The sequence below is a fragment of the Malus domestica genome, chromosome 05 (assembly GCF_042453785.1).
Source record: "Malus domestica chromosome 05, GDT2T_hap1".
In the NCBI taxonomy this organism is placed as follows: domain Eukaryota; kingdom Viridiplantae; phylum Streptophyta; class Magnoliopsida; order Rosales; family Rosaceae; genus Malus; species Malus domestica.
Genome location: NC_091665.1, coordinates 10033786 through 10105874, shown reverse-complemented (window position 1 = coordinate 10105874; position 72089 = coordinate 10033786). Strand labels below are relative to the sequence as shown.

General features: G+C 39.5%; 4 protein-coding genes across 5 annotated transcripts; 1 reads left to right on the top strand and 3 right to left on the bottom strand.

Annotated features, from left to right (window-relative positions):
- Positions 1 to 3174: 3174 nt before the first annotated feature.
- Positions 3175 to 4770, top strand: LOC114824775 (GATA transcription factor 5). Its single transcript, XM_029102006.2, has 2 exons — positions 3175 to 3731; positions 3827 to 4770. Exons 1-2 carry the CDS (start codon positions 3429 to 3431, stop codon positions 4493 to 4495), a joined length of 972 nt encoding a protein of 323 aa, XP_028957839.1. The 5' UTR covers positions 3175 to 3428; the 3' UTR covers positions 4496 to 4770.
- Positions 4771 to 37816: 33046 nt separating this feature from the next.
- On the bottom strand, positions 37817 to 41043 carry LOC103421850 (protein FMP32, mitochondrial-like). Of its 2 annotated transcripts, XR_011581216.1 has the most exons (7): positions 40483 to 41036; positions 40284 to 40343; positions 39224 to 39300; positions 39039 to 39095; positions 38486 to 38701; positions 38261 to 38327; positions 37817 to 38162 (listed from the first exon to the last, which is right to left on the bottom strand). XR_011581216.1 is itself a non-coding variant. In XM_070822244.1 (6 exons), exons 1-6 carry the CDS (start codon positions 40798 to 40800, stop codon positions 38043 to 38045), a joined length of 699 nt encoding a protein of 232 aa, XP_070678345.1. In that variant the 5' UTR covers positions 40801 to 41043; the 3' UTR covers positions 37817 to 38042. The 2 variants fall into 2 exon arrangements, 1 of the variants encoding a protein (XP_070678345.1); XM_070822244.1 differs by lacking the exon at positions 38486 to 38701 and having other exon boundaries at positions 40483 to 41043.
- A 7688-nt stretch (positions 41044 to 48731) lies between these two features.
- LOC103429345 (zinc finger CCCH domain-containing protein 19-like) lies at positions 48732 to 61024 on the bottom strand. Its single transcript, XM_008367503.4, has 10 exons — positions 59531 to 61024; positions 59365 to 59444; positions 57351 to 57538; positions 55286 to 56207; positions 55053 to 55180; positions 54616 to 54675; positions 54489 to 54539; positions 52504 to 52574; positions 51290 to 51444; positions 48732 to 51118 (listed from the first exon to the last, which is right to left on the bottom strand). Exons 1-10 carry the CDS (start codon positions 60778 to 60780, stop codon positions 49041 to 49043), a joined length of 4983 nt encoding a protein of 1660 aa, XP_008365725.2. The 5' UTR covers positions 60781 to 61024; the 3' UTR covers positions 48732 to 49040.
- Positions 61025 to 68980: 7956 nt separating this feature from the next.
- On the bottom strand, positions 68981 to 71630 carry LOC139196047 (uncharacterized). The gene is made up of 2 exons (XM_070821710.1): positions 71573 to 71630; positions 68981 to 69276 (listed from the first exon to the last, which is right to left on the bottom strand). Exons 1-2 carry the CDS (start codon positions 71628 to 71630, stop codon positions 68981 to 68983), a joined length of 354 nt encoding a protein of 117 aa, XP_070677811.1.
- Positions 71631 to 72089: the final 459 nt, after the last annotated feature.

Here is a 72089-nt window from a genome sequence, read left to right as displayed (position 1 = left end):
AGTTTATTTCATCTTTCCAATAAAAATGTTATTTTTACCATTTATATGTATAATCATTTGTATTATCTCTTTAATAAAGATAGGACCCACAAGTATTGTTGGCCCCATCTCTATTAGAGAAATTATACAAATAGACTCTTAAAGGCCTTGTTTGGCACACCATATTAAGTATCGGATAAGATTAATAATACGGAGGTTGGTGTTTGGAGACTTATGTATGCCTCATCCCCGCTAGTTAGTACGCTAAAAAAACTCAGTATAATTAGTCGACCTCAAAAATAAAAAACACGCTTTGCACCCTTTTAGCATCTACTCCGTCATCTCGCGTCTGCTGCTGGAGATTCAAACCTAAATTATTAAAACCACTCCTGCTCACACCATTATTGCATCATCTTCCTCATGAGTGTTTTCTCGTTTCATCTTCATCGTCGTCCTCTTCCTGCAATTTTCCTCTCTTTTTCTCTCCCTTTCTTGTATCCTTTATTTGTGATTTTTTCTGTTTGATGGATCGATTTGTGATTCTCGTTTTGGTCAAAAGGATCTCAAATCTCTGAGCACTTCGTCTTCCCTGTTCATTTTTCTCTGGGTTACTTTTGTTTTGATTTTTTTTTTTTTGTGAATTTTTATTCTTTTGGTCGACTTTTTTTAATTTGAATTATCATTAAAAAAATACTAATAACAAGTTATTAAAAAATAAAATATAATCGAACCTCTTAATAAGTCATTATTCCGATATTGACCATTATTTATTCTATCTGACTAAAATAGTTAGTACAATTTGAAGTGTCAAACAAGGTCATTAGCTTTTTATGAAGCAAGTCAAATTTGAAAGTTTTAGCAGCGGGAAAGACGTTGGAAATTATGGAGAAAAAGAGGCGCGATTAACGCGGACAAGCAAATCAATCCTTTTCCTTCCCAATCTCGTAAATAACTTGAATGCCGGTGGCGAATGTCCAGGACTAAATGATTGCAGTTTCCTGGATGGTTTCGTTTAGTTTGAATGATCCTAGCGCCCAAATCCCAGCATAACCCACTGTCACCACCAATCAAGGCAATACCCACTGCTCATTCAAACATTCGAATTTCTTGATTCTTGATAGTTTGGAGACAATATCCAACATTATAGCTCTAATCGTGATAAGTCACTTTTAAGATTTACATCGGATGTGAAAATGAAGTTACTACTTTTAACATGGACCAACTTTTGTGTGTTTATATTCTACTTGTTTTGAAAAATATAGTTTGATTGTTAAATGGTAACAAATTTCGAACATAAACGGTAATTAGTGAAATTAATGAGTGATAACACATATGCATATATTAGTTTTTATATTTTTTTTATTAAAAGTACATTATGTAAGAGTTTGTAAAAGCTCATAAACCATTGTAATCAGTCATTTGATTGCAGTACAATGACGTGGTATAATAGTTTCAAATTAAGATATGAATTTTCAATTTAGAGGGCTTAAAAAAGTTGGAACCGAAGGATCCTAGAATTTGAATTGTCATGGAACCAGCGCGATATGGTCATTGGTGGTCATGGTCAAGCTCAAATGGGAACGTGGAATGTGGACATGGACTTGGTCCGAATAGGCCAAGCATGCCAACCCTATGAGACCTAGAATAGTCAGCCGGACAGAGCCGGACAGAGCCGGACAGCCATATGTCACACGCCCAGACGCCAAAAACACACCAAGTCACAACCCCTCCCCAATATTTAATTTAAATATTTAATTTTAGAATTGCCCCTAAAATTTTGGATTTGTTTTTCTCTTTGGTGTCTTTTTTTCGTTCCAAATTAGTCCATAAACTTTTAAATGTGTAAACACCATGACCTAATGGCACGTGATCACTTTATGAAATAAGTTCAATAACCCATGTATTTCGTAAACAAACCGTCTTAAGTCCACATGAAAGTATTTACAGTGAAGTACAACCAAAACGAACCAAATCAAAATGATCACGTCTAGTTTGAAGTTGTTTATAATTCATATTAAAAGTGTCTGAACCGTCAAAAACTAGTTTTTACGTTTAGTAGTAATCCACCTTTTTTTTATTGTAATGAAATAGTAATTGACTTGATCAAATAATATATGAGTATTTTTTTTTCACGTTTCTTAAGTCATTTTGGTGTTACATGATTAAGTGCGAGTGCAATATGTTCCAACTTTAAAAAGGGCATAATCTTTTTGATAAAAAAACAACAAAAGGCATCATCTAATTGCCCCACCACAAATCTTATCAAAATTTTCAAACTGTTGTCAGTGTTCTCATTTAACACATTTCAAATCTTATTAATTGTTGAACTATAGTATTCATTTTTAATTATAAATAAAAAAAAATCTTAAATTCGACTTTTATGAATGACAAGCTTAATACTAAATTATAATTATTCGTTTGTGCGGCTACCCCAATCACCAACACTAACATCTTTTAAAATAAACATAAGAGAGCATTTTAACTCACCACACTAATTTTGGTGTATACTTACTATATACGTAATCACCTATCGCGTGCCCTTTCACTTAATGTGAAAGTTAACTAGAGTTAGGTTAAAATTAACATTTAATGTGAAAGTTAACTAGAGTTAGGTTAACCAAAATTGAAAAAGTAACATTTAATGTGAAAGTTAACCAAAATCGAAAAAGTAACATTTAATGTGAAAATTAATTAGAGTTAGGTTAAAGGACGCATGACAAATGATTAGGTGTACGGTGAGCATACACCATAATTATGGTGGTAAACAAAAATGCACTTTAAAAATAATGACTTATTTTTAACTACACACCCTGGAACTATATTTTGATCTTATTTTACCTTTATAACTTAATAGTCACCACTCCCTTAAACTCAGAATTTGTTCCCCTTTAACTCGTGACTTTCTCTTCTCCTTGAAACTTATAGATCACCTTCTAAAATATGTGTGGGACACAACACTCAATAAGACTATGTCACATGTGCAATAAATTTGAAACATTGTTATAAGAAATAAATGACAACTTTTGAATTATAAGAAATAAAGTGAGACTAAAATCGAGTTTCAAGAAGCGTAATTAAAAATAATAAATTTGAGATCAACTTGAGACGAACAAAAATTAGAGGTCCAAAGTGGAAGCAGCACTACAATGGAAGGATCAAATTTATAACTGATTTAGTTGAATTGACTCAAAATTCAAAATAAATAGGAAACGGACACCGAGAGAGAGATAAAAACACGAAACCAATAACTCAGGCACTTGCTTCGCTCACAAACCAGCCTTTATTTCAGTGCTTTTAACCCAACTGACTCTGAGTCGCTGACCCCATCAATCATCTACACCACCCCGCCTCGCAGTTTTCATCCTTCTCTCCTTCTTCTTCTTCGTCTCTCACCAGCACCAGGTACTACTACACACATACTTGTTGTAATAATAATAATAATAATAATAATGGAGTACTGCATGGAAGCAAGGGCCTTGAAATCGAGTCTGCGCAGAGAACTGGCCGTGAAGTCGACCCAGCATGTTCTGTTGGAGGAACTTTGGTGTGCTACTGGAATTTCTGGTGTGCCCAGTGAGGATTTTTCAGTGGATGACCTTCTTGACCTCTCCAATGACGAATTCGGAAACGGGTCCGTTGAAGAGGAAGGAGAAGAAAGAGACTCAGTTTCTGTGGATGATGAAACCTCCAATTCAAGCAATTCGGTCTTGGCTGACTCCGACTCCGGTCTGGCAACCCAGCTCGTAGTTCCGGTAACAATCTTTTGAATTGACAATTTTTTGTTTAATTCTCTTTTAAATTATGTAACTTATTGAAATTAAATTTTGGGTTTTGGGCTAATTTACAGGACGATGATTTAGCAGAGCTTGAATGGGTTTCTCATTTTGTGGACGATTCCCTCCCTGACCTCTCTCTATTACACACAATTGGTGTCCAAAAACCGGAAGCTCTTCTGGCGAACCGGTCTGAATCGGAACCCAAACCGGCTCAATTAAGAGCTTCTTTGTTTCCTTTTGAAGTTCCGGTCAAACCTAGAACCAAACGTTGCAGACTGGCCAGCCGGGATTGGTCCTTGTCCTCTTCATCTTCACCGTCGTCGCCTTCTTCTTCTTCGGGTTCGGGGTTATCATTTTCCACCCCTTGTCTTATCTTCAACCCGGTTCAAAGCATGCACGTATTTGTTGGTGAACCGGCGGCCAAGAAACAAAAGAAAAAACCGGCGGTCCAAACAGGGGAGGGTTCAATTGGGGGCCAGTTTCAGCGGAGGTGCAGTCATTGCCAAGTACAGAAGACTCCACAATGGAGAACTGGTCCACTCGGTCCTAAAACGTTGTGTAATGCGTGCGGCGTTCGGTTCAAGTCCGGCCGGCTTTTCCCGGAGTATAGGCCGGCTTGTAGCCCGACTTTCTCTGGTGATGTCCACTCGAATAGTCACCGTAAAGTGTTGGAGATGAGGAAGAGGAAAGAGGTTGGCGAGCCCGAACCGCGGTTGAACCGAATGATTCGGAGTTTTTAAAGTTAGAGAATAGTGCAGTTGAACCGGCTTGATTGGGATGGACCCAATTGTGTTGTACATTTTTGTTGGTGGGTGGTAGTACTAGGCTTTTAGGAAGCTTTTAGAATTTAGCCATGATTTTAGGTTTTAGCTCTATACTTTTTCTTGTATTATCAATTAATGGTCTCCGTGTTGTTACGGTAGTGGAAAGATGGCCCCATACTAAAAAAAATTAGTATTTAAACCTTGTGATAAAATTTGTTAGGAATTAAATCCAACATTAAAAGTCTCGTAAACTCTACGGTATTCCATTTTAACTCAGTCTGCGTTCAAAATCCTCAGACCCAAAGGGAAGAAAAGAAAAATGTCATTCAGCGTCCCTCCCTCCCAATTTGAACTGGGATCGAACTGAAACTGTCTATTGAAATCGTAGAGTGGAGCGATGAAACAATTAAATCACGGTCAGCTGGTTGTTAGGGTTAGAAATCAACTTGAGTTTGAGTGAGAGATTGTTGAAATTTTTTAGGGTCACTATGGTATGAAGCTTTCTTGTTTTGATTTTTGATTGATGTTGATTCTAGAACAAGACCACACCTGGAAAACCCATAGAAGCATCACCTAAAGATCTCAAGATTGTAGCTACATTTTAGAATTCAAGTTCGAAATTTCAAACACTCAACACCTGCATCGTGATTTCATTGTTTTTCGTTAAAGTGAACAGTAACAGGTGCTTTTCGTTAAACTTCCCTTATTATTTTTATTGCTGCTTTTTTCCTTTTCTTTTGGGTCATAACACATAATGGGTTGAAACTTAAAAGAAATGAAAAACACAAAATTTCCATCACACGTGAGGCTCATATGTAAAACATTGATAGTTGACGAAACTTTCAATGTTGGGCTTAATTCCTAATGGACCGTACCACAGGGTTTAAATCCTAATTTTTTAGGACATGAGTTATCTTCCGACTATCCTATTATCACGCAAACTATGAATCCAACTAGGCATTATCAATTTGTTATGCAGGTTTAAAATTAATGGAGAAAGAGGGATATAGATTTAGGGTTTGAGTGGAGCTTTGGACCTTCCGATTTGTTTTATTTAACTTCACTTTCACCAAGGCATTGATATCTTCGAAACTCCGATTAGTTCAGCGGTTTTTGATGGATGGGGAATCTTTCAATCGTTTATTTATTTATTTTTAAACAAATGATGTTATCTACACTAAAGCGAAGAGGGTGAGTTTTGCCTTACAATGGAAAGGGGTTAGGTTTAGCCTCATAATAGACTAGCAATAATGTGGTTCGAATTTGTCTTTCCCAAGAATCGAACCTATGACCTCTCACTTACAAGTGAAGGAAATACTACTAGACCGTAAACTGAGTGGCTGATAGATGTGGAATCTTGAAACATAAGAAATTTGGTAATGCTAGGGAGGCCAAATTTTTAAACAAAATTTTGTAAACCAAATGATGTGACTGTGGATGATTAGATTATTAATTAAGTGTCAATTAACGAGTTTATTTTCAATTGGTGACACATCATTTAATTTACAAAATTGCTTTAAAATTTGATCTTTCTCGCGTTTTTGTTCAAAAATTTAGTTGACCAAAAGAAACGAACAAAAGAAACTTGATTCTTGAAACGCCAGTTTGAAAGAATGGTGAGCCATAATTGAGGTTAAAAAAAAAGACTCTGTAGGTCAAATCACACACGGCATGACTAATCATCATTAAAATACTTGCAAATGAATCTCCAATAAAACATTTTTGACACCATCATCACCTCCGATCACCATAGCCATCACCAGCTCCACCATCCCACCGTTACAAGCACCACCACCACCCCTTCCACCATCGTCACCACCATCACCATTAAAACATTCTCCACCCATTACCCTCACCATTACCACCACTACCTTCACCATCTCCTTCACCCGACTTGATATGGATTCTCACTTCAAATTATTCAAATGTAAACAAACTTTCTATTTATTAGAACCTAACTCCACATCTTCAATGGTGGCATAGAGAGAAGTTATAACTAAACAACAATACAATTCATTAACTTCCTTTCTTTCCTTACAAGCTTCTATTAGTACTGACCTCCAACTTTTAACAACCTCTAACTAACTCTTAACTAACTAATATCCAATGTACATTTGTCAATCTCAGATTATGCAGTTGTGATCAACATTGACAGAGTTGATCATAACTGCATAATTTCTGGAAACTTAAGCTTAAGCTCCTGATATTTTTCCCAAGTAGCATCATCCTTAGAGTGGTTTTGCCACTGTACCAGAACTTCAGTCATTGAAAAATTGTTTCTTTTCACCATTCTTCTGTCCAAGGTTGCCACGAGAACATCCTGAAGAATACTTGAATATGTGATGTCAGGCAATGGAACAGTAGGCTGTGTATCCAAACCCAAGTGTTTCTTTAAACAAGACACATGGAATACATTATGAAGTTTAGAATGATTTGGTAATGAGCTTATAAGTTGCAGGACCGACTTTGGACAATATTTGAAATGGACCATAAAATTTGGTTGTAGTTTATGAAATGGATGAGAAGCTAAGGACAAATGTTATGGCACCAATCTCAGAAAAACCAAATCTCCCACCTCAAATACTATTTTCAGACCTGTGTTTATCAGCTTAAACCTTCATCCTACACTGAGCAGCTTCCAACTTGCTTTTGAGTAAAGATAAAATTCGATCCTTGTCCTTCAAAGCTCGATCCACATAATCAACCTTATTAGTGCCATTCTCATAAACTTGCACTGTTGGTGGAGCTTGACCACATACAATTTCAAATGGAGTCATCTTGGTTGTAGAATGAAAACTTGTGTTAAAAGACCATTTTGCCCAAGGAAGCCATGAAACCCATTTCTTCGATTGTAAGCTACAAAAGCATCTAAAAAATGTTTCAAGACATATGTTCAATACCTTAGTTTGAGGATGGTAACCAGAACTGAAGCATAAGGATGAACCTTGAAGATGAAAAAACTTTTTCCAAAATTTTCTTAAGAACACCAGATCTCTGTCACTTACTATGAAATTGGGCATTCCATGTAATTTGAAAATATTATCGACAAATGATAGTGAAATGAGCATATTTGGACAATCTATCAATAACAACCCAAATTACAGATTTACCTTTACATGGGGGAAGGCCCACAATGAAATCCATAGATATGTCAGTCCAAATCTTGGTTGATATAGGCAAAGGATGCAACAATCCAGGGGGAGACAAAGTCTCATATTTGTTTTGTTGACATATTGAACAACAAGCTACCATATCATTCACAAACTTCTTCACACCTTCCCAATAAAAGCACCTGGAAATCCTCTTATAAGTCTTCAAAAAACCATCATGACCAGCAGTGGGTGTTGCATGGTTTTCAGTGAACACTTTGCTTCTCCATTGACTAGTAGGAGTAAGAACAATCCTATTCTTGTATTGAAGAAGACCATTATCCACTTGAAACTTCAAAGTAGACACTGTAATAACACTATCATCCTTAAACATAAGGCTTTGAACTTTCAACAGTATCCAAGGGTCCCTTTCCATATCTCTTCTCAAATCATCCAACCATTGAGAATAAGGGTAAGAAATAGCCAGTACTTCCATATCTGCTAATAATTGATCAGTAGGATTGGTAACATTCAAGGGACATCTTGATAAAAGCATCAACAACTTGGTTATTACAACCCTGTTTAAATTGAATTTTATAGTCGAACCCAAGTAATTTGGTAACCCATTTTTATTGAAATGGAGTATGGGCCCTGCCCTGAAGGAAATATTTCAAATTGTGGTGATCAGTTTGAATAATGAAATGATTCCCTACTAAATAGGACTACCACTTGTGAATGGCATGACACACCCCGATCAGAGTTGAGGCATGCCCTTCACGTAAGGGTGACGTAGCCAAGTGCGCAACAGAAATGATAATAATAATAATAATAAGAAAATGTGAATAAATAAAAACCAAAACTAAACTTATTTAACTAGTGATAATATATAAGTGTGTGAAAGTGATCAAGTATGTAATACACACATATCAGAGCATAGGTAACACGAAAGTGCAATCGAACTAACTAAACACTAATTATACAAACCGGGAGAGGATCCCTACATTATTTAATGGAATGTCAGAACCGCTGAGTAGTCCTCGTGAGCCACCAAAGATAAACAGCTACTTAGAACCTGGAAGGGCACAAAACAGATTCTCCGTTCTTTTGCAAGATAGATCCTAGGTAGCGAAAGTGGTCACTCTTTGGTACTTCCTGATCTCCGATCCTTATCCCTAACTCATTTTGGCCTCCATTTGCACTGAACTTGCACTTCATATATTCTATCTTTGATCGGCTTAGGCGAAGACCTTTAGATTCCATCACTTATCTCTAAAGGTTAAGCTTCGCATTTACCCCTTCTTGAGTTTCATCTATCAACACTATATTGTCTACGAAAGGCATACACCAAGGAATATCATCTTGAATATGTCCTGTTAACTCATCCATTACCAATGCAAAAAGGTAAGGACTTAAGAATGAGCCTTGATGTAACCCTACAATTATAGGGAAGCTTTCGGTTTGTCCTTCATGAGTTCTTACGACAGTCTTTGCTCCATCATACATATCCTAAATAGCTTGGATATATGCTACTTATACTATTTTCTTCTCTAAAATCCCCCAAAGAATGTCTCTTAGGACCCTATCATACACTTTTTCCAAATATATAAAGATCATGTGTAAATCATTTTTCCTATCTCTATATCTTTCCATCAATCTTCGTAAGAGATAGATTGCCTTCATGGTTGAGCGCCCTGGCATGAACCTGAATTGGTTGTCCGAAACCTATGTCTCTTGCCTCAATCTATGCTCAATGACTCTCTCTCAGAGCTTCATTGTATGACTCATTAGCTTAATACTCCTGTAGTTCATGCAATTTTGTACGTCGCCCTTATTCTTGTAGATAGGCACCAAAGTGCTCTTTCGCCACTCATTTGGCATCTTCTTCGTTTTCAAAATCCTATTGAAAAGGTTTGTGAGCCATGCTATACCTGTCTCTCCAAAGACTTTCCACACTTCAATCGGTATATCATCTGGGCCCATTGCTTTTCTCTGCTTCATCTTTTTCAAAGCTATAAGCACTTCTTCCTTCCTGATTCGGTGGTAAAATGAGTAGTTTCTACACTCTTCTGAGTTACTCAACTCCCCTAAAGAAGTACTTTTTTCATATCCTTCATTGAAAAAATTATGAAAATAACCTCTCCATCTGTCTTTGACAGTGTTCTCTATAGCAAGAACTTTTCCATCCTCATCCTTGATGCACCTCACTTGGTTTAGGTCCTTTGTCTTCTTTTCCTTTGCTTTAGCTAGTTCATAGATATCCAACTCTCCTTCTTTGGTATCTAGTCGCTTATACATATTGTCATAAGCCGCTAGCTTAGCTTCTCCCATAGCTTTCTTCTCCCCTGCTTTGCTATTCCATACCTTTCACCATTTTCATCGGTCCTATCCTTGTATAAGGTTTTGCAACATTCCTTCTTAGCCTTCACCTTTGTTTGTACTTCCTCATTCCACCACCAAGATTCCTTTTGGTATGGAGCAAAGCTCTTGGACTCTCCTAATACCTTTTTTGCTAATTTTCGGATACAACTAGCCATGGAATCCCACCTTTGGCTAGCTTCCCCCTCTCTATCCCACACGCATTGGGTGATTGCTTTCTCTTTGAAAATGGCTTGTTTTTCTCCTTTTAGATTCCACCATCTAGTCCTTGGGCACTTCCAAGTCTTGTTCTTTTTTCTCTCTCTTTTGATATGTACATCCATCACCAACAAGCAATGTTGATTAGCCAAGCTTTCTCCCAGTATAACTTTGTAATCCTTACAAGTTATAGGATCCCCTTTCCTCATTAGAAGAAAATCTATTTGTGTTTTTAATGACCCATTATTGTAAGTGATCACATGTTCTTCTCTCTTCTTAAAGAAGGTGTTGGCTAAGAAGAGATCATAGGCCATTGCAAAATCCAAGATGGCTTCCCCATCCTCATTTCTCTCCCCAAAACCATGGCCACCATGAAAACCTCCATAGTTTCCTGAATCCTTGCCCACGTGTCCATTTAAATCTCCCTCTATAAATACCTTCTCCGTCTAAGCAATTCCTTGCACCAAGTCTCCAAGATCTTCCCAAAATTTCTCCTTCAAACTCGTATTCAACCCTACTTGAGGTGCGTACGCACTAATCACATTGATGAGTTCTTGTCCTATTACAATCTTGATTGCCATGATTCTATCTCCAACCCACTTAGTTTCTTGTAGGCACATAATACTTATCCTTCTCCTCACCATAACCCCTTTCCGTAAAACCCTTATAGTTTCCAGAAAATACTACTACGTAGGTATAAAATCCAATGCACAAGACCAGCGAAAACTAAGATATGCCATGTCATAATATTTCAGCACTAAAAAAATGTAAACCAGATGTGCAACTAATATAAAATAGTATGCCAGTCAGAGTCACCTTGCGTGACCTGTACGACTGGATCTATAGCTCATTAATCTAGGCTAGCACATGAGTCAGAGTCATCTAATATGACCTGTACGACAGGCTGGGTATAAATATGTACGCTCAAGTGCTACGATTACGTGAAGGCTGTGCGATAAATCGTGGGTCACCTACGAGTTAGAACCACCTATTGTGGTCTGCACGACAGGCTGGCACCAGATTTGGATCCAAGGTGAATGTGTGGTGCGAGAGGTGAACAATCACGTGAAGGCTGGCCTTGGCCCCGGGCGGGAACACTAATACCGGGGTGCAGCCATGATGAGCTCTAAATAAATGTACGCATACCAATGCAATACAATCCATTCAATCACATAATACTTACCGGAAGCTTACGTGAGTCTCCTCAGCATCACACAATACAATTCACAAGTGTAACAATGCAATATTCCATATATAAACGTTTCTGGAAATCGTATATGTATATATATAGAAAAAAATGCCCACTCATTGATAAGTAGCAGGATCGTAGCCCTTTAGCTTCACTTATCCACTCTCATCCTCGGGGTACGTCTCACCTATATGCGATACAACTATTTTTACGTTAATTAATTAGCACATATACGAAATCTAGAAATAACTCCTCATAGTTTGCTCAAATGTAAGGTTTGAATATATGAACGTGATCTACTCGATGATACGAACCCACATAAATTTTTAGAAAATTTTTTGGACACCGGACGCGCCCTCATGCTCCGGCCAAGGCACGGCCACGATCAGGCATGTGCATGGCACACTAATGGAAACCCTAACGACATTAGGAGTATTCCGTCAAAATAGGCGGAACATTCTGTTAAATGGTACTGGCATTACTTAACAACATTAGAATATTCCGTTAAAGTTAACGGAATATACGTTCTTCTTCTCCGGTCACCCGTTGGCCTCTGCCGTTCGCCGCCGTCTGCACACGTCGGTTTTTGGAAAATTTTCAAAGCTTTATATCTACTTTATTTCTTAACCAAAATCTATGAAATTCATATGGATTTGAAGGTCTCGAAGGGTAGAACACGGTCGTACCTATTAGAAGTCCAAAATCCCACGAAAACGATCGAAAAATTCCTTGGAAAATTCGGCCAACTCTGCAACTCTTTGAATTCACCTATTCCGACGTCCACTCCACTCCAAATCTACTCTAAAGTGCTAGGGAAGTTGCATAGAGACCATCCCGAGCCTCAAAACCTTGTAAATCGTTTGTGATCGTGTTGGAGCAAACTAACTCCTCGTCAGAGCTTCTGGTTTCCAAGCTAAAACTTACCAAAATGGAAAACTAAAGGTATGGTGGTGATCGTGTGGTCGAGAGGAGGATGGTGGTGGTTTCCAAAAGTTTGATCCATGTGAGTTTGATGATGGTTATGTATATGGGGTGTCTTGGGTGTACGGATGGAGAAGAGTCGAGAAGGAGAAAGAGAGAGAAAGAGAGAGAAAGAGAGAGAAAGAGAGAGAGAGAGAGAGAGAGAGAAAGAGAGAGAGAGAGAGCTAATTTTAATTGGCCCAAAAGAAGAAAAAAAAATTATCTGATTGGGCTAAAAGAAATAGGAGCCCACATAATTGGTCCACAATTTGCCCATTTACGCACCTAAATAATCATAACTTTTTCGTTACGGCTCCAATTCGGTTCTAACTCGCTTCAACACACTCGAGACGTCGAGTACGATTTAATTACGACAGCAGAAATAATAATTTAAAACTGCATATACACATCCACGTCACTTAGCCAATGAGGGCATATTCGTAACTTTACATGCTCGAGGAGAAAATTATATAATAAATTGGGACGGGTCGTCACATGGCATGTAAAATTACTAACATCTCTTTCTCATATATAGATAACACTTGATTCCTAGGACAAAGTGCTTTACTAGTGAAAGCAATTGGTTTTCCTTCTTGTTGAAGCACAACACCAATGTCATGACTTGAGGCATCAGTTTCAACCACAAAAGGCTTAGTAAAATCTGGCAATGACAAAACTTGAGGAGATAACATTGCTTCTTTGAGAGTTTTAAAAGCTATAGTAGCTTCATCAGACCACTGGAAGGTGTCTTTTGTCGTAAGTGCAGTCAATGGACTTATGATCTTGCCAAAATGAGGAATAAATTTCCTATAATACCCAGTTAACCCCAAGAAGCCTCCCAAAGCTTTCACAAAATTGGGAATAGGCCATTTGGCTATGGAATCCAACTTAGTGGGATCAGCAGATACCCATTTCCTAATTATGAATTAAACCCAATAAAGCCACAAAACCCACTTAATTGCCTAATTAGTTACAGAGTAAATTGTAACTATGGTCCCTTAACTTTAACTCAATTGGAGCAATGGTCCCTCAACTAAAAATCCATTACCATTGGTCCCTCAACTCATCAAAACGTGTAGCTATGGTCCCTCAACTAAAACTTCATTACCATTGGTCCCTCAACTTTAATTCAACTAGAGAAATGATCCCTTAACTTCAACCCAATTGTAGCAATGGTTCTTCCAACATAACTCGTTTTGAATTTTTTTTTTTAAGTAGTTGACGAAAAGGACCATAATTACGCACTTTGATGAGTTAAGGGACCCTAATTATATAAATGGTTATTCCAACATAACTTATTTTGACAAAATTTTGACGAAATTGATGAAAATGACTATAGCTACACATTTTGATAAGTTGAGGGACCAATGGTAATGAGTTTTTGGTTGAGGGACCATTGCTCTAATTTGATTAAAGTTGAAGGACCATTGTTACAATTTACTCTTAGTTACAACATTTTTCGACAAATTATAACAATGTCACTTATTCAGTGGCATCACATATCACTGTTACCACCGGATCCTTTTCAATCCCTAAAATAGTACATGCCTAAAGGAAGATAAAAGCCCAAAGGAAGAAAGGAAGACAAATGTCCAAAGGAATGAAGACCAAGGTCCAACATAACTGGGAAAGACAATCCCAAATGCTATGGATAACCAACAATCTAGTTTTCTTGCCAAAAATAAAGCTAAACACCTCCCTATAAAGTGCTTTCAGATCACTAGTAGCAAGTTGGCATACTACCAACTTTATAGCATGATGTCTTAGGGGCAGGCCTACTTAGACATTAACCATAGGCCACGTGTTGCCTGTCAGCGAAAGCAAAAGCCTATGACAGGACATAAAGGCTAACAGATCAAGCGCTCGAGCATGAGTTTCCACCAACCTTAGGGCTGAAAGGCACTCGGTATGTATTGGCTCAAGAAAACATGCAAGTGGATCTAAACGAGTGTCACTTAGCCACATGTGTCTACTAAAGAACGGAATGGTAACTCGTAGGTCACGTCAATGTACTTGGTTCATTAAATACAAATGTGGTGGAGAACTTAAGCCCAGAGAATTGGGGCTCATTAAAGGACTATATAAGGAGGACGAGTACCACTTATAACGGGTAACACAAAAAGAGAGAAAAAAAAAGCCTAGATTATTCTAAGCATTTATAACCTTTATTCAATATTTATGAGCACCTCAATGGATGTAGCCCAGTTTTTAGGGGCGAATCACTTAAATCTTGTTATTTAGTTCTTATTATTTCTACCCCGAACCACCAACGGCCAACCACACTAGTCTTTGTTAACCTCCCAAATTTGAGCGTTAACAATCACGATTACCCTCATTACTACCACCACTCCAACCAACATTGCTACTAACACCACTTTTGTCTCAGACACCATCTTTACCATTTCTATTAATACCGAACACAAACTCATGTTATTTTGACATTTTAGATATAGGTATCAAGCGTGTTTTCAATGTTTTCATTCTCAAAATTATCTTAGATTAAACTACTAGAAACATTCTTAATTCATGAAAACACAAAATTCTATTTGTCCTTCTCGTCTTACAAAAACGTTATGCAAAATGTTAACTGATGGACCCTAATATAACCATGTTGATGCACAAAATCAGTGAGGACTTTGGTACAACAGAAAGTGTTAAGTTTGTGACTTTCGCTAGATTGCTCCGGTCACTAGTGTGGATAAGTATGCAAAGGGATAGAGACAGGGAAGCAAACACAAGATGTACATGGTTCACCCGGATTGGCTACATCCACGGAGTAGAGTAATTCTCATTAATTGTGAAGGCTTTAATCAAGTACATAGGTTCAATCTCTCCTTTAGTGAGTACTAGTGAATGATTTAGTACAAATGACATTAGGAAATATTGTGAGAGAATGATCTCTATTTATAGAAGAAAGTTTCTAGTTTCATTTTGACATTGACACGTGTCGTGTTGTGATTGGCTTCTGATGTTGACACATGTTGCGCTATGATTGGGGACTTGCAAGATCCAAGCCATTGAGTAATCACGAAACTTCTAAGTACCGAAGTATGGTATCATTTTCACTTGCCTTATCTGTCTCATACGTAGATGTGGCATCTTTTCTAGAAGTACTTTTCCTCCATCCATGGGTGGCATCTTTAACTGATAAAGATGCATAAGGTAATGTATCAATTACACTTGAAGCTTACTTGTAGTTTCGAGCTTGGTCAAGTGCGATACAAACCCTATAGTAGGAGTCCCCCAAGTCGTCGTGCTAGGAGATTTGCCGAAAGAGGTAACAGACAAGGTAAGCAATCAGACTTCCAAGCAAGCAACCTAGATTTGCGGTTTGACTTCGGCTTCCGATTGATTGTTCTCATTTTCCTTGTGTCGTAAACAGCAACAAGGATAAGGAGAAGCAAATGGAGAAGAGATGATATGAGATACTTTTTCTTTCGAAAAAGTAACTTTCCACATGCTTATTCTTGAACTGGGCTGGAGGGTTTTCTAGTTCCTCCAGAGTATAAGGCTGACTCAAGAATTTGAGGGTCAAAACAAGTCCATCAAATCTAGAGTACGTTCGACCCTAATGATATGGAATACTTTTTCTGTTGACAAAGAAGTGGATGTATCGGTACGTGTTCTGTTACGCTTATCTCCATATGCTTCCTTGTATTCTTTTCACTTGCCCTATCTGTTCCTCAGGCAGATGTGGTATCTTCTTTGGAAGCATAAGATGTTGAAGATGAGTACTTGAGAGCAATGCCAGGTAAGTAATCAGGTAAGGGGTTCCAGGCAGTCAGTTCCTGACTGGAAGCTTGATTCTAAGTGCTGACTGATTGCTCTCTTTCTCCTTGTCTTGCAGGTAAGAACAAGGCCAAAGGAAAAGACAGGAAAAAAGCATGATATGGGATACTCTTGCTTTTAACCCTGATGATATGAGATACTCTTGCTCTAGTATGGCTTGTTTGCAAAGGTATTATCAGGAGGAAAAGAAGCTGAGTATTTCGAGAGACTCTGCTGAAAGTGCCCTCTCGGATGTGAGTTGAGCATTTTTTTTTATTTGCAGGTTTGCCTGGCTGTGGAGGATGGAGGTCGACATATATAGGAGTCTCTCTAACAATAAGTAGTAGTGCTATTCCTTTACCCTTCTTGGTCATAGCAATGTAGTGGGAGCTGCAAGCTTCACATGTTTTAACTTTGTCAGAGCACTTTGAAAAAGTGGTATGTGGTATCTGGAAAGCTGATGTTACGTGTGAAGATTGTAGACAAGCTTTATCCAAGGAAATTTGGCTCTCGAAGTTTGGAGAGCGGTACCTCTTTGGTTTTTGAACAAGCAATATTGTCGGGGATCTGGCTCTTGAGATTTAGAGAACGGTGCCTCTTCGATTTTTGAGAAAGCAATCCTGTTGGGAGTCTGACTCTTGAGATTCGGAGAGTAGTGTCTCTTCGATTTTTGAGAAAGTAATCCTGTTAGGAGTCTGGCTCTCGAGATTCGGAGGGTGGTGCTTCTTCGATTTTTGAGCACGTAATCCTGTTGGGAGTCTGGCTCTCGAGATTCGGAGAGCGGTGCCTCTTCGATTTTTGAGAAAGCAATCCTGTTGGAAGTTTGACTCTTGAGATTCGGAGAGCAGTGTCTCTTCAATTTTTGAGAAAATAATCTTGTTGGGAGTCTGGCTCTCGAGATTCGGAGAGCTGTGCCTCTTCGATTTTTGAGCAAGCAATCTTGTTGGGAGTGTTTTCTCTAATGTAAGTAAAGGTTAGGCATTTTTGCCAGTCTGCCTTACCACGGAGCACGGAGGTTGACACACATTGGGACTTTCTAGTTATCAAGTAGTGGTGCTGATCTTTTACCCTTGTGGGTAATAGTAGAGAAGCTGGACCTTTAAAATTTATGTGTCTAAAATTTGTTAGAGATCTTTGGCAAAGTTATCTGTGGTACCTGATGAGCTGATGTTGCGTGTGGAAAATGGTGCCTCTTCGAAATCCGGAGAGTTGTGCCTCTTCGATTTTTGAACCAACGGCCCTGTTGCCCTTTCTTTTATAAGGGCACCAATTGTGTGCAAGAAGTACATTCAGAGAGTTATTGCTTGTAGGAATTTTCCCCTTACTTCAGAGATTTATTGCACCACATTTCTCCTTCATCATTTCTGAGAATGTCTGGCCTATCCGACCGTCGTTTTGACTTGAACTTTGGTGAAGAGGCAGCCATGCCTTCTCAAGATAACATATGGCGCCCATCCTTCTTATCCCTTACTGGTCCTCTTACCGTTGGGGACTCTGTGATGAAGAATGATATGACCGCTGCAGTGGTGGCCAGGAACATTCTCACTCCCAAAGATAACAGACTACTTTCCAAATGGTTTAATGAGTTGGCTGTTAAGGATTCTCTAGCTCTCAGTGTTCAGTGTGCAGGTTGTGTCTAATATGGCCCAACACCTATTTACTCGAAGCCGCCAAGTTGAATCATTAGCGGTTGAAGTGATAAGTCTCAAACAGGAGATCAGAGGGCTCAAGCATGAGAATAAACAGTTGCACAGGCTCGCACATGACTATGCTACAAACATGAAGAGGAAGCTCAACCAGCTGCAGGAATCTGATGGTCAGATTTTACTTGATCATCAGAGGTTTGCGGGTTTGTTCCAAAGGCATTTATTGCCTTCGTCTTCTAGGGCTGTACCGCGTAATGAAGCTCCAAATGCTCAACCTTCGGTGCCTCCTCCTTTTGGGGTTCTACCTAGTACTGAGGCTCTGAATAATCACCCTCTGGTGCCTCATCTTTCTGGGGCTCTGCTGGCTGCTGAGACTTCTCCTGAGCAACCTTTGTGAAGGCTCCTTCTTGTTTGTTTATTTTGATTCATGTATATGTACATATTTGTAACTTATCGGAGATATCAATAAACAAGCTTTGCTTCATTTCAACGTATTGTGTTAAATACACCAAGGCTTTCTTCACTAAGTTCTTTGAATTTTTCCTTTTGTTGAAGCTTGTATGTTGAAGCTTTGTGAGTGAAGCATGTAGGTTGAGGTAGTGCTCCCTTAATTTCCCGAGTGAGAAAAACTTCTTGTTTGGAGACTTGAAAAATCCAAGTCACTGAGTAGTCATGAGACTTCCGAGTATCAAGGTGCAATAGCATATGGTAGGAGTCTCCTAAGTCTCTGGTCGAGGGAGTTGATGAATGAGGCATTTCTTTTTTAAGTGGTAGCCCAAAACTCCTTCTTCATATATATTTGTTATGAAAGTTGTTAGGCCCAAAGAAGAGGAGGCCTAGGTAATTTTTTTTTGAAATTTTTCGAATTTTCAAATTTCCGAAAAAAAAAATATATATATATATATTTTAAAGCTTTGTAGGTGAAGCTTTGATGTTGAAGCTTTGTAGGTGAAGCTTTAAGGTTGAAGCTTTGTTGGGTACCATGAATTGATTTTGCTTCACACTATCTTAATCAGGATAGTGTGAAGCTTTTGTAGGTGAAACTTTTGTGTTGAAGCTTTGTAGGTGAAGCTTTTGTGGGTGAAGCTTTTGTGGTGGGGGAAGTTTTTGTGGTAGGGGAAGCTTTTGTGGGTGAAGCTTTTGTGGTGGGTGAAGCTTTTATGGGTGAAGCTTTTGTTGGTGAAGATTTTATGGGTGAAGCTTTTTTAGGTGAAGCTATTGTGGGTGAAGCTTTTGTAGGTGAAGCTTTGGAGTTGAAGCTTTGTCAGTGAAGCTTTGGAGTTGAAGCTTTTGTTGGGTACCATGAATTGATTTTGCTTCACATTATCTTGATCAAGATACTGTGAAGCTTTTGAGAATTTGTAGTTGTCCTCCATTGATGAAGCTTTTGTTGGTGAAGCTTTGGAGTTGAAGCTTTTATTGGGTACCATGAATTGATTTTGCTTCACACTATCTTGATCAAGATAGTGTGAAGCTTTTGAGCATTTGTAGTCGTCCTCCATTGATGAAGCTTTTGTTGGTGAAGCTTTTGTGGTGAAGCTTTGTTGGGTACCACGAATTGATTTTGCTTCACACTATCTTGATCAAGATAGTGTGAAGCTTTTGAGAATTTGTAGTTGTCATCCATTGATGAAGCTTTGTTGAATTTGAAAATGTGGGAGAGACAACATATACAAATTTTTCTTCCACACTGTTGAGCAAGAGATTGTGATGCAAGCTACACCTTGTAGTTGTCCTCCATTGATGAAGCTCTTGTTGGCACCATAAATTGGTTTTGCTTCACACTATCTTGATCAAGAGTGTGAAGCTTTTGAGAATTGTGGTTGAACTCTTTTGATGAAGCTTTTGTTGGCACAATAAATTGGTTTTGCTTCACACTGTCTTGATCAAGAGTGTGTGAAGCTTTTGAGAATTGTGGTTGCCCTTCATTGATGAATCTCTTGTTGGCACCATAAATTGGTTTTGCTTCACACTGTCTTGATCAAGAGTGTGTGAAGCTTTTGAGAATTGTGGTTGAACTCCTTTGATGAAGCTCTTATTGGCACCATAAATTGGTTTTGCTTTACACTGTCTTAATCAAGAGTGTGTGAAGCTTTTGAGAATTGTGGTTGCCCTCCATTGATGAAGCTCTTGTTGGCACCATAAATTGGTTTTGCTTCACACTGTCTTGATCAAGTGTGTGTGAAGCTTTTGAGAATTGTGGTTGAACTCCTTTGATGAAGCTCTTGTTGGCACCATAAATTGGTTTTGCTTCACACTGTCTTGATCAAAAGTGTGTGAAGCTTTCTACAAGTTGTAGTGTTTGCATTGTTACTGAGGGGAAATGTTTGAAGCAAATGCAAGAGGGCTGAATAGCTTGATCTTCGTATGCCATGCATTGAAGTTGTTGTTGGCTTGCAATAAAAATTTGTTGGTGACTATAACTCTTGTTAGGCATAAGTGCTCCCCTAGTTGAGTTATCAAGCTTGAGGGTTTTTGATTATTTGTGAATGCTAAGAGTTCACATGTACAAGTTGTACCACTCGTCTTCTGGTAAGTGGAATGAATGGTGAGTTGCTTTCATCACTTGGTTGGTGGTACGAAGGTGAGTTCATTCATCACCTTTCATCACATTTCATAACCTAGTTGGTGGCACGAGGATGAGTTCCTTCTTCCCCTGGTTGGTGTCATGGATGGCAAGTTGCCAATTGATATTAGAGTATGGGTTGTACATTTCATCCATTGGTTGGTGGCATGAAGGAGAGTACAGGTTGTACATTTCATCACCTAGTTGGTGGCATGAAGATGAGTTCATTCTTCACCTGGTTGGTAGCATGAGTGGCAAGTTGCCAAATGATATTAGAGTACGGGTTGTACATTTCATCACCTGGTTGGTGGCATGAGTGACAAGTTGCCAAATGATATTAGAGTATGAGTTGTACATTTCATCACCTGGTTGGTGGCATAAATATGAGTTCCTTCTTCACATTTCATCACCTGGTTGGTGAGAATAAGGGCAACGTGTCTAGGTATATTGTAGCAAGTGTCGAATGACACAAAGTATGTTGAACCCTTTCAAAATACAGTTGCGTTATGTATGAATGTGTTGGAATGTATGATTGAACGAATATACTGTGAAGCTGTTCGTTTATTTGTATAGTCTTGTTGACATATACCTAGACTTTGTTTCATGTTGGAAGCATTCATGTTGAAGCTTTGAACTCGAGTGTTTTACTGCTTGGAATGTAAGAGGATTAGGACCGAGTTATCTAAATCACCTCTTTATTGAATTCATACCAAATAGTATTCGTTACATAGGATGCCGAACGGCTGAAGCTTAACACTTGTACAATGTGAGTTTACTTGTAGTAGTACTTCAAGTGATTACCGTTCCATGGATGGCCAAGGGTCTTGCCATCAGAGCTTCTAAGCTTGTAAGAGCCAGGGCGATTGATGCCAACAACTTCAAACGGTCCATCCCAGTTTGGACTAAGTGTTCCTTCACTCGGGACTCTGTCGCAAAGTAATCTTTTCTTCAATACCCAGTCCTCCACTTTGAAAGAACGAGGTTTGACCTTTAAGTCATAGTAGTTGGAGATGCGCTGCTTGTAGGCGACATTCCTCAAGTGAGCCTGGTTTTTGTGTTCCTCGACTAGATCTATGTTAAGTGGTTTGTCATTTTCGCTTTGCACGTAGTTCTGGACTCGGAACGTTGCTTACTCAAGCTCAACTGGGACAACTGCCTCTGTACCAAAGGCAAGTGAGAATGGGGTTTCTCCTGTTGATGTCCGATACGAAGTGTGGTATAACCAAAGAACTTGGGGTACAAATTCTGGCCAACAACCTTTAGCCTTGTCCAAGCTGGTTTTCAAAGTTCGCTTGATTATTTTGTTGATGGCTTCAACTTGTTCATTAGACTAGGGATGAGTTGGGGAGGCAAAACATAAATTGATGTTGAACTTAGAGCAAAACATCCTGAACTTATTGTTGTCAAACTGTCGCCCGTTGTCAGTGACTTTCGCATTGGAAATGCCGAATCTGCAAATGATGTTCTTCTATACGAAGTCTTCTATTTTGGCCTCAGTAATGGTTGCCAAGGGTTCTACTTCGGCCCACTTTGTGAAGTAGTCAACTGCAATGATTACATAGCGAACCTTGCCCTTCCCTGCAGGCAATGGGCCGATCAAATCAAGTCCCCATTGGGCGAAAGGCCAATGGCTGATCATAGGAGTGAGTGGCTCGGGAGGGGAGTGAGGAATAAGTGCGTAGCGTTGACAATTATCACATGAGCGGGATATTCTGATGGCATCTTGGTAGAGTGTTGGCTAGTAATATCCTTGACGAAAAGCCTTGTGTGTTAGGGATCGAGATCCAGCATGATCTCCGCAGACTCATTCATGTATTTCCCGAAGGACAGTTTTCGCCTCTGCGGGCATAAGGCATCTTAGGTATGGTAGGTTAAAACCCCGCTTGTAGAGTTGGTCATTAATGATCAAGTAACGGGTAGCCTTGTATCAAATTTGCTTAGGTTGGACTTTGTCATTTGGAAGGGTGCCATGAGCAAGGAATCTATAAATCAGGGTAATCCAACAATCCCCCTGTTGTAAGTTGCACACTTTCGTAGCCATGGTGCTTAGTGCTGCCAACAATTCGACCTGAATTTTTCTCCCAATCTTGTCTTCCATCGTTGAGGCAAGGTGAGCCAAAGCATCTGCATGATTGTTTGCCGCTCGAGGAATTTGGGTGATATGGTAGTGCCGCTCGAGGAATTTGGGTGATCTGGTAGTGGAACTACTTGAGCAACAATTATGTTTGTGCCAGATATGCTGCCATAGAGCTGCTCTTAGCGTCAAAGTTGTTGGTGACCTGGTTTGGAAGTCATTGAAGATATCAATTCGTTTAACCCCAAGGTGTTTGGCCAAACGTAAGCCTGCTAGGAGGGCTTCATATTCGGCCACATTGTTCAATGCCTTGAATTTGAAACGAAGAGCATACTTCATCGCCACTTTGTCAGGGGTCGTAAGGACTAGTCCTGTTCTACAAGCATGTTAGTTGGACGAGCCATCAACATATAGACTCCATGTTGGGGCTGTTGGTTCTATTGTCTAAGCTTTCGAGGGTAATGAAACCACTTTTTTAGGCGTAGAAACAATGTCAACAGGATATGTGAAGTCGGCGATGAAGTCTGCCACTGCTTGGCCCTTCTCAACTGGCTTTGGTTGGTAGGAGATGTCAAACTCACCCAATGTTATCGCCCATTTGATCATTCGCCCGGAAGTGTCAGGAATTTAGAGTATCTGTCGAAGAGGATGATTGGTAAGCACGATGATGAAGTGTGCTTGGAAGTAAGGGCGAAGTTTTCGAGCAGACATGACTAATGCTAGAGCCAATTTCTCAATGTTGGAGTATTGTATCTCCGCATCTTGTAAAGCCTTGCTAACGTAGTAGACAGACCGTTCGACATTACCATCATTTCGAATGAGAACAGAACTTACTGTTGAAGCCGATACCGACAGATAGATAATGAGAATGTCACCAACCTCAGGTTTGGAGAGCAAAGGGGCTTTACTCATGTAGTCTTTGAGGTTCTTGAATGCCTCATCACATTCATCAGTCCATGTAATGTACTTCTTACTTCCCTTAAGTGCTTTGAAGAAATGAGCATATATGTCTGTTGCCTTAGAAATGAACCTAGTTAAGGCTGCCACCTTGCTAGTAAGGTTTTAGATGTCTTTTGAAGTTACCGGTTCCTTCATGTCGAGGATTACTTTGATCTTCTCGGGATTAGCCTTAATGCCTCGTTGACTTATCATGAAGCCTAAGAAATTGCCAGAGCCTACGCCGAAGGCACATTTTTTGGGGTTCAACCTCATTCGATACCTCTTCAGAATGGTGAAAGTTTCAGATAGGTTGGTGATGTGTTGGTCAGCATGTTTACTCTTTACTAGCATATCATCAACGTAAACTTCCATGCTCTTCCCAACCTGTTCGACGAACATTGAATTGACCAGTCTCTAATAAGTTGCTCTTGCATTCTTTAGGCCGAAGGGTATCACTTTATAGCAATATAGTCCCCTGTCAGTAATGAAGGCTGTGTGTTCTTGGTCCATAGGGTTCATGAAGATTTGGTTGTATCCTGAGTAAGCATCCATGAAGCTCAAAAGCTCACACCCTGCCGTAGAGTCTATAAGTCTGTCTATGAGGGGAAGAGGAAAGCTATCATTCGAGCATCTTTTGTTTAGGTCAGTGTAATTGACACACATTCTCCATAAGACCTTTTGGAGCATGAGACTTTCCTTGGTCGGATTCTTCTTAACAAGGACAACATTTGCTACCCACGTTGGATAATTGACTTCGCGGACAAAGCCTATGCCTTTGAGTTTTTCAACTTCTGCCTTCATTGCCTCGTACCATTCATTGTCATAAGATTTTCGCTTCTGTCTCACTGGCTTGCTCTTGGGGTCAATACTTAAGCGATGACAGATGATATCGGGAGAGATACCTGACATGTCCTCATATGACCAAGCGAAGACCTCAGTGTTCTCTAGTAAAAAAGAGATCAATACCAACCGAATGGGTGGTGACAAGGTGGTGCCAATCTTCACCATGCGATCCGAATAATCTTTTGAGATAGAAACCTTCTCCAACTCTTCAGCGGGTTGTGTTTGCTAGATGAAAGAGTCATCTCGAGGATCGTTGGGTTGACTGTTGCCATCGTGAAGATCCAAGTTGGCTTCGTCTGGGCTGGTCTTTATGACTTGGTCATGTATAGAAAGGGTTTCCTTGGGCACAGGCAGGTGCTGTTGCTTGACCGAAGTGTTGTAACATGATCGTGCACTAAGTTGATCTCATCTGATGTAACCATTGCCATATAGGGTAGGAAATTTCATCAACAAGATATGTGTGGATACTATGGCCTTGAGATCATTGATGCATGTGCGTCCGGAGATGACATTGTATGTCGTTGGGCAATCAACCACTAGGAAGTTAGTGGTAATGGTAGCTGTGTAAGGGCTTGTACCAATGGTGAAAGGTAAGTGTATGCTCCCCAAAGGTTGCACGATATCACCGGAGAAGCTTATCAGAGGGTAAATCGAGCGATCGAGCAAGTGTTTAGCTACATTAAGTGCCCTGAAAGCTTTAGAAAACATGATATTGACCGAAGCCCCCATGTTTACCAGGATTCGTCGTACTTCAAAGTTGGCTATGTGAGCTTCCACAATCAGTGGGTTGTTGTGAGGGTAAATGATACATCTTTCTTCCTCAGGGTAGAAACATATTGGATCCCAGTTAGGCTTTTGATACTTACCTCCCCTGATGTCTTCCACGTGAAACACTTGGTGGCCAAACCTTAAAGCTCGTTCACTATTTTTCATGGCTCTGTTGGAAGATTTAGATATGGGTGTGCCACCACTTATGGAATATATCACATTCACCTGGCGTTGGTTATGGTTACCACTTGGAGGGTGAAGGAGGAATTAATCAATTTTTCCTTCACATGCCAAAGCTTCAATATGATCACGAAGGGTGATACACTTTTCGCCGTTATGGCCGTTATGCTCGTGGTAGTAGCAAAACGTGCTCGTGTTCTTCGTGGGCTTGTAATCTGGGTGCCTCTGCTTTGGCTTTGGTATCAGGTGTGTTATGATGGGGTAAATGGCCATGCATGTGGCGTTCAAAGGTGTGTATGCTTCATACCTTAGGGTAGGGGCTGTCCTGACACGTGCTTGACCCACTGTGTTGACTGCTTGGGGTCCGGGATTATCATGGCGATACCCTTGGTTATCGCGTTAGTGTCTCTTACTCTTTTTACTAAAATGAGACTAGTAAGGATGGAAATCTTTCCTTTTGCCCTGAGATTGATATGTCTGTTGACTTGGTAAAGTATTAAATAAGGCAGGGGGAGGCACCGCTGCAGTTTGGAAGGTCAAGGTCTTCTCATTTGGTTGGATCTGGCTTCCACTCCCTACTTGCTGATAAAAGGTGGTTGTGGGGGGTTTCCCTTGATATGTCATTGCCTCGGCAGAGGCATGGTTGTAAGCCTGTGCCATCACCTCAGAGTAAGTCTTCCAAGTGTTGGCATTGATCATGTACTTGAAGAAACAATCACGTAGGCCTGCCGTGAAGGCCTTGAGGGTGGTCTTGTCATCTGCCTGAGTGCAGCGAGAATACTCATGGCTGAAACGACCAGCATACTTTCGTGTGACTCGTCTAGCTTCTGGCGAATAGTGTACAAGTCATATGTAGAATGCAAGCGATCGGTCTGGAAGATATGTTGAGAGACAAACAGTTTCTTCAGTTCCTCAAATGAGTCCACTGTCTCAGGTGGAAGACGACAATACTAGTTTAGAGCTCCGCCAGAAAGGGTGAAGGGGAAGAAAAGACATCGCTCTTCATCGGTGTGCATCCAATATGCCATGGTGGACTCAAAGAGGTTAAGGTGTTCAATTGGGTCCTCCCTTCCAGTATAGAGTTGTAAACAAAGCTTTTGTTTTGTCTTTGCTTGAAGGGGGGTGTCGAGGATCCTCTTTGTGAGAGGGCCAGGCCTAGGTTGGTTCCAATCAGGTATCTCAGCTTGTCGTTCGACCTTCAACTTGTTTACTTCTTTAAGAAGTTGTAGGACAAGAGGTTCCTGAGTGGAGTCATGTACCACTGGAGCTTTCTTTCGTAAATCTCCAAATCCTCTTAGAAGTATGAAGGTTTGATCAAAAGCATGTGATTTTTCCCTAGACTCGTCGTACTGACTTCCAAGGTATGTTTGTCAGAACATCGCTGAGTCCCCTATACCTTCGTGTTTTTCTAGGATTTGTTGTCCCTTCCAAATTGGTAGCCGGCCTGGGACATGGGAGGGGACCGAGTCTTTCAGAGACCCTTGGGTCATTGATCTTCGAGCTTACACTGATCGGATTGTCTCGACGTTGCTTTAGGAAATCTTGACAGTCGTGAAAGACGGCTTTCGATCCTTCCACTCCTTCTATAAGGAGGTGTCTTCCTCCACTTCTCCTACTTTGGGTCGAAGCAGCTGGGTTGAGAGAAGTCTCATGTTGATCAATGTTTTGATGATTAGCTCGCTCCTCATCAGGGATACCCATGTCAAAGGAAGGTGACCCTTTGTGTTGGGAGGCACCCAAATGATGGTTAATGTCCACAGGGGTAACGAGCTCGCGTGTTTGAGTACGCCTAGTTTTGTGGAGCGTCTCAAAAAGCTTCTCATACTGCTCCTGGATAACCTTATTCTTCATTGCTATCTTGTTGTTCTAAGCTTCTAGCTCATCGACTTTAGCTTGAAGAGCAACCCTCTTTCCTTCATTCTTTTGTTGCTTCGCACCAAGTGCAAGAGGGGTGTCATTCTGCGTGTTGTGGCTTTCTTCACTCCCCATGTTGGAGATGGATGTCTGGTCAAAAGAGAGTGTACGAATGGTGAAAACCAGCTTAACAAAGCTGAAGAGAGTGGGAATAAGTGTCGTTCCCACAGGCGGCGCCAAATATTGATGCACAAAATCGTGAGGAGTTTGGTACAACAGAAAGTGTTAAGTTTGTGACTTTCGCTAGATTGCTCTGGTCACTAGTGTGGATAAGTATGCAAATGGATAGAGATAGGGAAGCAAACACAAGATGTACGTGGTTCACCCAGATTGGCTACGTCCACGGAGTAAAGGAATTCTCATTACTTGTGAGGTTTACACAAGTACATAGGTTCAAACTCTCCTTTAGTGAGTACTAGTGAATGATTTAGTACAAATGACATTAGGAAATATTGTGAGAGAATGATCTCTATTTATAAAATAGAGTTTCTAGTTTCATTCTGACATTGACACATGTCGTGTTGTAATTGGCTTCTGATGTTGACACGTGTCACGCTATGATTGGCTTCTGATGTCGACACGTGTCGCACTGTGATTGGCCTCCTGGTTGGAGGGAAACTCTTCTGGGTCTTTGACGGTATAACGTTGACCGGTGCACAGTAGTTTCGGGATTGGTCAAGTATGGTATAAACAAACCCTAACTAAGTCAGCATTACTATTGCATTATGTATGTATATTGATTTTTTTTTTTTTTTTTTTTTTAAACTCCGCCTATGTCTTACATGGCTGGTCCCAAGCCCGGATAAAGGAGGAGGGGGAGGGCGTCAGGTAGTCGACAGCCGGCACTCCATGATCACGTCGAATCCTTATGAAAATGAATCCAGAACAAAATCGCGCTAAAGCTAGGGCGTCACCCGTAAGTGGCGCGCTGTGTGGCCCGAGCACAGTGATAAGTGAGCAAGGGTCGCTGTATCTCCATCGGCACCCGGATGCAGTGTTAAATGAGCAAGGGGGCCATAGAAACTTCTTTTCGAACGACTCCACTCAAAGTTGTTTGGGAGCATATGCTCCTATCAACTTTACCCGGGACACACAAAAGAAGTACTTTGATCCTATTAGACGGGGGAGGGTGAAGAAGCTAGGACAGAAGGGTAGAGTTCAAGAGAGCAAAATGCGTTTAGGAACGTGGAATATAGGAACCTTAACGGGAAAATCTATGGAAGTAGTGGAAGTTATGGTGAGGAGAAGGATAAATATTATGTGCCTACAAGAAACTAAGTGGGTTGGTAGTAAGGCAAAGGATCTAGAAAACTCAGGGTTTAAACTTTGGTATTCGGGCACAAATAGAACGAGAAACGGTGTTGGCATCATCGTGGACAAGACCTTGGTACAAGATGTTGTAGATGTCAAGAGGGTAGGAGATAGAATCATGGCAATCAAGATTGTAATAGGACAAGAACTTATCAATGTGATTAGTGCGTACGCACCTCAAGTAGGGTTGGATACGAGTTCGAAGGAGAAATTTTGGGAAGATCTTGGAGACTTGGTGCAAGGAATTGCTCAGACGGAGAAGTTATTTATAGGAGGAGATTTAAATGGACACGTGGGCAGGGAGACAGGCAACTATGGAGGTTTTCATGGTGGCCATGGTTTTGGGGAGAGAAACGAGGATGGGGAAGCTATCTTGGATTTTGCAATGGCATATGATCTCTTCTTAGCCAACACCTTCTTTAAGAAGAGAGAAGAACATGTGATCACCTACAAGAGTGGGTCGTCAAAAACACAAATAGATTTTCTTCTAATGAGGAAAGGGGATCGTATAACTTGTAAGGATTGCAAAGTTATACCAGGAGAGAGCGTGGCTAATCAACATCGCTTGTTGGTGATGGATGTACATATCAAAAGAGTAAGACAAAAGAACAAGACTTGGAAGTGCCCAAGGACTAGATGGTGGAATCTAAAAGAAGAAAAACAAGCCATTTTCAAAGAGAAGGTAATCACCCAATGTGTGTGGGATAGAGAGGGGGAAGCTAGCCAAATGTGGGATTCCATGGCTAGTTGTATCCGAAAAGTAGCAAAAGAGGTATTAGGAGAGTCCAAGGGCTTTGCCCCACACCAAAAGGAATCTTGGTGGTGGAATGAGGAGGTACAAACAAAGGTGAAGGCTAAGAAGGAATGTTGTAAAGCCTTATACAAGGAGAGGACCGATGAAAATGGTGAAAGGTATAGAAAAGCGAAGCAAGAGGCGAAGAAAGCTGTCAGAGAAGCTAAGTTAGCGGCTTACGACGATATGTATAAACGACTAGATACCAAAGAAGGAGAGTTGGATATCTATAAACTATCTAGAGCAAGGGAAAAGAAGACAAGAGACCTAAACCAAGTGAGGTGCATCAAGGATGAGGATGGAAAGGTTCTTGCTACAGAGAACGCGGTTAAAGACAGATGGAGAGGTTATTTTCATAATCTTTTCAATGAAGGACATGAAATGAGTGCTTCTTTAGGGGAGTTGAGTAACTCAGAAGAGTGTAGAAACTACTCTTTTTATCGTCGAATCCGGAAGGAAGAAGTGGTTGTAGCTTTGAAGAAGATGAAGCATAAAAAAGCAATAGGCCCAGACGATATACCAATCGAAGTGTGGAAACTTTTGGGAGAGACAGGTATAACATGGCTCACTGACCTTTTCAATAGGATTTTGAAAACGAAGAAGATGCCAAATGAGTGGCGAACGAGCACTTTGGTGCCTATCTACAAGAATAAGGGCGACGTACAAAATTGCATGAACTATAGGGGTATTAAGCTAATGAGTCATACAATGAAGCTCTGGGAGAGAGTCATTGAGCATAGATTGAGGCAAGAGACACGGGTTTCGGACAACCAATTCGGGTTCATGCCAGGGCGCTCAACCATGGAGGCAATCTATCTCTTACGAAGATTGATGGAAAGATATAGAGATGGGAAAAAGGATTTACACATGGTCTTTATAGATTTGGAAAAAGCGTATGATAGGGTCCCAAGAGACATTCTTTGGAGGATTTTAGAGAAGAAAGGAGTACGAGTAGCATATATCCAAGCTATAAAGGATATGTATGAAGGAGCAAAGACTGCCGTAAGAACTCATAAAGGACAAACCGAAAGCTTTCCCATAACTGTAGGATTACATCAAGGCTCATCCTTAAGTCCTTACCTTTTTGCGTTGGTAATGGATGAGTTAACAGGACATATTCAAGATGATATTCCTTGGTGTATGCTTTTCGCAGACGATATAGTGTTGATAGATGAAACTCAGGAAGGGGTAAATGCAAAGCTTAACCTTTGGAGAGAAGTGTTGGAATCTAAAGGTCTTCGCCTAAGCCGATCAAAGACAGAATATATGGAGTGCAAGTTCAGTGCAAATGGAGGCCAAAACGAGTTAGGGGTGAGGATCGGAGATCAAGAAATACCAAAGAGCGACCGTTTTCGTTACCTAGGATCTATCTTGCAAAAGAACGGAGAATTAGATGGAGATCTCAACCATAGAATACAAGCTGGATGGATGAAGTGGAAGAGTGCATCCGGTGTGTTATGTGACCGCCGTATGCCACTGAAGCTCAAGGGAAAATTTTATAGGACGGCAATAAGGCCGGCGATGCTGTATGGCACAGAATGTTGGGCGGTGAAACATCAGCACGTACACAAAATGGGTGTAGCGGAGATGAGGATGCTTCGTTGGATGTGTGGGCACACGAGAAAGGATAAGATTAGGAATGAGGATATCCGGGGTAAAGTAGGAGTAGCCGAAATTGAAGGAAAGATGAGAGAAAATCGGTTACGGTGGTTTGGACATGTGCAAAGAAGGCCTACTGACGCTCCGATTAGAAGATGCGACTATGGGACAGAGGTTCAGGGCCGAAGGGGTAGAGGAAGACCTAGGAAAACTTTGGAAGAGACTCTAAGAAAAGACTTAGAGTACTTGGATCTAACGAAGGACATGACACATGATCGAGCACAATGGCGTTCTAAGATTCATATAGCCGATCCCACCCAGTGACTTGGATTTTCCAAGTCTCCAACCGAGAAGTTTTCCTCACTCGGAAAATTAAGGGAACACTACCCCAACCTACATGCTCCACTCAGAAAGCTTCAACATACAAGCTTCAACAAAAGAAAATTCAAAGAACTTAGCGAATAAGGCTTTGGTGTATTTAACACAATACGTTGAAATGAAGGAAAGCTTATTTATTGATATCCCCGATAAGCTACAAATATGTACATATACATGAGTCAAAATAAACACACAAGAGGGAGCCTTCACAAAGGTTGCTTAGGAGAAGTCTCAGCAGTCGGTAGAGCCTCAGAAAGAGAAGGCACCGGAGGGGGATCATTTGGAGCCTCAGTACTGGACAGAACCCTAGAAGGAGGAGGCATCAGAGGTTGATCATTTGGAGCTTCATTACGCGGTACAGCCCCAGAAGACGAAGGCAATAAATGCCTTTGGAACAAACCCACAAATCTCTGATGATCAAGTAAAACCTGACCATCAGTTTCCTTCATCTGGTCAAGCTTCCTCTTCATGTTTGTAGCATAGTCATGTGCGAGCCGGTGCAACTGTTTATTCTCATGCTTGAGCCCTCTAATCTCCTGTTTGAGACTCATCACTTCAGCCGCCAATGATTCAACTTGGCGGGTTCGAGCAAATAGGCGTTGGGCCATATTAGACACAGAACCTGCACACTGAACACTGAGAGCCAGCGAATCCTTAACAGCTAACTCATCAGACCGTTTGGAAAGTAGTCTGTTATCTTTGGGAGTGAGAAGGTTCCTGGCCACCACCGCAGCGGTCATATCATTCTTCATCACGGAATCCCCAACGGTAAGAGGACCAGTGGGGGAGACGAAGGATGGACGCCATATGTTGTCTGGAGAAGGCGGGGCTGCCTCTTCAACAAGGTTCAAGTCAAAACGACGGTCGGAGGGGCCAGACATTTTCAAAGGTGTTGAAGAGAGAAGAGGTCGGACAAATCAAGATCTTAGAAGTGCGAGAATGAAGCTTCTACTGGTGGAGATTCAAGTGTGCTTTGGAACTTAATGCCAGCCCCTATAAAAATCTGCACTCGACGGAGCTTCAGAAATCGAAGAGGCGCCTGCTCAGAAATCGAAGAGGCGTTTGCTTTCTCAAAAGCTGGGCTGCTTAGAGATCACGAGGGTTGATCTCAGAAATCGAAGAGGCGTTTGCTTTCTCAAAAGTTGGGCTGCTCAAAGACCACAAAGGCCGATCTCAGAAATCGAAGAGGCGCTCACTTTCTCAAAAGCTGGGCTCCCCAGAGACCACGAGGGCCGATCTCAGAAATCGAAGAGGCACCTACTTTTCCAGCCTTGTCAGCACCTGTCACACGCACACTCAGCTTTGCGGAAATTATGGGCATTCTATCGAAGACTTCTGGGGAAGTAGAAAACACATGAATCTTACTGTTCAATCACCCACTTGCCACATGCAACAATAGCTCATGGGTACCACAGAAAACTTTGCCAAAGTTCTCTGCCAAAGTTGAGCACGTGAAGCTTGCAGCTCCCACTACATCACTCTGACCAAGAAGGGTAAAAGAATAGCAAATAAACAGCACTAACAAAGTTTAAACCCATAAATTTTGAAGGTCTAGCTACCATATTATTACCCACAAGGGTAAAGGAACAGTACCACTGCTGGATAATTGGAAAGTCCCTGTGTGTCAACCTCTGTGCTTCGTGGCAAGGTAGACTAGCAAACATGCCCAACCTTTACTCACATTCGAGAAAACACTCCCAATAAGATTGCTTGCTCCAAAATCGAAGAGGCACCGTCCTCCGAATCTCGAGAGCCAGACTCCCAACATGACTACTTTCTTAAAAATCGAAGAGAAGCTTCGTGGCAAGGTAGACTAGCAAACATGCCCAACCTTTACTCACATTCGAGAAAACACTCCCAACAAGATTGCTTGCTCCAAAATCGAAGAGGCACCGCCCTCCGAATCTCGAGAGCCAGACTCCCAACATGATTACTTTCTCAAAAATCGAAGAGACGCTGCTCCCCGAATCTTCGAGAGCCAGACCCCCAGCATGATTGCTTTCTCAAAAATCGATGAGGCATCGTTCTCCGAATCAATCGAAGAGGCGCTCGCTTTCTCAAAAGCTGGGCTGCTCAGAGACCACGAGGGCCAATCTCAGAAATCGAAGAGGCACCTACTTTTCTAGCCTTGTCAGCACCTGTCACACGCACACTCAGCTTTGCAGAAATTATGGGCATTCTGTCGAAGACTTCTGGTGAAGTAGAAAGCACATGAATCTTACTGTTCAATCACCCACTTCCCACACGCAACAATAGCTCATGGGTACCACATATAACTTTGCCAAAGTTGAGCACGTGAAGCTTGCAGCTCCCACTACATCGCTCTGACCAAGAAAGGTAAAAGAATAGCAAAGAAACAGCACTAACAAAGTTTAGACACATAAATTTTGAAGGTCTAGCTACCATATTATTACCCACAAGGGTAAAGGAACAGTACCACTGCTGGATAATTGGAAAGTCCCTGTGTGTCAACCTCTGTGCTTCGTGGCAAGGTAGACTAGCAAACATGCCCAACCTTTACTCACATTCGAGAAAACACTCCCAACAAGATTGCTTGCTCCAAAATCGAAGAGGCACCGTCCTCCGAATCTCGAGAGCCAGACTCCCAACATGACTACTTTCTCAAAATTGAAGAGAGGGTAAAGGAACAGTACCATTGCTGGATAATTGGAAAGTCCCTGTGTGTCAACCTTTGTGCTTCGTGGCAAGGTAGACTAGCAAACATGCCCAACCTTTACTCACATTCGAGACAACACTCCCAACAAGATTGCTTGCTCCAAAATCGAAGAGGCACCGCCCTTCGAATCTCGAGAGCCAGACTCCCAACATGATTACTTCCTCAAAAATCGAAGAGACACTGCTCTCCGAATCTCGAGAGTCAGACCCCCAACATGATTGCTTTCTCAAAAATCGAAGAGGCATCGTTTTCCGAATCTCGAGAGCCAGATACCACAGACCACTTTTTCAAAGTGCTCTGACAGAGTTAAAACATGTGAAACTGGCAGCTCCCACTACCGTGCTATGACCAAGCAGGGTAAAGGAATAGCATTACTACTTGTTGTTAGGGAGACTCCTATATATGTCGACCTCCATCCCCAACGGACAGGCAGACCTGCAAAAATGCTCAACCCTTCATCATATCTGAGAGGGCACTCCCAACGAAGCCTTTCGAAATATTCAGCTTTCTTTCCCCCCGATAATACCTCTGCAAACAAGCTATACTAGAGCAAGAATATCTCATATCATCAGGGTTAAAAGCAAGAGTATCCCATATCATGCTTTTTCCCTGTCTTTTCCTTTGGCCTTGTTTTTACCTGCAAGACAAGGAGAAAGAGAGCAATCAGTCAGCAGTTGGAATCAAGCTTCCAGCCAGGAACTGACTGCCTGGAACCCCTTACCTGATTACTTACCTGGCATTGCTCTCGAGTACTCATCTTCAACATCTTATGTTTCCAGGGAAGATTCCGCATCTTCTTGAGGAACAGATAGGGCAAGTGCGAAGGATACAAGGAAGCATGTGGAGACAAGCGTAACAGCACACGTGCCGATACATCCATTACTCTGTCAAAAGCAAAAGTATCCCATATCAGCAGGGTGGAACGTACTCTAGATTTGATGGACTTGTTTTGACCCTCAAATTCTTCAGTCGGCCTTATACTCTGGAGGAAACCAGAAAACCCTCCAGCTCAGTTCAAGAATAAGCCTGTGGAAAGTTACTTCTTCAAAAGCAAAAGTATCTCATATCATCTCTTCTCATTTTTCTTCTCTTTATCCTTCATGCTGCTGCAAGATGGGGAGAAGGTGAACAATCAGTCGGAGCTCTGATTGCTTACCTTGTCTGTCACCTCTTTCAGCAGACCCCCTAGCTCGGCGACTTGGGGGACTCCTACTACATGGTTTGTATCGCGCTTGACCAAGCCTGAAACTACAAGTAAGCTTCAAGTGAAATTGATACATTACCTTGTGCATCTCCACCAGTTAAAGATACCACCCCTGGATGGAGGAAGAGTACTTCCAGAGAAGATGCCACATCTACCTATGAGACAGATAAGGCAAGTCAAGACGACACCACACTCCGATACTTAGAAGTTTCGTGATTACGAGATCATTCTCCCACAATATTTCCTAATGTCATTTGTACTAAATCATTCACTTGTACTCACTAAAGGAGAGCTTGAACCTATGTACTTGTGTAAACCCTTCACAATTAATGAGAACTCTTCTATTCCGTGGACGTAGCCAATCTGGGTGAACCACGTACATCTTGTGTTTGCTTTCCTATCTCTATCCATTTATATACTTATCCACACTAATGACCGGAGCAATCTAGCGAAGATCACAAAAAGCGACCGTTTTCGCTACCTAGGATCTATCTTGCAAGAGAACGGAGAATTAGATGGAGATCTCAACCATAGAATACGAGCTGGATGGATGAAGTGTAAGAATGCATCCGGCGTGTTGTGTGACCGTCGTAGGCCACTGAAGCTCAAGGGAAAATTTTATAGGACGGCAATAAGGCCAGCGATGTTGTATGGCACAGAATGTTGGGCGGTGAAGCATCAACACGTACACAAAATGGGTGTAGCGGAGATGAGGATGCTTCGTGGGATGTGTGGGCACACGAGAAAGGATAAGATTGGGAATGAGGATATCCGAGGTAAAGTAGGAGTAGCCGAAATTGTAGGAAAGATGAGAGAAAATCGGCTCCGGTGATTTGGACATGTGCAAAGAAGGCCGACTGACGCTCCGGTTCGAAGATGTGACTACGGGACAGAGGTTCAGGGCCGAAGGGGTAGAGGAAGACCTAGGAAAACTTTGGAAGAGACTCTAAGAAAAGACTTAGAGTACTTGGATCTAACGGAGGACATGACACAAAACCGAGCGCAATGGCGTTCTAGGATTCATATAGCCGACCCCACTTAGTGGGAAAAGGCTTTGTTGTTGTTGTTGTTGTTGTATTGATTTTTTTTTATTACAAGTGATATCACAAATCTAAACTATTATAAAAAGAAGACTTCATCCTAGTGAGTTAAAGAGAAAAACTTTATTACTAATGCAATCCACCACTTACGTTAATAGTAAAATTAATATGATTTTTTTTGTAATTTGTAAAGGGTTAACCTTGGCATAAAAAATAATATAAATTATACACGATGTTGAATAAGACTAAAAAGGAAAGAGGAAGTGTGTTGTTACCAATACACGTGACATGATTATGTCCTTTATTTGTAAAGAAAAAAAAAAAAAACTAAAATCATACACATGACATGATTACGTTTAAAACTTAGGTATGTGGAATAGGAGAGAATCCAAACTCGAAATATAAAGTAAAAATATGGCGGTGCAATTTACATACTTAATTTTATTTCTCACAACATTTGTTGTTAATTTTTATTTTTTAATCTTTTCTAACTTATTTGATCTTATGACCAAAAGTTAAAAAGAGTGTATAAAAGGTAAAGACATGTGTGTAGATAACACCACCCTAAAAATACCCCAACTTTTTTTTCCCCTCCATTTGGTTTTATACGTTGAAAAAATAAAAATAAATAAAAAGTTCGCCAAAATATTTCTGATGTGGGAAACCGTAGCCCTTCCACCTTAATCACTCTCTCCGTTTGCCTCCACCAAAAACCACCACTTCTTTACTATTTTTCATCTTTTTGGTCTCACGATTTATTCAACTGATAAAATAAAACCCTAGCTAGGAAACCTTGTTCTACAAGTATTGTAATTAAATGTAATTGGCTTTTCGTACTTTTCAAGGAATCATAATCCTTGCAGCCAAGGCTTGTGGTGTATAAAGAGTTTATCCCATGAATGAAATCAACAAATTCAATATTTTTACATCGTATTAGACAACTGAACTAAAATTTGAAACTTCATAATTTTTTAAGCGCCACAATATACAAGGTATGTATGTTCAATTTGTTTTATGTCTTAATGTTAATAATAGGAGATTTTGGCGTAGTGCACGTGTGTTTCTTGTTAATTTATAATTCAGAAAATTGGATGTTTATTTGCATCAAATTAAGGTTACTGATTAAATGTTATTGATTGTTTTCTGAACCCTAGAATGGATGCAGCACAAGATGTACCTGTTTCGCTTCGTACCTTGAGAGAGTTCGCGATTCATAAGCAGATGGCTGATCATCCCCTAGTGGAGGAGACGAGGAGACAAGAAGAACTGAGGTTGGCCGGCGAGAAGGCCGACGAACTCATGAATCTGGAAGTTGTTGATGTGAGCGACGAGGCGGACATGATGAACTTGTGATTGTTTAAGCTAGCAGATGGCCGTAAAACCTGGCCTGGTTACGCCCGGATCGCAGCTGCTCTAGATGCACATGAGCTTCAAAAAATTCTCGCCATTGCTGCTCCGTGTGACATTCCGGTACTCCGCCACACAATATTTACCGTGCGCCGAGATTCTGAGTTCAATTTACCTGTTCTTTACTTTTGTGTTTCCTTTTGACAAAATTCGGAACCACCGAGTTGTAACTATGGATTGGTAGATCTTGTGATGTTAGAATTTAACTTTTTAATTTTTTACAGTGTCGTAAAGTTTTACTTCTCGACTCAATCACGGCCGTCGCTACAAGAGTATTTACGGAAGAATTTTACCTTGTAACTTGCTATTTATTCAAATTTCTATCTCCCACATTACGCGAAACTACAACATATGATAAATAACTAGTTACACCAAACATTTTCGCCTACTCAAGGGTGAGATCTACCATTAAAATTTAAATTGGCTATAACTATTGGAACTGTAAACATGTGTAACAGTACTTTGAATTGTTCGTTCTAACATCAAATTCCCATGACCATACGTCTATATCGGCTATATAACCCTGTAACAGGCATCACATTGCCACGAAAAGAATAGTGACCTCCGAGTTTCTGCCTCGTCGATGACCAAAGTACCTACAATCCTATACGAAAATACGAACTACAGCGAGTCCAACAGCAGTTATGGAGACCAAAGTACCTATGCAATATTTGATCACCTCATATTTTGCAGTTTCCACCTGTGCTCTTAATGCATGAATTTCCTGTCAACAAGGTTCAAGATCATTATTTCTAATAAAACCCTATGTTATAAGTCAACTGATGTAAACACAATAGTTTCCAGTGCAGTAATCGTGCTCACTCTGTCAAGTTTATTTGTGAGATTAGTTGTTTCTGCATTTTGGTTGGCAAGCTCATCGCGTATGCGCCTGCAATCATGAATCAGAAATTATTTATTTATTACGAGAGGAATCTGTTTACACCCAAATTTCATCTCTGGACACCCCATTCAATTTATAACATTCCAAAATTAACCCTACATAAAAAAATATAGAAGGAAAAAAAATTGCACAACCACCCATCTCACCTTCATTGGTGAATCCAACTCAACCCCTAATAACCTCCTCTTATTCTTCTCCAACAACAGCAAATCCCCATCCCCACCGAACCCAAAAGTGTGGCTAAGGCTAAAAGATCCATTGCACAAAGAAATTGGAGAAACAATGGCTATTCTTCTTCTTCTATTGTAAGGTAACTCACCAGCCCAGGTGGCTGGAACATAGCCGTCTGCCACTCCGCCGATCTGGAGATGGGAGGAGCCACCGATCACCATTAGTCCGGCGAAGGAGAGATAAAAGGATAATAAAATGTGAAGAGAGGGAGACAAAAAGAGAGGATAAAGGGGGTGGTGGTGGGATTGCATCTGTGGGTGGGAGAGAGATAATTGAGTGGATTCAGAGGTGGCTGGAACAACCGCCCTTCACCATTAATTTTTCAGTAAATTTAATAATGGGATACAATGGTCATTAAAGTAAGAAAAATTTATGGGTGTCCAAAGATGAAAAGTGGGTGTAAACAAAACTTATTACAATGGTACCAAGGGACTAATAAAATTGAAGACAACAAGAAAATTAACTTACCCTCTTTCAAGATTTAAATCCAAACGCTGCCCTGCTGTAACTTTGTCAATCTCGTACCTGTTTCAGTAAACAAACTATTGAACTAAGACCACCAAGAAAAATAACAGTATTGGAATAATAAGTTATGAGTCAATAATTCCCTTGACAGTAGAAGAACCAAAAACATAATACATCAGAAGACATACCTCAATTCACTGCGCATCTTCTCTATATCACCACGAAGTTTTTCAGTTTCACGTTGCAACACTGTAAAATGATGCTCCTACGACCAAACAACGATTAATTAGAATAAGAAAATGATAATTTTTGTATTCTATATGTATAGGACTATTCAATACTAAAACCATTCAATAGTCTAATAAATCTAAAATCATGCTATGCTACCTCAAAAAGAGTTTACCAGCATCATAAAGCCATAGCATGGTTAGAACTGATTTTTAACACAAGATATAAACACATTAAGGAACGCAAAGCCAATTTTATGGTGTTTCAGCCTTTCTGCAAATCCTTTTTTTTTAAAGACCATTCAATGTCAGGTTGTAAGTCCTATACAAGCATATCAAGTTAGTTGCTTTCAGTGAATTCATTGTTTTATCACCAAGTAATTAATCGACTTCATTGAGTTTCAAGTTAAATGTATGTGGAAATCGAATTAGGTTTAAACACCCTCGAAAGAACTAGATACGATTTCTGATAAAGAATGAAGGGTGATGGATAAGGAACAAATCCATCCCCTGCTAGTTTCGATATAAAAAAAGGAAACTGTTATTAGCACTCCAAAAATCTCATTATGCACTCCTTAGAAGTGTATTTTTCTTTCTAAATATAAAAAGTTTGGAGTGCAAAATGAGAATTTAGTAGTGCCAATAAGAATTCCCTAAAAAAATTGCAAATTACCAAATTTTACTCTACTTCAAAAACTCATGTCTATTTTATTACTACCACGATCTATTTTGTCAGTGAATGCATTGTTCTACCACAATCTATTTTGTTACTGTTTCAACGTTAACCATCCAAAAATAGCAATCAGATACTTTCTCCCCCAACTTAGGTTTATGATGGAACAATGAACACTAAACCAAGCTGATCATAACAAACAATGCTGAATTCCATTTGGTGGCATGTAATATGATAGCAACTTTCACGGAACGCTATACCAAAACAGTAGCAGTACTGCTCCAATAGCTATAAATTATTCTCGAAGTGCTAAGTTTTATGAAGAAGGAAGGACAAATCTGTTGGAACCTGTGAACTCTGTACTTCGGATTTGAACTTTGACAGGTTTGATTCTTGCAGCATTACAGCCTACAAATACCAAAATCAAAAAACGCATCAAAATTAGACCGCAAGATGAGCAGTAAAAACATCGAACAAAACACGCACAACTTGTAAACTAACACTCCACTGAGGCAAATCAACAAACAGTTGGAGAGCAGCATTTTACCTGCTGCATTTCGGATTTAGATACAAAAGCATGAGCTACATTCTCCAAGCTATCATTCAGAACTTCAGTGATCGCAGCCGTGATGGCCTCCGCCTGCTTCGTCGGCACGCCTTTGGCCTCCAAACCCCTGACCAGAGCCAGCGTGTCGACAAGAAACGCGCGGTTTCCGTTCGGTTTGACCAGCTGCGAAATCTGCCTGCTCACGAGTCCGTGTCCTCTGTTGCCCGTCGAGGAAGGCGCATAGAAGTTTCGTCGGAAGCCGGAGAAGCGAAACGCCGATTCGGCACCGGTTTGAAGCACCCGCTTGCAGAGCGCCATGGATTTGCTTCAAATCTTTCAGGGAGAGCTGATACTCGAAGTGGGGTCCACTGGAGAGAGGAAGAGAGAGGCGGCGAACAAACGTGGATGGCGGATGGCCCAAGGACGTTAAGAAGAAGGAAAAATGAAAAGGGAAAGTAGTTTTGCGGTTGCTTGGGGGAAACGCAAACAGCTTGCGTTTATATTTATGCTTTCCTGTGACTCTGTCTCGGTCGTTACAAGCCTTTGCCCAAGTCAAGTCTTGCGGTTGTACTTCCAAACTTATACATAGCTGTTCACATATTTATTTTTACTTTTCACATATTTAGTAATTTTTTGTCATTGATTTTTTAAAATTTATTTGATCTGACGGCCGAAATTAAGAGGGTGGTGAGAAGTAAAAATAAGTGTGTGGATAACATTACTCTATTTTAAATTCAAAATTTGGGGATTTTTTTTGTGGATGGCTAATCATAATAATTTTTGTTTTGAAAAATCCTAGACAAATCAGTTTTAGATCATATTTTGCAAATCACATGATGTGACGCTTGATGGTTGGATTCCTTCTTCGAATGTTTAAACTAGTCATCAACCGTTGTCATATTGTGTGATCTATAAAATATGGTTTAAAATGATGATCATTTTAGCATCATCCATTTCTTTTAGTTTATATTGTATTTCTCCAAAGCCAAATGCAAAACTAAAAGGTTTACCGTGTTGTAAAGAACTGAGAAAGCTTCATGTTGTGCTCAATGCATCTTATTCAAGTGATAGTTTCCTCATTACTATTGCAAATATGACAAGTAGTAAATTTTCTTCAAAAAAAAAAATTCTCTTAGGTGAGCTTCATCATTATCACTTTGTAACCATGTTGTAGAATTAATGTACTAAACCCTAAATCCTTAATAAATTTGACGTCAAGAGTGACTTTCATTGATAAGAGGGAGTGGTGCTTACTGCTTAGAATTTGTGAATGCTTCAACATTATTATTGTTATTCGGATATATATATATATATATATATATATATATATATATATATATATATATAGTTGTACAACCCTAATCACAATTAATCTAAGAAACCTATTAAGGAAAGAAATTTTCAATAGAATCAATTACAATGTTTGCATTTCTATTTCCAACACTCTCAAGTTCGTGCATTATCGAACATGCCCAACTTGCTACAAGTTTTGCAAAAATCCTTTTCGACACTGCTTTTGTTAAGACATATATGCAAGCTGAGGTTTCGACTTGACTCTTGGTATCTCAATAATCTTTCAATCTAGCTATGAAGAAATAATCTACTTCCACATGCTTCGTTCGATCATGATGAACTGGATTAGCTACGATCTCACATGCAGCTTTACTCTCACAATATAGCTTCATGGTGTGTTTAAGACCATAAATCCTTCAAAATATTTTGTAATCAAAGCATTTCATTAGTTCCCAAAGCAACTCCTCTATACTCTACTTCGGCACTCGAGCGAGCAACAACATTTAATAGAATTTTACGGCTTAATTTTCATGTATTCCATATTCTGAATAAATAGTACATACAATCCTTGTTACAAAAGGAAACAAAGTAAAGGACACAATATCCTTCCTAAAACATGCCTCTAATAATTACAAGATATTTACTTTCATTTTCTTCTAAATATTGACTTATTCCAATACTCCCCCTCAAGTTGGAGCATAGATATTACTCATGCCCAACTTGGCAAGTGAATTACCAAATCTTCTACTACACACGGCATGAGTAAGGATATCTGCAAGTTGTTCTTCTGAGTTCACAAACGGTATTGACACAATCTTTTTCTTCAACTTTTATTTGATAAAATGTCTATCAACCTCAACATGCTTAGTCCTGTCATGCTGTACTGGATTCTCGGCTCTTTCCCTGGCAGACTTATTATCACAATACAACTTCATTGCCTCCTTCTGCTTAAAACCAAGACTTCAAAGTAACTTTTGTAGCCAAAGAATCTCACACACACCATGTGCCATACCCCTATACTCGGCTTCAGCAGAAGACCGTGATACCACATTCTGCTTCTTTCTTCGCCACGTAACCAAATTACCTCCAACAAAAGTAAAATACCCAGATGTAGACCGTCTATCAGTCACATCACCTACCCAATCAACATCAGTAAATCCCTTAATCCTCATATGTCCATGACATTCATACAAAATTCCTTTACCAGGGGCAGACTTCAAATATGCCAAGATTCTCATTACTGCGCCATATGATCCACACTTGGTGACTGCATAAACTGACTAACCACACTTACCACATAGGCAATATCTGGACAAGTGTGAGAAACATAAATCAGCCTCCCCACTAGTCTTTGATATCTACCTCTGTCAACCGGTTCCTGATCTAGATAAATCCCCAAATAATGTTTCTCTATGATAGGAGTGTCCACAGGCTTACATCCCATCATTCCTGTGCACTTTAATAAACCCAGAACATATTTACGTTGAGACAAGAAAATACCTCTAGATGACCGAGCAACTTCCATGCCAAGAAAATATTTCAAATCTCCCAAATTCTTCATCTCGAACTCGGCGGCAAGGTTTTGTTCTAGCTTCATCATCTCTTTCGAATCATCACCTGTTATTATCATGTCATCCACATAAATAATTAAGGCTGTCACTTTACCACTTTCCTGTTTCACAAATAATGTATGATCCAAGTGACTTTGATAATACCCAATCCGCCTCATAACTTGGGAAAATCTACCAAACCACGCACAAGGCGATTGCTTAAGTCTGTAAAGTGACTTTCGCAACCTACATACTCCGGTTTTCCCTCCGGCATTGTACCCTGGAGGAAAATCCATAAATACTTCTTCTTCCAAGTGCCCATGAAGAAAAGCATTTTTCACATCAAACTGTTTTAGTGGCCAATTCAAATTTGCAGCTAAAGAAATCAGAACTCGTAATGTATTCATCTTCGCTACTGGAGAAAAAGTCTCATGATAATCAACACCATAAGTTTGAGTTTAGCCTTTTGCTACTAACCTTGCTTTATACCTGTCTACCGATTTGTCTGCCTTGTATTTGATCGTAAAGACCCATCTACACCCAACTGGTTTCATCCCTTTAGGTAGCTCAGTTACCTCACATGTATCATTCTTATGTAGTGTCATCATTTCCTTAGCCATCGCAGTAGCCCATTTAGGATCTTTCAAGGCTTCCTTAACTCGGCTTGGTGCTTGGATTGCTTCCACATTGTTTACCCAGGCTTGACGTTCTGGTGCAAGGTTTGAGCATGACACATAATTAGCTATTGGATACTTCACTTTTCCTTCAGGAGAAAACCTGTCGGAGGAACACCACGATTTTGCCTTGGCGGCAACTTATATGTACTCATAACATTATTTGGATTAGTTACATGAGCATCAGTAGTACTTACCTCAGGAATATTCAGAGAAGACATATTGGGTGGCACTATTGAGCTTGAGAGAGAGGGGGTTGCGGGTTCGGTAGCTAATGATTGCTGGAGCGGTGAAACTGGTTCGGGAACTCCCTGCTGACACTCTGCATCACACTCAGCAGCACATTGCCGAGAAGACTCAACTGGTTCGGTGCTACTTGGCTGAATGATACTCACATTCTCGGCAGTGTCTTACCGAGATTTACTGTTTCCATTCTTAGCAGTGTTTTGCCGAGAGCTTTCATAGCTTTTTTTGTCAATAAATACTCCCCCTGAGCTACATATTTCCAACCACCCAAGATCACCACTCATATTCTCCCCCGGGTGATCGGAAGGTGATGGAGTCGAAGCATAAAAGAACTCGGATTCAAAAAAGGTAACATCCATAGTTACATACATATGACAAGTTTCAGGGTGGTAGCACTTATACCCTTTCTGTTGAGGAGCAAATCCCAGAAAAACACACCAGTGAGCACATGGATCGAGCTTACTACGATGAATCTTGTGAATATGAACATATGTTACACACTCAAATACACGAGGAGAAAGAGTATTAGTTGACATTACTGGAACAAACTATGTCAATACTTGGAGAGGTGTACGAAAATCCACAACCCGGGATGGCATACGGTTAATCACATACACGGCATAGGTGATAGCTTCAGGCTAGAACCGTTTAGGTACAGATGCACCAATGAGCAAGGCACGGGCAGTTTCCAAGATATGACGGTTCTTTCTTTCAGCAACCCCATTTTGTTGTGGGGTATGAGGACAAGTAGTCTCATGTAGAATTCCTTGATCCCGAAGAAAGCCGGACAACTCGGAACCAATATACTCACCTCCATTATCAGAGCGAAGAAACTTAATAACAGAGGAATATTGTGTTGCAACCATTTGAGAGAATGATCGAAACACCATACCCACATCACTTTTATTCTTCATCACATAAATCCAAGTCATACGAGTGCAATCATCAACGAAGGTAACGAACCATTTAATTCCAGACAAAGTACTAACAGGAGCGGGACCCCAAACATCAGAGTGCACAAGTTCGAAAGGAAACAATCTTTTATTCATGCTAGGAGGAAACGAAACGCGATGACTCTTCGCGAGAATACATACCTCACAATGTAAGTCTGATTCTTTTATTTCATGAAATAAACTAGGCAACATACGCCTCAAATAACCAAACGAAGCATGTCCTAACCGACGATGCAATAACCAAACTTCCTATAAATTATTGGTACGAGATGCTCGAACTGCATTAGCTCTGCCAGAAACAACGTCATCCACATAATATAACCCCTCTCTCTTAGTGCCACGCCCAATGATTTCCTTTGTCTAAATATCCTGAAGTAAGCAAAATGAAGGATACATTAATACAACACAATCCAATTGTTCAGTGACTTGAGGTACAGACAATAAGTGATGGGACAATGATGGAACCAATAAACAATTATGTAAGGGAAGAGATGGTGTAAGAGATATTGTTCCTGCTCCAACAACAGCAGCAGTAGAACCATTGGCAGTTGCCACACACTTTCTATGAGGGTCTTTCATGGACTGAAACAAAGTTCTATCATACGTCATATGATCCGTAGCACCAGAATCTAAAATCCAACCTGTATTTGTCATTGAAATAACAATATACTGCACATCAGTCACTACACACTGCACAACACTGACAAAACAACAAGTACGACACAATGCAGATACACAACAAACCACACAATTGCAGTCAACAGTTGCAGGCAACCACGCAGCACAACACTGCAGTTCCAGCAATAGACACGCAAAACCTCACGGTATAAAAAGGAAACCCTTACACGCTGCCCAAGGACAGCAAACGGCAACAATCTTTTTGTTCTTAGTTGACAGCAGCGGCCACACTGATCTACGGACAGAAATAAGTAGCATAAACTACAGCCCACAGTACAAGAGAACAATTCACACGCTGCAAGCAGCAACAAATCCCTTTTATTTTTTTATTATTTTGGTTTTGGTCACAGATTTACATGCTGCAATCGTGCAACAAGCAACATCAAATCTCCCTTTTTTTTATTACTATCAAGTCTGCAATCATACAAGCACCATCAATTCACACGGCACAACACGCTTGTAGCTCTTACACGGGCAGAACAAACACACCAATACACGGCACAATTGCAAAAGCATAGCACCACACACGGCAGCAAGATCACACTGTTGCAAATCCACTATACACGCCCTGACCGATTTCTGCAACAAGCAGTGCAGGAACAAGTTGACCGAACACAGTAGCGGAAGAAAATATTGTTTTACAGTTTCTAGGGTTACGACAAACTTGGCTCTGATGCTAAATAGAATTTTACGGCTTAATTTTCATGTATTCCATATTCTGAATAAATAGTACATACAATCCTTGTTACAAAAGGAAACAAAGTAAAGGACACAATATCCTTCCTAAAACATGACTCTAATAATTACAAGATATTTACATTCCTTTTCTTCTAAATATTGACTTATTCCAATACATTTTGTTTCTTACTCCTCTAAGTAACCATATTACCTCCTACAAATATGAAGTAACATGATGCTGATCGTCTATGATCAATCCATCTTGCCCAATGGGCATATGTATACACTTCAACGTCCAACTAACCATTCTTTCAGAACAAGACCCCTTTATGTGGAGCTGACTTAACATATCACAAAGTTCGCATCAATGTATCCATATGTTACTTAGGATCACCCATAAATTGGCTTAACACACTTAAAACGTAAGCCGAGACTTGCCGCATATGAGCCAAATACATCAATCTTCCTACCAAATGTTGATATCTCTTCTTTTCACACTTTGGTTGATCTGGATTAGACCACAACTTTAAACCTTCTTCGAATGACATATCTACTGGTTGACTGGTTGACTGGTTGACATTCCCGTCCCATGTAATAAATCATGAACATATTTCTTTTGTGATAGAAAGATATCATCCTTCAAACGGGCCACTTCAATACGCAAGAAATACTTCAGTGGACCAAGATCTTTTATCTCAAAAATTAGGGTCTAACTTCAAAGTAGATGATGGATTACTCAAAAATAAACTTATCCATTGCAATAACCCTCAGAGTGGAGGGCAAGGAGAAGTTCCTTTCATGTTTAAACCCCTTCAGCTAGCGGTGGATTCGCTCCGTGATTAAGGTACTTCTCTTCAACCCACTGTTTTCTGGGTTCATATCTCCAACCAACCATGCTAGTCTTGTATTCGTGATTACAAAAGTTGGAACAAGGTGCACCTATTCACATTTCGATCAACACCTGATGCTACTAGTGCCGCATTCCTCTTAAACCTGCAGATATAAATATGAGGTTTTTGAACCATAAGTCGAAAGATAACAAACAAGACCTGAAATTAAAATAATAAATCATGTGAAAAATGTCATTGGCAACTCATTTTCTCCTCTGCTAAGTCGAGTTTCTGCCATACCTGTGGAGGTATTCATCAAGCGAGAAACTATACAGCAAAATAAAGAACAAAACTGAGAGAATTCATTCTGATGGTAACCGAACATACCATTCGAGAATGCAATAGAATCACATTGCATGTTTTTTTTTCTCCATAATGAAAAGAAGAGAGAGAGAAGATCATGTCACTAATCTAATTAATAGGAATTTTGGTATGCATTTCATTTGCAGGACAGGTTTGGAACACGATACATTTTAGTATCAGAAACTAAGTGCCTCATGGGAGAGATGTATTTGTTCACCATTCATGGAATCAAGACCTTATTGGCATACCACCTCCCCTTGACAAAGGAAGAAGAAACATAAAAAGAAAAACTTAACATACCTTCACTTTTATGAGCAGGAGTTGGAGCATGAGTATGGCCTGCAGGTTTTTTGTCATACAATACCTGACACAAGCTAGTTATGTCACATATCAACCGAGTTGATGAGAAGATCTTAAGCATAAAAATATGAGTATTAGAAGTATTTATGTAATTAGACTTTTAATTTGGACAGAAAAGTGATACAGATATTCCACCAAATAAATTCCAAATACTTCATAGCACGAGTTTCGCAAATCAGGGAGACAAGGAAAAAGAGATAAGAGTGAAGATATAACGCCTCAAGACCAACACAAAACGGCAATTCTGCTTGTTTATTATGTGGATCAGCAGGAGTATCATTTCTGTCTAAGAAGACCGAATAACCAACGCAGGCATACTTCAAATGGGCAAGCGCCCGATCTCCTGCCATTTACTTGTTTGTTTGTCTGATGTTGTTTTTTCACTTCCCTCCTTGTCATCTGCACTAGAATGTCCTCGACGGTTCGATGCTGATCGTGCGGTACAAAAGTAGGCGCCAAAACATGTGTAAATTGTATCCGACTTTTATGTTACCATAACGATCCTCGTTCATTATGACAGTTGCGAGGGAGGATCAATTGATGTGTTAATATTGAGAATGAGATGCGTCTAGAGTTCAATTCCCTTCAATTTAAACACTAGAACTTGTGCATAGTCGATAGATATGCGAGTTCGAATCTCCCTGTATTTATAAAAACTTGCATTTTCTTTCCTTTCCTTAGGATACAAGAAATCTTACATGCATCAACATCACCCATGATTGTAACACATTGGAATATCTAAACAGTAAGGAAGAATGTAGGAAAGACCAAACAAAGCATAATACACTAAACTAACCTAGTTATTGTAATTAGAAGATTAACAAAACAAAGGGTTTATACATAAGTCAAAACTCTTCCATGGGAAATTTGCTGTACAGTATCAACCGCTCTTCTGCTGCTGCTGCTTCTGCTGCTTCTGTGTTCCCAAAAATCTTACTGGTCCGGGTGCAGATAATCACACGCTGCGCCCTTCTTGCAGTGACCACTCTCAAAGAACCTGCACACTCTGGGCCCTTTGAAGGGCGGCCTCGACGACCCTCCTCCCCCGCCGCCACCACCAAAGGACGACTGCCTATTCCAGGGCTGGCCCCCACCATAACCAGAATCTCCGCCATGCGGAGCACGATCCCTTTGATTTGAGAACCTATCTCCTCCATTTTGAGTTTGCCCACCCCAACCAGGATTGGTGTTCGCAACTGCTGGCCCTTGGCCAGATGGAGCCCAACCGGGATTTCCACTTAACGAAGTAGGTCCTTGAGCAGCAGGTTGGACCCAATTAGGCGCTGCATTTCCAGGTACTGGACCTTGACCAGGTCCAGCCCACCCTGGACCCTGTCCCGGAGCTCCCCAGTTCATGTTTGTATTTCCTGGCACTTGTCCTCTCCAGGCCATGTTTGGATTTCCCCCAATTGGTGCCCAACCTGCGTTTTGATTCTCTTGCCCCGTTCTTGGCAGAGAACTTTGGTTATCTGGGACACCCATGCTCCAAGGTACCTGGGGCGATGGTGCTGGAGGCTGAATGTATGATTGATTAGCTGGGACTTGGGGTCTCCAAGGATCAGACTGTGGAACACCAGAGAAGCCTGATGAAGGCAAATTTCCAGCTGCATTTCCTGTATTAATAGACTGGGTAGCATTGTTAGTAGATGAAGCGTTACCCCAGTAACCATGGGCCGGATGTTGTGCAGGCATAGTAGAAGCATTAATTGGTTCTATCCTCTGGGACGGAGCACCTGCCCAGGATTGAGTTTCACTCCCAGGTACTGGCCCTGGAGCAGTCATTTCCTGTTTTGGAACTGAACCAGAAGCCCACCCTCGAGTATCACCACCGGGAGTACGATTAGTAACAGTCTGTACCAGATTTTGCAGATTTGAAACAAGATTTTTCACATCTGTTACTTGATTCATTGAAGCATTTACTTGACCATGCATTTGACGAGTATTTGTAGAGCCCAGAAGCACAGCAGTTTCAGACTTGGGTACTGCATTAATGCCAGAAAGAGAGCTTGAGCGATCAATTCCAGAAACTCGCAGTGCACTTTCTGGAGTAGCTACTGTACTAGGTTGCATCACTCCATTTCCACCCAAGACAGAGCCAGTTGGATGAACAGGGGTGGGTGACCAATTACTTTCATAAGCTTGACCCCTTGCCCCACCTAATGGAGTTTGGGATGGAGTAGGCGAGGGAAAGTTTGTTGTGCCCCACCCATCTGAAGAATACTTAGGAACCTCAACTGACGATAGAGTACCTCTGGCTGAGGATGAAGTAATTTCGTTTTCTGATCCCCAACTTCCTCCTCCAGCTTGGCCTTCTGTACCCCGTTGAAAGAGACCTCCTTGAGGCTTCCCAGACGGTGCAGGTGAGAGACATGAATCATGAACCATTTGGGCCTTTAGAAAACTACTGTCAACCACTGAAGGGTCTTTCTGGAACTTTCCAGCCAATACATCAGTTACCAGGATAGAATCTTCTTCCTTCTCAGTGTTTTTCCAAACTCTCAAGTTGGCGGGAAAATAGCCAGTGTTATTCCATTTGCGTAGCTGTGCCATGGAAAATGGTCCCTGAATCTTCCCGGAAGGATCCTTGTAATGCCATATTTTTTCTGAATCATTGATAGGGGCTGTCGATTGTGCTGCGCCAGTGGTGAAATGTGCCACTGAATTTCCTGAGCCACCAGGAGATGATTCAGATTGTACCACAGATTGCGTACTCCTAACACCTGTTTCTAAACTTGAAATAATTTGTTTCTTCTCCCAGTGGCTTGTTTGCTGCGTTTCTCTGTCTCTTCCTTGACCCCATGAATCATTCACTCTCTCACCAGCTCCAGTTGTATTTTCTGCTTTGTTGTAGAATCCCTTATTTGACGTATTCCTGCTTAACTCTCGATTTGTATTGGAATAATTCTTTGTCACACCCCAGGAATCATTAAAAGAAGATCCTCCTCTTCGTGGAGAAATTGGATCCCTCCCTTTCCTTCCAAAGGAAAAACCTGTAGGTCTCGTGTAACTATCTGCATGGGTTGAAAGCTATGTTATTAATGACTGAAATAATGACTGGATTATTGCTATCGTTTCGGTTAAAATTATGATCGAATTAATGAAAAAGAAAATAGCACTAGAGAATTAAAGGTATAAAAATTCCAAAAAAAAAAAAAAAAAAAAAAAAAAAAAAAGAATGGGACCTTGTCTCTTGTCATCTCCTTCGTCTTCCTCCTCCTCAGATTCATAACTCGGGTCCATATTTGGATCCGCATGTATTTCTAGAGTTTCCTCTAGTCTACGCTGGCGTTCCTCAGGCGTCTTTAGAAGCTGCAACTTCTCTACACACTCTCTAAGCGTGAAAAGAAAGTTAAGGATTTTACATCATACCGATTCCTAGTCATCTTAAAGTACCATATACAACATTGACCATAAAAATAAAAATAAATTAAAAAAAAGTACCATATACAACAAAAGCAGCAGCAACAACAATAACAAAGCCTTATCCCACCAAGTGGGATATACATATATGTATATATATATATATGTGTGTGTGTGTGTGTGTGTATAACAAAAGCATCTCTAAAAAAATACAAAAAAAAAAAGAAAAGAAAAAAGCAATTTAAGGTTTTCTTTCCAAGGAATCAAGAAATTAATAAGATTTTTTTATATTGACAGTGAAAATACATGTTTCGGGCATCAACTAATGAAAAAGGCAGACGGAACTATTAAATAGGTATCTGATGCTCTATTAAGGAGCTAAAATTTCTTGTAAAGTTAAAAGTGCTAAAATTTCTTGTAAAATGCCAAATGCATCTGCTTATTGCAACATCCAATTCCCCTCCAAAACAAAACATAAAGAAAAAGAAGACCTCAACTGGTATAAAGTATCCCTTCACATGTGTCACTCATTACTTCTAATCATAGCAAAAAAAAAACTTGCGAGATAGTAAAATTTCCGCCTTTACCAATATAACGTTTTTAAGTTTTCTGGAAATCGCTAATATAAGAAACAGGTCAATTTATATCAAAGGCCACAGCCTCAGAAAGCAAGTAAATATAAAATTACACCAAATAGCTCAGACTTCAGGAAAGAGAGTAGTGCATAAGGTTCCAACACATTCAAACATCACAAACCAAGAAAAGGGAGATGATTTCTGCACACCATATTTCACCTCTTGCATACCCCTCTTTTTTCCAGCCATTGGAGTGAACAAATCAAGGGCCAAATTAAAATGAATGTGTAGAACTATAAACCCCTCTTTTTTCTAGCCATTGGAGTGAACAAATCAAGGGCCAAATTAAAATGAATGTGTAGAACTATAAGGTAAAAAAGAAGGGTCTGCAGAAATCACTTTACCACCAAAAAAAAAAAATTGTGAATAAAAATGTATTAAACTTGAAAAGTAAAGGATATTCCTTCCTGCGCCCTTTTTCACTAGCTCGATCACGAAGATGAATGAGTCTCACTATCTCCGTTTCTAACCACTGTATCAGAATAAATAAAACCAAATCCATCAAAGAAAAGCAAGGAAAACTATTAAAAAAATAATATCAAAATCAAGTTATAGGAAAAACAGAGGGCATAATGTATATTGAATTTACACCTACAAGATTAAGATAAGAGTTGAGTCAACAACAAAGGAGCCAGAATCCATATTGTATCTAAGAAGAGGAGGACAAAACAATCCTTCTTAAAGAACAAATCTGGTTGAGATTATTAGGAATTAATTGGGGAAAAGCAACTAGTTCTTGCCGATATTCCTATGTTGCAGACATGTTAGGTCTTTTATCTCTTCATGAAAACATTAAAACTCCTGTAGCAAATGGCAGAGGATGGCTGCAAAGAACTTGATCTGCTCACAAGTTCAAGATTGGATTGAGCTTGTTTTATATTTGAGTTGATCTAGAACCCAACCATAGGGTTACAAAAATCAAGCACCTGCCTATCTCAACATTAGGTATTTATGCCATGTCACCCTGTGTTATACTTCATTTGAAAATACATGAATGAGAGACTTAAGGCTTAAATACAGATCCATAGCTTGAGTGGTTACGAAGCTCAGCAAGTAAAATCGTCAAGCTTGATTTTCGGGGTTCAATGGTCGGCCTTTACTTGTTCAAGACCAACTCGAAATGCAACTGTTGAAGCTCGACATCATAGCATTCAGATGTCCAGTTAAGTTGGAAAAAGCAAATAAATTGCTTCACCTAGGCTTCATATGCAACCTTTCAGATCCACTTACAAATGGAGAGGAAAACCATTACACCATAGTGCTAGTAACAGCTAGTACTCAACCTTAGACAAGTTTATTACACGGTGATGGTGTACCATACCCCAAATATCTTCTAAATTGAAAAACATAGTAACACCAAAATTACTCCTCTTTGTTGTGCCTTTATGGGTGGTACAGATAAAAAAATCAATCAGAATTAAACTTGGAAACCAGGACCCCATAACCTCTATAATCAAACCCATTGTGGTAAGCAAATATGCCAAGCCATGTTTCCCTTTACAAGCCAATAACTGAAGTTGGAAAACCAAACACGAAAAAAGAAGCCTGCTTGGGCTAAAAAAATAGATAAAACCTTGGTTCAGATCACTACCTAAGTCCTTTATTAACTGTGGCGTAAGTTTCTAGCGTACCTAATTCAAGGGATTGGAATTTGGCAACCACATGAGCCTATACTAATATTAAAAGCCTACAAGCATTATTTGGTCTTTGCATGCTTCCAAATTATATAGTTTACCAATTTACAGAATCATAAGATCCCTGGTTCTTATAACGATGAGCCAGTAATGTAACACACGTATTTGGATTACAATGAACTGTTTCTTTGTCACTTTTGCAGATTGGAGGGCTACTTACTGTATCTAATATATTTGGAGGAAGGAAAGCTGTGCTTAGGTACCTTTAATCAGTGGTTTCTGTATCTTTTTATGGCCAATAAATGGAACTTCTCAGTTCCATTATATTGTATGCAGTCCACAAATCTTGTATATTTTAGACTAGTTAATGAATTCAGTTCTTTTTATGAAGGAAGTATATTACAATCTTCTCCCTAAGTGGACACTCGGTGGAGGTATATATTTTCTTCATCATCATCATCGTCCTTGCATCATCATATTTTCTTTTCTTTCCTTTTATGTGAAACAAAACTTTCCTAAGTACACTTTAAAACTTTATCCTGGAAATCAAATCTACAGCAATCCCTAAAGTCAATGCTGTAATATAGAGCTCAATTTTGAGATGAATTACCAATCAACGTCTGATGCGACATGAAACATGTGCAAGCCTAAGCGTACATAGAACATGTCCAAGATGCAAATAAAAAATTGAAGAAAAAAGAAGTTAACAAGTGAGAAAGCAACTTTAAAGGATAAAAGGGCAAGAGTTTTACATCTTTGACTCTGACTGCTTGGAGCGCTATTGCTTTGTCTTGAACATCACCCTGCAAGCGACCACTTTCTCAGGAGAAGATAAAAATTAACATAACACACAAAAGTAACAATAGAAGATAGAAATACCACAGTAAGCCGGTTGATAAGTCCACATTTTATGCTCTGACGCAGTCGTTTGCATTCGTCCTAAAAATAAACAATGAAACAAGGTGATAATCAAACAAGTGATTTCTAAATGAAAGCAGAAACAAAAAAATTTCAAACAAAGATTGCTTTTCCAGCAATCTTCACTATGATGCACATAAAGCTGCAATCTCTCCCAATAAAGAGGGAAAAGCAAACTACACTATCCATTCTATTGGATGTGAGAATTATTCACGTTTCCCTTGTACCATATCTTGCCCAATGGCAAGCATTATCAGTCTTTCTAATGTTATTTCTAATGGACGAGATGCCATTGAGAACAAGGATGTCCAAATCATGTTTCTTTAAGAGCCACATTTATGTTATTTTTAAACCGAGTTTGGAATTGAAAGGAAATAGTTAGTTATATGCTAAATCACCTCAGTGAACTCTTGGTTTGAGATGATATCAATCGAAATGATCTCTGTCTTGTTTAAGTTTAATATCTCTAGCAAGATGTCTGTCATCCTTTTACCAACTTTATATGGCTCGGCACCTTTGCATGTACCTGTTCAGAAAATCATTTAGACAATGAACTTTACAATTCTGATAGTTTAATGCCTTCGTTGCTCAGGCCAAAAATACAATGAAAGACAATTAATCAAATAATTACCTATAATTTGCACCAGCCTATACAAATCTTGCTTTTGACCACTACCAGAAATTCTAATTCTGACAAAAGAGCCAGCAACCTTGTCTTGAAAGTTATCCAGATCATCAAGTAGATCTTCCACTAAATTACGCCTTAAGAAAATTAAATTGATGTTATGCATATCAATGGCTGCAAAGTCGTCAATATTAGATTGAGGTCCTTTCCCATCACCCTTTTTACGTGCTTTACGTCTCTTATCTTTACTGGCCTTTGCTGGGGTATCAGAGTTGCCATCAACCTCCAACTGATTGTCATTGGTATCAACAACACTCCCTTGAAGATCATCAGTGTAAGCATCCTCTTTTACAAGAAAGTGGGATTCAAGAAGCTTTAACATTTCAAAATGCCCAACGCGTGGTTTCCCAAATAAATTTTGAAGCCTTATATCACAAACTATCTGACTTTTTCGCCGAGGGTCACGAAGTTTGTTCCTTTTTATATATTCTAGCAAGAGAGCCTGGACATCAAACTGAGATAAAGGAGACTCATCACCATCTCTCATGTGCATTACAAACTCTAGAAGTTCCTTTGATGCCCACCCTGCACTATTATCTGCAGATGGACCTCCAGAGCCGGTTGCTGTAGCTGCACTTGATGAATCCCTCCCCTTTGCACGGGTTCTCATTCGTTTTTTGGACTTTCTTTTTTTAGGGTTAACTAAATCCAAATTCTCAGAGTTGTCAGAATCAGACCCTCCACCATCATTAGCATCATAGGGTTCATCACGTGACTCCTGTTTATTAGCACGTCCAGTTGATCCTTTCCTTGGATTCTTGGCCTGAGCAAGGTCATCAAGCGTTAGAGATAACTTCTCTTTTAAGTCTATCCAATAATCCTTGAAGAGGTACTCCCAGCTGCTTTTATCATCAAAATCGACTTCATCCTGCACAAGCACAAGAAAAAAAAAATGAATAAAATGAATGCCACTGCAAGCAGTTTAAACGTGTTAAGTGAAAACAGTACATAGTTAAGGACAAGATTAATGTTATAAATTGTAATGTTATAATTTTGATTTTAATAAATTGACCAGACCTAATGTCTAATGACATACCACTCAAACCATGACACGCTAGAATTATACAAGTGGACATTGCTGAGAATTCCCAACCAAATGGAGAGACAAACACTCTCTGACTTTGACTTACATGAAGTACAATGACAGATTGAAACTACATTTCCTCTGTCGCATGAAAACTTGGGCTGCAGCAGTTAAGTATCAAAGGACTATCGACACAGGCAATGATAGACCTATAATCTCTAAGAGGGTGAGTATATGCAACACCCCAACCATTTCACATGAGCTTTCAGCCACATTACATCTAATCTTCTTTTTTTTTTTGTTCGTTTTTGCACATAATTATAGCCAGACATTTTATTATGCCATAGGTTTCAAACCGATACATGCAATTACAATTAGATGCTTTATTCTTGAAGCCATATTTTCCAACATATTATAAAAGATTTCTTACAAACAAAAAAAATATTACAAAACAAGAATACTCAATCAAACTAGCTTCCCTTAAATTTATTGATATAATTCAACGTATAATTCTGGATATATGACTTGTACAAACTCAAGCAACTCAATATGCACTGACTGGATACATTGTTCATCGAGTGAACTACAGTCCGCCAGAAGGGAACTCAAACAAAACAAGATGAGAACAAGGGACAGAGCATATAAAGACAAATCCCAGACATCAACAACCCTAGGAAAAAATCACCAGGGAAACCAAGATACTGCTGGTTCCCAGTTCACCTTTGATTAGAAGAAAGGGAAGTCACTAACCTGATTACATACAGAGGCCTACGAAACCTCCAAATGTATACACTTTGTTGTTTCTTTTTTCCCTTTTGGCTGACTGATTTAATTAGGATGTAGCAAAAATGAACTTCACGACACACTACTTTCACACACTAAAACACTCCCAAGAAAGATATAACCCTTGACCCTAGTCGTGACAATGCTAGCAAAAGGAACATACAAAAGTGATTAGGGAATAACAGAAGAAAGAAGGCATCATACCTTGTTCTTGTTTCCTTGCTCATTCTTTTCAATCATCATGATAGTTTTCATGCATGTCTCACAGAAGCCTTTGTTTCCTCGAACACATAAGATAACAGCATCTTTGATACACGCCTTGCACAAGGAAAAGGTACATGTATAACACATGTAGTGGGCACTCTTTTCACAGCTGCTACAAAGGTGCCAACCTAAAAGACATTTATTAATACATCAGATACTGCCCAGCAACCAAAAGAACTAAAATAATTTTCAAATAAGCATTTTTATAATGATGTTAACATCATTAAGTGATGAAACCCAGTGACACATGTAAAAGAACTGGTGCTTATAAGATGAAGAGTTCAAAATACAGCCATAATGCCTGCAATCTCTCTCAAAAAAGACACTGGCTACTAGATTCACTAAAAGTACATGAATAATAAAAACTGAAGCGGACAAACACATAAAGTCCAGGTTAAGGATAGGGTCTGAATTCTGAACTGAGGTAAATGCTGAATACCTTTGATGAACCCTTAAAATTTTTCCAAAAACAAGAAGAAAAAAAAAAAGAAAAAAGAAAAGAAAAGAAGTTGATAAAGTGTTGCCTAAAACATGGTTTGCTAAGGTACTTGGTAGGAGTTTGGTACTTGTTATGTTGCTTTAACAGTAACTTAACTGTACACGATACAGAACAGGTAGGAAAATCAAAATCTGGCAGAGTAGGGCTTGATCTTATGCCTGATATATTTCTTCCCAATTTTATTTGACCTGCATAAGTCCCCATTCTATATTATAACATAACCTTATACAAGCAGTTGTAACTCTTTTGGTAATAGGTCAAAACACAATGTCCGCCAATTCCCTAATTAGCAGTCGGTAGGTCATTACAGCAGCAATTGTTTCTCCCTTTGTCATTATAAAAGAAAATCTAAACCAAGGATCAAAAAACTGATCCCTCTCCGCAGAAAAAGCAATGCCCTCCTCTTGGTAATAACCATATCTCGACAACTAAAGAGTACATTTGTAAACAATTTCAAATTTTTTTAACTGTAAAGTAAACAAAGAACTATATCTTAAAGGTACATGTAGTCATAATTCGAAACAAATACATAATCACTTGGAGACTAACTAATATCTTCAAAGCACACAAACTGTTCAAGGGCAATTAACAAATAACCATCCGAATAATTATATTCCAGGTCGATAATTACAACCATGCACTCCAAATCAACTCTAACTAGACACAAACAATCCAATACTTCAGCATACTGAAAGTATGCAAAAAAATTCACTTACTTGAAAAAATACAAATATTTCAAAAGTATCACAGTATTTTTAGACCTTACCAGCAACTAATAAAATATCATTTTCATATAATTTAAACCAAATATCAAAAACGAAAATGAAAAGCAAAAAAATAATTTTACAACATAAAAACACTAGCTCAATCATCACTGCACCAAGGAAGCACTAATGCAGCTAGAGTTTGAACCTACAGAAAGCACATGCTAAACACATAAATGATCACCAAAGAAACAAATATACGAAGACATGGAATAAATAAAAATAAAGAGAATTCTATTTAGTGGAAGCTAGGAGATAAAACCTAAATTCTCAAAGATAAATCTAGGAACTGATCAGAAAACTGAAGCCTCCTCAAGATTACAAAGGGTCTTAGTTTAAAGGCCTATTACACTAGATGAATTGTTTAATGAGGTGTATGTGCTGAATGGATGTTTGTTCAAAATGCATTTAAACTTAGTAATGAAAATCCACTACGAATATACACGAAATTCTACTATACTTAGGGGTATCCAATACATTGGGATTGTTGGCCGTTAGATCTCAGTCATCAAATCCCAGTGTATAGAATACCCTGGAGCATACTAGAAAATCCTGAATATACTTTGTACAACCAAGTACATTGTGCATTAATAGTCTACTGGCCCTTAACGTACTACATCAGAATTAAATAAAACAATAAAACTTGGTGAAAAGGAAAAGAAAATTAAGGATTTAAGCTGCAGCAACTTACCGCAATTCCATCGACCCTTGGCTCGAAAGAAGGCCTCATCACGATTAACACATGAAGGATGGTATGCTTTGGGACATCCCCTGAAACCACCAATTAAACTAATCAATCAACCAATCACAGAAATAACGTCAAAAGAACCACAGACAGTAAGCAAAGTTCAACTGACCTGCGGTCACAAAGCACAAGCTCACCCCCATCAAAGCAAATGAAACAGACATCCTCTTCCATTTTCTTCTTTGAGAGGAGTTTTCCCGTGTCCTTAGAACTCTTCACATGCTTCCTCTTCCCGCCACTGCCGGCCCTTTTCGTCTCCTCCTCCTCTTCCACCTCCATTTCTTCTGCTTCTTCCTCTGCTGCCCCCATCTCCTCTGCCTCCGTTGTCTCCTCCATTACATCATCAACCATATCCACCTCCCCAACTGTGTCAGTCTCAGCCAACATGTCTGCCGCATTCTCCTCATCATCTCCCCCTGCTTCAGCCTCCTCTCCTTCCGCTTCGGCCTCAGCCTCCTCTGCCTCGTTCCCATCCTCCTCTCCCACAGCCTCGTTCCCATCCTCCTCTCCCACAGCCTCGTTCCCATCCTCCTCTCCCACTGTCTCGGCCTCAACCTCACCTCCCTTGGCTTCACCCGTCATTTGCTCTGTTTCATCCTTCACTGAAAGCACAGTCTCCTCAGCCGTTTCAGCCACATTAGAATCAGCCTCCTGCATGTCCGAGTTAGCCACAGCAGCTTCCTCAGGCAACACCTTCATCTCTGTCTCCAATACCTCATCATCCACATCCCCAACCTCAGCTTCCTCTGTGCTATGACCTTCAGCCACATTCATCCCCTTCACAACCTCAGTATCCTCTGTCACATGACCACCGGCCACAGTCATTTCCTCCTTCACCTCAGTTTCCTCTGTCACGTGACCTCCAGCTACATGCATCTCCTCCTTGACCTCCGTTTCCTCTCTAAAGTGACTTTCAGCCACATTCGTCACGTCCTCAACCTCCCTGTCCTCGGCCACGTGACCTTCTACCACATTCGTCTCCTCTTCCACCACCATCTTCTCTCCCGCGTCAGCAGCAGACTTCTCCATCGCCACCCCCAAATCCTCCACTGCATCAGTTTCAACTGTCTCCGCAGCCACCACCACCGCCTCCGCCACATCCTCCATTTCCGTATCCCCCTCCTTACACCCTCCTTCAATTCCATCCCCATCGCCTCTCTCTACCGAAGCCGCAACCGAATCAGATTCTCCGTCGACCCCAAGCCCCGAGCCGCCATGTTCGGGCTCAGGTGCAGACTCCGGGTCGCATTGTGGTTCGGTGTTCCGGAGCTCCTCTCCTGTATGAGGCAACGGTAAAGCGTCGTCTTGGAGTGAAATCGAAGGCTCGTTCACCTTGGAAGCATCTTCCTCGTCGGCTTCCATGGCAGCAAGAAAACCCTAAAATCCAAAGAGCTAGGGTTAGGGTTTTAAGCTTCCGGTTCCCCTGTAGGGCTATCTGTCGTCGTTTAATCGTTACACAACACTAAAACGATTGTATTAACTGAGGGGAGTTGTAGCGAAGGAGAAGAAGGCAACTGCCACGACAGCCAAACAGAAGAAATGCCGTAAGCAACAAGGGCTTTTTGGTGGCTCCTAGGTTTGGGTTTGGGACGTGGGCTGATTCAGGTAAAATGGGCGTCACATGCTATAGATGTGAGGGATTTTCCATCCACACGTATCATTAACCTCCACACACCTTTTTAATTTCAATTCATTTAATTTAACGATTGAAAATTAAGAGCTGTATGTAAAAGGTGAAAAGAGGTTTGTGGATTACACCATCTTTTCTCGGTCATGGAGTTTTCAATTTTAATGGTTTCATCGTCCGATATATATTTGTTCGTGTTCAAAAAGTGTAGTATACATCCAATGAATGACAAGTTATACTTGATAAATTGGTTGTACAAGAAAATCTATCATATTATAGGCCTTCTTTCAAAGGCCCCATACCTGGCAAAATCATATACGATAAGTGTTTGGTTTGAACCTTAATGAGTTTGGATTGATAATAGGTGAACCTGTTAGTAGCCTATTAACTAATGGGCTGGTTTGAGTAAACCAACAAGTACCTGTTTCAACCGGTTAAGAGTAATGCTAGTTTAGCAATTTTCAGTACCTATATAACAGCTACATGTTAAGAGGTAGATCAATTTAACAATATATATATATCTGTATGTATGTATATGTATTATATACAAGAAGCTAACATGAGCTACCCCAATTGTAAGTTGTTGCCTCATGCGGCTATATGGAAAGGAAACTTAGGCCATCTCCAATGGAGGGTTGAATTCCCAACGTAGCCATTTTTTTTCTTCTTTTGAAATCCATCTCCAATGGGGTGATATAAAAAATGTACTAAAAAAGATTTAGAGACCAATTACTTGTGGACTTACTACATTTGACCATTTTGGTAAGAATGGGCTACTATTATTCATGGGCCCATGAAATGAAAAAGTTGTCTAGGAAATTTTATGGCAGCAATCATGTATTGCGGGTTGCATGTCTATCACGTACTCATAACTTTTTGTCCACAAGATGACATGGTTGTCTAAATTCAAAGGCCTAATTTTTTTATTTTAAAAACATACAAGTAGATTTTTAATGGAAATGGATTCTCTTCGGATCCCTTCTATCAAATCCACCAAATCACTCAATCTGGGCCCTTGATATTTGATCAAACGGCTAAAGTTATTATAACTATCCGGAAATGATCCCTTTCCATTTTTAATGGGGCGTTTTGATATAGACCTCTCATTTTTAGGCTTCTTAGATTAAATATCTGTTCATTTTAACACTTTAATTCAACATTCTCCTACAATTTTGGTGCCATGTGTATTTTAATTAACCCATTGTAATGAAGCTAAATTACATATTTTGCCATAGCCTATAACATATCAATTTCTCGTATCCAGTTTCTTCACGCCAAAGGATAGAAGGTTCCTAGATTCTTGCTAACTAATGTCTTAGGGTGCGTTTGTTGCGTCGGACTGTCTCGGACTGGACTAGCTGCAGGGACTAAGCTGGACTGGCTTAGACTGGACTAAGCTGGACTAACTTAGTGAAGCGTTTGGTGCAGTCTCGGACTAAGAAGCAGGATAATAAAAAAAGAACTGTTAAACCTAAACTTGTGCTGTAAGGAACAAGATTTTCTATGTTAAACCTAAACCACCCCCAACAGTTTCATCAGTCTAACCCAAATTTGTGCTGTAACAGGATCAGCACTCTCCTATTTGGGCAGAGCTTTATATTAGGATTCAGAATCCAAGCATCTTATGATTTCCCATTTTTTGAATTCAATAGCTCAGTTCACTTAAGAAACAACATTCTGGCAAGGGCACTTGTGGGTTTAACTCATTTTCGATTTCCAACAAGAATTCGTCATACACAAAGCAGCTTGAAGCATCAAATTACACTTGTGGGTTTAGCTCATTTTCGAATTCCAACAAGAATTAACAATACACAAAGCTTAAAGCATCAATTGCACTTGTGGGTTTAACTCATTTTCGACTTCCGACAAGAATTAACAATACACAAAGCTTAAAGCATCAACTTGCACTTCTAGGTTTAACCCATGTTCGATTTCAGACAAGAATTCACCATACACAAAGCTTAAATCATCAAGTGAACTTGTGGGTTTAACTCATTTTCGACAATTAACCCATTAAACCAAAAGCATAACGCATCAAAATTCATTCTTAAACCACCATTCAAATCCCTAAGTCTCAGATACAGAAAACACACATACTTGAGGGAAGCCTGGTGAACCGGGAGAGAAGACGACGAAGAAGATAAGGAGGAAGGATCCATGGGCGACATCTCGAGCACGGCCCGATCGTTGTCGACGACGGGGCAATACTTGTGACCCCTCTGGCCACGGAACTCGTCTTCCGCACCGGCTTCGATGGGACTCTGAGATGAGGACGAAGGGAAGGCAGCGATGAGGACGAAGGGAAGATCTCTCTCGGTTTGCTCTGGCTTACAAGTCCGCCCAATTTTGGGGTTCCTCGCGAAGAACGGCTAATGAGGTCGTTAGTCCACGCGAGTCCGGGTTAAGCTCATTAAAGCTAATCCGGATGCACACCAAACACAGGACTATAGTCTAGTCCAGTCCAAGCCTTGCTAATCCTGTCAAACAAACGTGCCCTTAGAGTTTTAATCCGAGAAGAATACTGATTATTGAATATCAGAAGGATTTGAATTTAAGAATATTAATAATGTTATATTCTCTAGTGAAATCTATTTTCCAGTGGCACTTTCTTCCCTCCTATGAACGTACAATGATAACTCATATATTTCATACATTTATACCATCCATTCCTAGTCTCTTTGTGATATTTTTTAGTTAAACTGGTTGCGTTTTACTCTCTTTTGTGTTAATGTGCAGTTAATTGTATTTTAGAGCCATTTGAGGGTAAATAAGGCAAAATGGTGCTAAAAGTGGAGAGTTGAATAAGGATTATGATGTAGAGAGATTCAAAGTGTACAATTGAATATGGAGATGAATATGACTCTTTAAGAGACCAAAACAGCAAAAAATGTGGGAATTAAATGCCAAATTACTGGAATGTATTGGCAATCTATAACAGCCTTTTTAACCTTATATAACAGAGAGTTTCAGCCACTTTTACACAAGCTTCCCCTTGGGGTCGCCCAGAGCTCTCTCTCTTCTCTTTCTTTGTCCTTTCTTCCAGAAACAAAATCCTTTCTCCATTCACCATCCGCAGCCACCAAGGAAACCACGCAACCGCGCTGTTCTTGGAGAAATTCAACATCAGAAGCTCTGGGCGACCCCAAAGGGAAGCTTGTGTAAAAGTGGTTGAAACTCTCTGTTTTATAAGGTTAAAGAGGCTATTAGATATTGCCAATACATTATGGTAATTGGGCATTTAATTCTCACGTTTTTTGCTGTTATTGGTCTCTTAAAGGGCCATATTCATCTCCATATTCAATTGTACACTTTAAATCTCTCTCTACATCAGAATCCTTATTCAATTCTCCACCTTCAACACCATTTTGCCTTATTTACCATCAAATGGCTCTAAAATACAATTAACTGTACATTAACACAAAAGAGAGTAAAACGCAACCAGTTTAACTAAAAAAATATCACAAAGAGACTAGGAATGGATGGTATAAATGTATGAAATATATGAGTTATCAAATACCCCCAAACCTTGTTTTTGCTGGTCCTCGAGCAAAACTAAAACTAAAACAAACAAAATAAAGAAAATCTTAACTAGACCACTTTCGCTGGCTAAACGATTGCACTGAGCATGTGTAACAAGCCTTTAAACCTCTAGGCGTCCCTAGTCGGAGGAGTTGTGTCTCTTGAGGATTTACAATGATGATGCTAACAAACATCTACAGACACTGCAAATGGTTAAAACATGCTTGAAACAAACTAATAAGAACCAATGAAAACTTAGTCATACATTCCAACCAAAAGTCTGCCACTTCAAAGAATTGCATCATGTGTAGAGTGTAAAAATATTACTCCATGACTCATTACTTCAAAAACACCATACTCAAATGCCATAGATAGAATTCGCTTCAACTCTAATTCTTTCAGATTGTCACTCGAATTTTCACTTAGATCTCAAGGTTTAGTCTCTCATCAAACATATGTGAGTAAAGTTACGTAAAAGGGAATCAAAATTCTCACAGATGAAGTATGAAATAAAAGCACAATTTCTGAATATATCTCATGAAAGGAATCAAACACTAAGAATATGGATAGCACACATACTTACTAGCACCCATGAATATATCCCCAAAGATCAACTAGGTCTTTCACAAGGTTGTAATGTAAGGCTTAGGCTAGGGGCTACCAAAGAATGGATAGGAAATACTAGAGTCTGGGACATACCAAAGTGTCTTTGTTATGAAATAAGCAAGCTCTTCACTTGAATTGATCTTTGTTATTTGTTCTTGGCGTCCAGGACCATGCGCGTGATAGTGAAGGATTGGGAAATTGCATCTTCTTTATTCATTTTTTTTTTCTCTTTTTTTTCTGCTTCTCTTTTTATTTTGCAATTCCAGCATGTGTTACCTCGGTACACGCCATTTTCTTGATGTAGAGCTTAATCATTATCTTTGTCTTCATCACTTTGGTATTCCCCAAACTATAGGGTATAGCTGTAATGGGCTTAGTATCTCTAATTAAGATGAAAGGGTAGGGAAATATAGTGGTGAGAAAAGAAAAATGCTAAAAGTGTTTGGCTTCAAAACGGGGTAATGGCACACACATAAAGGTGGGGACTTTGGCCTTTTGATGGTTAAAACATGCATAGCCTAACATCATCTCATTAAGTTCATTCATGAGTGATACCAACCACATGGTATCTACAACCAGAGAATTATTCTTAGCATTCAATCAACAAGAAGATCATTTAAAGTGAATTTGAAAGAAAAAGATAGAAGCAAAAACACTTTAAACCCTCTCAAAGAAGCTAATAGGCTAAAAATAACTCACTAGGGTAGTCTCCACTATTCTTCTTCTAGAATTTAAGCATGGTACTTTAATCACCATAATTCCAAGAGTAACAACTTTGTAAAAGAAAATAAGATACAAAACTTTTTCATGACAACACTGTAGTTTTGTTTGTAAACATTGCCCTCATATACATTCACATTAGTGTGCAAAAGCAAACTTAACCAACACTAAAAACAAACGAAAATTTTCAATCCCACACCCCTAAACCTAAACTAAGCATTGTCCTTGATGTGTAAAAAAAAAAAAAGAATGGAATGCAGTAATGCAGGAAGGCGGAGTAAGCATGGAATGAAATAAGACAAAAACTAAAAGGCACAAAATAAAAGGAAAGAACACAAACCTAGCTAGGTTGCCTCCTAGCAAGCGCTTTATTTAATGTCTAGGCAAGACATGGTACCATGATAAATGAACGCCTAGGGTGGCAAGAAGTCAAGGTACCTCCGAACCTTGGTTGGAATAAGTGGTTTCTTTCGAGGGACTTTGAATATAGTGTGTTGAATTTCCATAAGGACTTGATTGTGATGGTGTTTTCGTCTCTCCTTGCAAAGAAGCATATCCTCGAAAATTGTTGAAGATGTGGCTAGAGCAATGATTTCAATGGATGAATGAAATTTGTTCAAGGTAGCAATCTCATCGTCTAGCTCCGAATCTTCTTTCATATGGTGAATGGGCAACAATGATTCGTCATCCAACTTCAATTTGTTTTTCTCTTGATATGGTAGCAAATCATCTCCAAAAGACTCCAAAGATGGCACCTAAAAAGATGTAAAACAACATGGAGAATGCGGCACAGATTTGGAAAAACATTCAATTAAATTAGAGGATAGAGGAAGAGCTTCAAACACTATGTCCGGCACAGTTTCACCAAGCACATCTATGGGTGACTCATCATGCTTTTGTTTGACAAATCTCCCTGGAAAAGGAATTGGTGGAACATATGGCTTGGGAGGAATGTAAGGCTCTTCATTTTGTTAGGCTGAGGAACCTCATGACAATATGCACAGCAAGCTTCCTTTGATTGTTCCTCATTCTCTTCTTGATCATTACCACTAGGGGTGGAAAAAATTCCTGAAAATCCCGAACCGAACCGAAAAAATCCCAATCCCAAACTTCGGGATTGGCTTCTAGATATTTCGGAAATCCATACCGAACCGAAAATATATAATATTAATTATTATATATATATACATATATATTATATATATTATTCTTTTATAATTGATGCTAGTAGTTTCTAATTCATGCTCCGCAACCTGGAATGCCATACACCTTGTATATTTTTCATGTTCTGTTTGATATTCATTTGGATTTTATTATTGATGCTGCCATTGCTGATGATTTCAGAAGGCTTGATTCTTTTATCTCTAAACAGATTGCAAAAGGGGTTTAATTAATTTGAATTTTGACTCTGATAAAAATAGTCAAGCATGCCAATTTTAGATTAAATGGTAGTGTGAATGAAATGACATTCCTAGTTCGTGAATGAAATGGCATTCCTAATTCATGAATGTGTTCTTGAATTATATATTTGAACAACAATTCAGAATTTCATATTTTAATTTGAGATTCCCGATTTGTCCCGAAATCCAGAAAATATTTCGGGATTCCCGAAATTTGAGATTCCTGAAAATTTGGTTTGTGATTGGTCTTTAAATTCCAGTCCCGAAAGATTTCGGTTTGGGATTCGGGACACTAGTTTTGGTATGGTATCCCATACCGAACCACCCCTAATTACCACCGAATTGATGTTCATTTATAGCTTGGACAATCTGACCCACTTGAATTTCCAAATTAGTTAGTGCTAGAATTTATATATATATATATATTGGAACAAAATATTTGACTAAAAATGTTTTAGTTACATCATATATATATATATATATATTGGTACAAATTATTTGACTAAAAATGTTTTAGGTACATCATGGCGCTACCAACGGCTAAGAATGGGAACATGAACTACCGATCTAATCTTCTGCAGTTCGCTCAAAGGTATCATTGTGGTGATTGCTATCTTTTCAATTACGTTCCGAGAATGCACTTTGTTGGACCTTCATTAGGATAATATTTTGTATTTATTTTAGTTTAGTAGAAACGTAATTCTCATTGCTTTGTTGAGAATATAAGTTGACTTTGCGCCATATTATTTATGTTTGTGCGTTGGCTCAAATGTACCAGGTAACATTTTTAATTTGGTACATTATTGGATTGCAACTTTGCAATGTACCAAGAGTTTGGTACATCATTTAATATCATGCTGACATATATTTATTGTTTGGTATGTGAAGTTTTTATTTTTGAAACGTATCGGTCTGGAAAAATGTTATACAGTGTGTGTTTATGATGTACCAGGAATTTGGTACGTTACTTAATATTACACCGACTCATATTGATTGTTTGGTTCATGAAATAATATTAAATCAAATCATTCCAAGTGTTTAGTACGTAAAGTTTTTTATTTTTGAAACATATAGGTATGGAAAAAAGTTATACAGTGTGTGTTTGTAATGTACTAGGAGTTTGGTACGTTATTAATGTTACACTGACTCATATTGATCATTTAGTTCATGAAATACTATTAAATTATATCATTCTAGGCGTTTGGTACGTAAAGTTTTTTTATTTTTGAAACATAAGGGTCTGGCGAAGTGTTGGTGCGTTAATCCAAACGTACCAACTATTTGGTTTGTCTTTTGTCATTAGTTCGACGATTAACGATCAATTGGTATTAAACTATCAACTAATGGGTATGTTAGTTAGTGTTATATTGACACATTATGTGATAAGTTTGAACTATTGTAAATTACTGTATAAATTACCGTGCACTACATATACTATTGATTATCAAATGGTTCCCTAATATATGGGTTGTTGAGATATCAAGAATATTTTGAAGATGAGCTATGTCTTTCAACAATGTATGATAACTGAGTGTATACAACATTGAGCATGAAAGAGAAGTGTTTATAATGGTAAGATAAAAAAGCATAATGATTTATTACCAAAAACATAATACTGAGCAAAATCAAAAGGGTGCTGAGCAAATTAAAAAAAAAAAAAAAAAAAAAAACTAATAGATATGATTGATAGTCAAAAGGGTGCTGAGCAAGTGTTCTTATTGTGATGTCCAAGCTTCTTGCACCTCTCACACTTCATTGGTCTTGATTCTTCCCCATTAGACTTAATCCTCTTAACCTTTGGTCTCCCGGCTTGTTTTCTTGTCACTGGAGGCTTAATGACAAAATCCTTCACTATATGAAGTGGGGGTTGATGGATGTCAGGAATTGGTTCAATTGGAAAAGAATATGAAGACTTATAGTAATCAGCTGTGAAATAATCTTCAATGTAATCATAAGGATTGCTACCGTTGTGCATGATAGCTGCAACTGCGTGTGAAATATACGCACATCCATGTCACATTCCAAAAGACAGCATGCACATCCATTCATAGCATATGTAAGGTTAAATGAACCAACCACCAAATCGTTGAACCTTGAGCTAACCTGGTTGCACAACTCAAAAAATGAAGTGTGCTAAAAAATAGGAATAGAAGCAGTAATATCATTATGGGTACATCTCCCAACAATAGCTCCTTCCATGAAGTCCTACATACAAAAAGAAATTGGAAAACTAAGCTATACATACCATATTACCAATGCAAAATGTAAAATTATATATCGATCAATGCTAAAAAACTAAATGAACCAGGGAATTCCTATTTAGCAAAGTAGCTAAGAAGAAAGCAAAAAACAACCTATTATATAACAACTTATTTACACCAAAGAAGATATATTAATGTCCTCTCCATTTTTATTAGTTACTTAACTTTTCTCTCATTTATTTTGTTAAAATTTGGTGTAAAGCATGACTTTCATAAGCCTTACATGCCCAAGCAAAATGCACGCAGCACCAATGCATATTGGGGCATTTCATCAAATATATGTTGGGCAACTTTCAAATCTTCAAAAGTATCAGCACAACTTCTTTAGTGTGCATCTTCCAGTGTTATAACTTATCAATATAAATGAGCATTAAGCAGCAAACCCACAACAAAATAACCAATCCAAATCCCTTTTCGAACCCAAACTAAAATCGACAAAACTACAAAAAAGGCATTAACTTTATGATAATTATCTGAAACCCCATTAAGCACATTTATATCTAAACAACAAAATATCACAATCACTATAAATGAGCTATTAGTATTTATCACAAAGTACCACAGATAACAAGGTAAACATTGTAGAGAATCTCGATAAAACCTTATGAACGTACCATCCTCAAACCTCCGAAAATAGAGAATAACAGCCACTAATTGAAATAGACAAGTCCATTCAAAATTCAAAAATGAGGATCATAGAATTCAAACGTGGGAGAAGAATTCTGGAAACATTACTAGCAAACCATATGGCCACGTTCAGAAATATGTCAGCCTAAAAGGATATATATGGAATTTAATAATTAACATTTTAAATTTAAAAAAAACACAATAATGACATGTATGTTGTAGGCCTAATTTACTGAACTGTATTTAGGACTAGAGAGGGAGAGGGTCGGCGGCAAGAGAGAGAAGAGAGAGATGTAATTCTGAAGTGTGTGCTATATCACATCATTGTGCCTTTATTTATAGTAGTAGGATAGGTTAAATCCTTACACTAATATGATTACAACTCTAATAGGATATTAACTACTAAAAGGAATATTCGAAGATATCTCTAAATACACTAGGATTTACACAATTACATTCCTAATCTAATAGGACTGCAACACTCCCTCTTAATGTAAATACTCAAACAAAACATCACATCATATCTTCAGCAGATGAGGTAGAACAATTGATGAAGTCGCAGGCACAACGGGTGTATGTGAGTCTCAAATTTAAAAGAAAGTATGCGTGGGTAGAAAAACTCACAAAACCTTGCTATGGTAAAACCTAAGGTAGGTAAAAACCCATATACTAAGGAGAAAAAAAGGTGAGAAGTATACATAATGTGTAAAACAAGTGTCAAACATGATGAAAATAGTGAACTCAACGAAGCATGATCATCCAAGATGGGTGCCTCATTAAAACCTTGTTAGGTAGCAAAAACCCAGTGGGAAAAATGCTCCTAATCATAGGAAAAAGAGTACATTAAGATCATGTAAGTATGATTTTGGATACTCCCCCTGAGTTAGACATAACTTCCAAATAAGAGAACTATAAGCAATTCAACGCAGATAATTTACGCATACCGATTCCTTGGACGAGCTTCTGAAAAAGTAGACTTGGGTAATGACTTGGTGAAAAGATCGGCCAGGTTGTCTTAGGAACGGACTTGGGTAACTTCAATGTTCTGATGTTGTTGTTGCTGGTGAGAATAAAAGAACTTCAGTGCTATATGCTTGGTGTTGTCTCCCTTGATGTATCATTTCTTTAACTGCTCGATACATGCTGCATTGTCTTAAAAGATCGTCTTAGGAAAGTAAAAAATGGATTAAGACCACTAATGCTTCGAATATATTCCATGGCTGCTCTCAACCAAAAGCACTCATGAAATGCTTCATGCAGGGTTTGAATCTCAGCATGGTTCAAAGAAGTCGCAACTCGCATTTGCTTGGTAGACCTCTAAGATATAATAGTGTCCCTAACGGTAAAGACATAGCCCGTTTGAGAACGTGCCCTATGTGGATCAAACAAATAACCAGCATCTGCATAACCAACGAGGCGGGAATCAACTTGAGGACCGAAGAGGGCGGCCATCGTACCCTTGAGGTAGTGGAAAATGTCTTTAACCTGTCTGCGTGTAGACGCATTGCTGTATCTAGCCAAAAGATTAACAATGAATGAGATGTCGGGTCTAGTGCATTGAGCCAAGTACAATAAAGCACCAATTGCACTTAAGTATGAAACTTCTTGCTTCAAAATCTCTTCCTCATCCTTTTTGGGACGAAGGGATCTCGTTTAGCATCTAGAGTCCGAACAACCATATAAGTACTCGAAAGCTTCGCTTTATCCTCATTAAAACATTGCAACACCTTTTGGGTGTAGTTCGATTGATGTACTAGGATTCCATCCGAACAATGCTCGATCTCCAGGCCGAGACAATATCGAGTTTTCCTAAGATCTTTCATCTCAAATTTTGATTTAAAGTGAAAGGCAATTTCCTTAAGCTTTGGGGGAGTTCCAATAAGGTTCATGTGGCCGACATAAACTGCAACG

Excerpts from the sequence above, each read along its gene's own strand:
- LOC114824775 (XM_029102006.2), top strand. The coding sequence starts at position 3,429 with ATGGAGTACTGCATGGAAGCAAGGGCCTTGAAATCGAGTCTGCGCAGA. Across the intron at positions 3,732-3,826 it reads CAACCCAGCTCGTAGTTCCG|GACGATGATTTAGCAGAGCT; the intron begins GTAACAATCTTT and ends GCTAATTTACAG.
- LOC103421850 (XM_070822244.1), bottom strand. The coding sequence starts at position 40,800 with ATGGCGCTCTGCAAGCGGGTGCTTCAAACCGGTGCCGAATCGGCGTTT. Across the intron at positions 40,344-40,482 it reads CTAAATCCGAAATGCAGCAG|GCTGTAATGCTGCAAGAATC; the intron begins GTAAAATGCTGC and ends TGGTATTTGTAG. Across the intron at positions 38,163-38,260 it reads TCACAAATAAACTTGACAGA|GAAATTCATGCATTAAGAGC; the intron begins GTGAGCACGATT and ends CCTTGTTGACAG.
- LOC103429345 (XM_008367503.4), bottom strand. The coding sequence starts at position 60,780 with ATGGAAGCCGACGAGGAAGATGCTTCCAAGGTGAACGAGCCTTCGATT. Across the intron at positions 55,181-55,285 it reads TAGGCTGGTGCAAATTATAG|GTACATGCAAAGGTGCCGAG; the intron begins GTAATTATTTGA and ends TTTTCTGAACAG. Across the intron at positions 51,119-51,289 it reads AGGAGATGACAAGAGACAAG|ATAGTTACACGAGACCTACA; the intron begins GTCCCATTCTTT and ends CAACCCATGCAG.
- LOC139196047 (XM_070821710.1), bottom strand. The coding sequence starts at position 71,630 with ATGGCCGCCCTCTTCGGTCCTCAAGTTGATTCCCGCCTCGTTGGTTAT. Across the intron at positions 69,277-71,572 it reads CGTTGGTTATGCAGATGCTG|TTGCAGCTATCATGCACAAC; the intron begins GTTATTTGTTTG and ends TTTCACACGCAG.